This window comes from Oncorhynchus keta, chromosome 29 (assembly GCF_023373465.1).
Source record: "Oncorhynchus keta strain PuntledgeMale-10-30-2019 chromosome 29, Oket_V2, whole genome shotgun sequence".
Lineage (NCBI taxonomy): Eukaryota > Metazoa > Chordata > Actinopteri > Salmoniformes > Salmonidae > Oncorhynchus > Oncorhynchus keta.
In genome coordinates this window covers 5,809,246-5,881,334 of record NC_068449.1, presented here as the reverse complement: position 1 = coordinate 5,881,334, position 72,089 = coordinate 5,809,246, and the positions used below count along the sequence as shown (strand labels likewise).

The following is a 72,089-nucleotide window of genomic DNA, read 5'->3' as shown; positions in this document are numbered from 1 at the left end:
AATAGCAGTGGAGTGAGTGAGTGAGTGAGTGAGTGAGTGAGTGAGTGAGTGAGTGAGTGAGTGAGTGAGTGAGTGAGTGTGTGTGTGTGTGTGTGTGTGTGTGTGTGTGTGTGTGTGTGTGTGTGTGTGTGTGTGTGTATAAGCGTGTGTGTAAGCGTGTGTGTAAGCGTGTGTGTGTGTGTGTGTGTTCCTCCTGTGTATAGACCTCTACTAAATGCAGTCTCTTTCTGAAATGACAACCTGAGCCTGCCTGACTCTCACCACCACTGGCTCTTAGCTAACGTCGTCACAGGAAAGCCACGTTTGCAGTATGTCTCACCAAGCAACAGAAACTGTCCATACAAAACAAATCAGCACTCATAGAATATTTTTTGTGCGGAAAATGATCAGGAAAAATATCTTGACCTATAAACCCAGAAGATACACTATGTGGTGGACTGTTCATGTTAATCAGTAGTACAGTCACTCATGTGTTGGGTTCATCCATCCACAAATCAATATTTCGGTTGTAAAAAAAATATATTGTACAATGTCCTTATTCCTTCCTCAATATAATAGGATAGGTGTGGAACTGTCACACAACATAACCAGCCAGTATCATAATATAACCAGACAGTATCATAACATATACAGCCAGTATCATAACATATACAGCCAGTATCATAACATATACAGCCAGTATCATAATATAACCAGACAGTATCATAACATAACCAGCCAGTATCATAACATATACAGCCAGTATCATAACATATACAGCCAGTATCATAACATAACCAGCCAGTATCATAACATAACCAGACAGTATCATAACATAACCAGACAGTATCATAACATAACCAGCCAGTATCATAACATAACCAGCCAGTATCATAATATAACCAGACAGTATCATAACATATACAGCCAGTATCATAACATATACAGCCAGTATCATAACATAACCAGACAGTATCATAACATAACCAGCCAGTATCATAATATAACCAGACAGTATCATAACCAGACAGTATCATAACATAACCAGACAGTATCATAACATAACCAGCCAGTATCATAACATAACCAGCCAGTATCATAATATAACCAGCCAGTATCATAACATATACAGCCAGTATCATAACATATACAGCCAGTATCATAACATAACCAGACAGTATCATAACATAACCAGACAGTATCATAACATAACCAGCCAGTATCATAATATAACCAGACAGTATCATAACATAACCAGACAGTATCATAACATAACCAGCCAGTATCATAACATAACCAGACAGTATCATAATATAACCAGACAGTATCATAACATATACAGCCAGTATCATAACATATACAGCCAGTATCATAACATAACCAGACAGTATCATAACATAACCAGCCAGTATCATAATATAACCAGACAGTATCACAACCAGACAGTATCATAACATAACCAGACAGTATCATAACATAACCAGCCAGTATCATAACATAACCAGACAGTATCATAATATAACCAGACAGTATCATAACATATACAGCCAGTATCATAACATATACAGCCAGTATCATAACATAACCAGACAGTATCATAACATAACCAGCCAGTATCATAACATAACCAGCCAGTATCACAACATAACCAGCCAGTATCATAACATAACCAGCCAGTATCATAATATAACCAGACAGTATCATAACATAACCAGCCAGTATCATAATATAACCAGACAGTATCATAACATATACAGCCAGTATCATAACATATACAGCCAGTAACCTAACATAACCAGACAGTATCATAACATAACCAGCCAGTATCATAATATAACCAGACAGTATCACAACCAGACAGTATCATAACATAACCAGCCAGTATCATAACATAACCAGACAGTATCATAACATAACCAGACAGTATCACAACCAGACAGTATCATAACATAACCAGCCAGTATCATAACATAACCAGCCAGTATCATAACATAACCAGACAGTATCATAACATAACCAGACAGTATCACAACCAGACAGTATCATAACATAACCAGCCAGTATCATAACATAACCAGCCAGTATCATAACATAACCAGACAGTATCACAACCAGACAGTATCATAACATAACCAGCCAGTATCATAATATAACCAGACAGTATCACAACCAGACAGTATCATAACATAACCAGCCAGTATCATAACATTACCAGCCAGTATCATAACATGACCAGCCAGTATCATAACATAACCAGCCAGTATCATAACATAACCAGCCAGTATGACAACCAGACAGTATCATAACATGACCAGCCAGTATCATAACATAACCAGCCAGTATCATAACATAACCAGCCAGTATCACAACATAGCCAGCCAGTATCATAACATAACCAGCCAGTAACACAACATAACCAGCCAGTATCAGAACCAGCCAGTATCATAACATAACCAGCCAGTATCATAACCAGCCAGTATCATAACATAACCAGCCAGTATCATAACCAGCCAGTATCATAACATAACCAGCCAGTATCATAACCAGCCAGTATCATAATATAACCAGACAGTATCACAACCAGACAGTATCATAATATAACCAGCCAGTATCATAATATAACCAGACAGTATCACAACCAGACAGTATCATAACATAACCAGCCAGTATCACAACATGACCAGCCTGTATCAGAACCAGCCAGTATCATAACCAGCCAATATCATAACATAACCAGACAGTATCATAACCAGCCAGTATCATAACATAACCAGCCAGTATCATAACCAGCCAGTATCATAATATAACCAGAAAGTATCACAACCAGACAGTATCATAATATAACCAGACAGTATCATAACCAGCCAGTATCATAATATAAACAGCCAGTATCATAACCAGCCAGTATCATAACCAGCCAGTATCATAACCAGCCAGTATCATAACATAACCAGCCAGTATCATAATATAACCAGCCAGTATCACAACCAGACAGTATCATAACATAACCAGCCAGTATCATAACATGACCAGCCAGTATAATAACCAGCCAGTATCATAACCTGACCAGACAGTATCATAATATAACCAGCCAGTATCATAACATAACCAGCCAGTATCATAATATAACCAGCCAGTATCATAATATAACCAGACAGTATCATAACATAACCATTCAGTATCATAATATAACCAGCCAGTATCATAATATAATCAGCCAGTATCATAACATAACCAGCCAGTATCATAACCAGACAGTATCATAATATAAACAGCCAGTATCAGAACCAGCCAGTATCATAACATAACCATTCAGTATCATAATATAACCAGACAGTATCATAATATAACCAGACAGTATCATAACATAACCATTCAGTATCATAATATGACCAGCCAGTATCATAACATGACCAGCCAGTATCATAATATAACCAGACAGTATCACAACCAGACATTATCATAACATAACCAGCCAGTATCATAACATGACCAGCCAGTATCATAACATGACCAGCCAGTATCATAATATAACCAGCCAGTATCATAACATAACCAGCCAGTATCATAACCAGCCAGTATCATAACCAGCCAGTATCATAATATAAACAGCCAGTTTCATAACATAACCAGCCAGTATCATAACATAACCAGCCAGTAGCACAACATAACCAGCCAGTATCATAACATAACCAGCCAGTATCATAACATAACCAGCCAGTATCATAACATAACCAGCCAGTATCATAACATAGCCAGCCAGTATCATAACATAACCAGCCAGTATCATAATATAACCAGTCAGTATCATAACATAACCATTCAGTATCATAATATAACCTACCAGTATCATAACATAACCAGCCAGTATCACAACATAACCAGCCAGTATCATAACATAACCAGCCAGTATCATAACCAGCCAGTATCATAATATAACCAGACAGTATCACAACCAGACAGTATCATAATATAACCAGCCAGTATCATAATATAACCAGCCAGTATCACAACATAACCAGCCAGTATCATAAAATAACCAGCCAGTATCATAACATAACCAGCCAGTATCATAACATAACCAGCCAGTATCATAATATAATCAGCCAGTATCATAACATGACCAGCCAGTATCACAACCAGACAGTATCATAATATAACCAGCCAGTATCATAATATAACCAGCCAGTATCACAACATAACCAGCCAGTATCATAAAATAACCAGCCAGTATCATAACATAACCAGCCAGTATCATAACATAACCAGCCAGTAACACAACATAACCAGCCAGTATCAGAACCAGCCAGTATCATAACATAACCATCCAGTATCAGAACCAGCCAGTATCATAACATAACCAGCCAGTATCACAACATGACCAGCCTGTATCAGAACCAGCCAGTATCACAACATAACCAGCCAGTATCATAACATAACCAGCCAGTATCATAACCAGCCAGTATCATAATATAACCAGACAGTATCACAACCAGACAGTATCATAATATAACCAGACAGTATCATAATATAACCAGACAGTATCATAACCAGCCAGTATCATAATATAAACAGCCAGTATCACAACATGACCAGCCTGTATCATAACCAGCCAGTATCATAACCAGCCAGTATCATAACCAGCCAGTATCATAACATAACCAGCCAGTATCATAATATAACCAGACAGTATCACAACCAGACAGTATCATACTATAACCAGGCAGTATCATAACCAGACAGTATCATAACCAGCCAGTATCATAATATAACCAGGCAGTATCATAACCAGCCAGTATCATAATATAACCAGACAGTATCACAACCAGACAGTATCATAACATGACCAGCCAGTATCATAATATAAACAGCCAGTATCATAACCAGCCACTATCATAACCAGCCAGTATCATAACCAGCCAGTATCATAACATAACCAGCCAGTATCATAACCAGCCAGTATCATAATATAAACAGCCAGTATCATAACATAACCAGCCAGTATCATAACCAGCCAGTATCATAACCAGCCAGTATCATAATATAAACAGCCAGTATCACAACATAACCAGCCAGTATCATAACATGACCAGCCAGTATCATAATATAATCAGCCAGTATCATAACCTGACCAGACAGTATCATAATATAACCAGCCAGTATCATAACATAACCAGCCAGTATCATAATATAATCAGCCAGTATCATAACATGACCAGCCAGTATCATAACATAACCAGCCAGTATCATAACATAACCAGCCAGTATCACAACATAACCAGCCAGTATCATAATATAAACAGCCAGTATCATAATATAACCAGACAGTATCACAACATAACCAGCCAGTATCATAATATAAACAGACAGTATCATAACATAACCAGCCAGTATCATAATATAACCAGACAGTATCATAATATAACCAGACAGTATCATAATATAACCAGCCAGTATCACAACATAACCATTCAGTATCATAATATAACCAGCCAGTATCATAATATAATCAGCCAGTATCATAACATGACCAGCCAGTATCATAACATAACCAGCCAGTATCATAATATAATCAGCCAGTATCATAACATGACCAGCCAGTATCATAACATAACCAGCCAGTATCATAACATAACCAGCCAGTATCATAACATAACCAGCCAGTATCATAATATAACCATTCAGTATCATAATATAACCAGCCAGTATCATAATATAATCAGCCAGTATCATAACCTGACCAGACAGTATCATAATATAACCAGCCAGTATCATAACATAACCAGCCAGTATCATAATATAATCAGCCAGTATCATAACATGACCAGCCAGTATCATAACATAACCAGCCAGTATCATAACATAACCAGCCAGTATCACAACATAACCAGCCAGTATCATAATATAAACAGCCAGTATCATAATATAACCAGACAGTATCACAACATAACCAGCCAGTATCATAATATAAACAGACAGTATCATAACATAACCAGCCAGTATCATAATATAACCAGACAGTATCATAATATAACCAGACAGTATCATAATATAACCAGCCAGTATCACAACATAACCATTCAGTATCATAATATAACCAGCCAGTATCATAATATAATCAGCCAGTATCATAACATGACCAGCCAGTATCATAACATAACCAGCCAGTATCATAATATAATCAGCCAGTATCATAACATGACCAGCCAGTATCATAACATAACCAGCCAGTATCATAACATAACCAGCCAGTATCATAACATAACCAGCCAGTATCATAATATAACCATTCAGTATCATAATATAACCAGCCAGTATCATAATATAATCAGCCAGTATCATAACCTGACCAGACAGTATCATAATATAACCAGCCAGTATCATAACATAACCAGCCAGTATCATAATATAATCAGCCAGTATCATAACATGACCAGCCAGTATCATAACATAACCAGCCAGTATCATAACATAACCAGCCAGTATCACAACATAACCAGCCAGTATCATAATATAAACAGCCAGTATCATAATATAACCAGACAGTATCACAACATAACCAGCCAGTATCATAATATAAACAGACAGTATCATAACATAACCAGCCAGTATCATAATATAACCAGACAGTATCATAATATAACCAGACAGTATCATAATATAACCAGCCAGTATCACAACATAACCAGCCAGTATCATAACATAACCAGCCAGTATCATAACATAACCAGCCAGTATCATAATATAACCAGACAGTATCACAACCAGACAGTATCATAACATAACCAGCCAGTATCATAATATAACCAGACAGTATCATAATATAACCATTCAGTATCATAACATAACCAGCCAGTATCATAACATAACCATTCAGTATCATAATATAACCAGCCAGTATCATAATATAATCAGCCAGTATCATAACATAACCAGCCAGTATCATAACATAACCATTCAGTATCATAATATAACCAGCCAGTATCATAATATAATCAGCCAGTATCATAACATGACCAGCCAGTATCATAACATAACCAGCCAGTATCATAATATAACCATTCAGTATCATAATATAACCAGCCAGTATCATAATATAACCAGCCAGTATCATAATATAACCAGCCAGTATCATAATATAACCAGACAGTATCATAATATAACCAGCCAGTATCACAACATAACCAGCCAGTATCATAACATAACCAGCCAGTATCATAACATAACCAGCCAGTATCATAATATAACCAGACAGTATCACAACCAGACAGTATCATAACATAACCAGCCAGTATCATAATATAACCAGACAGTATCATAATATAACCATTCAGTATCATAACATAACCAGCCAGTATCATAACATAACCATTCAGTATCATAATATAACCAGCCAGTATCATAATATAATCAGCCAGTATCATAACATAACCAGCCAGTATCATAACATAACCATTCAGTATCATAATATAACCAGCCAGTATCATAATATAATCAGCCAGTATCATAACATGACCAGCCAGTATCATAACATAACCAGCCAGTATCATAATATAACCATTCAGTATCATAATATAACCAGCCAGTATCATAATATAACCAGACAGTATCATAATATAACCAGCCAGTATCATAACATAACCATTCAGTATCATAACATAACCATTCAGTATCATAACATAACCAACCAGTATCATAACATAACCATTCAGTATCATAATATGACCAGCCAGTATCATAATATGACCAGCCAGTATCATAACATGACCAGCCAGTATCATAACATAACCAGCCAGTATCATAACATAACCAGCCAGTATCATAACATAACCAACCAGTATCATAACATAACCAGACAGTATCACAACCAGACAGTATCATAATATGACCAGCCAATACCACAGTACACCAAAGTGCCTCATTTTTAGCCAGCAGCAGACCACCCTGCATCCCACTGCTGTTTGCCTCTGAATCTAAGCAGTGTTGGTCCTGGTCGGTTCCTGGATGAGGGCCAGTAGGAGGCACTCTTTCCTCTGGTCTAAAAACAAATATCCCAATGCCCCAGGGCAGTGATTGGGGACATTGTTGGGTGCCGTCTTACGGGTGTTCTGACTCTCTGGTCACTAAAGATCCCATGGCACTTATTATGAGAGTAGGGGTGTTAACCTGGTGTCCTGCCTCTCTGTGGTCACTAAAGATCCCATGGCACTTATTATGAGAGTAGGGGTGTTAACCTGGTGTCCTGCCTCTCTGTGGTCACTAAAGATCCCATGGCACTTATTATGAGAGTAGGGGTGTTAACCTGGTGTCCTGCCTCTCTGTGGTCACTAAAGATCCCATGGCACTTATTATGAGAGTAGGGGTGTTAACCTGGTGTCCTGCCTCTCTCTGGTCACTAAAGATCCCATGGCACTTATTATGAGAGTAGGGGTGTTAACCTGGTGTTCTGGCTACATTCCCAATCTGGCCCTCGTACCATCATGGCAACCTAATCATCCCCAGCTTCCAATTGGGTCATTCATAGCCCTGTAACTTTTCCCCAGATTGTTGCTGTAAATGGGAATAATACCAACTATAGTCACATGCTTTTTACAGTATAACAATACTAAATATAGTGTTTACATTCTAGTGAGTATCGTAACAACAACAACAATAATGTGATTCTGTGGGCTGACATCTCTGAGCAAAGTTACAAAGAGAGATGGATTATTCTCAAACTGTCTAAACAAGCCACTATTAAACCAGGTTAAAAAACCCAGACCAAGGTCAAGTACAGTGAGGGGACTTTTCCCCAGATTGTTGCTGTAAATGGGAATGTGTTCTTTGTCAACTTACCTGGTAAAATAAAAACTAATAAAAACAATGTCAAACACAGGGACTTGGAACAGAGGGAATATTATATTCCTATTGATTTCATTGTGTGAGTTCTCTTCTAATGTCACGGGTTCAGCACAGAAGCATTGTCATGGTACTGTGTTCAGAGAAGTGCTAGTGCCAAATCATAGTAGCTAAGGTTCTTGTGATTTATGAATCTGGGTCACAGTAGTTGTTCTGGCTTAGTCTTCCGTCACAGTCTAGTTGTGCATTATGTGCAGACTTGAAAAATGAATTTCCATTTCCTATCTTACTACTACCTCACTATCATGATGTCTGTCCTTGATCCACGTGGTTACTAACACCAACAAAAGGGCTACTACTAGAAACAGTTCAACTACCTAGTACATTGTTCTCTCTAATTCAAGGTTAAGTGAATCTGTTTTGGGGGAGCCATTGTTCTCATCACAGAGGCATCAAACAAAGTGCCCTGTCTCCTCCTCCTCCCTCTCTCTCCCTCTCTCCCTCTCTCTCCCCCTCTCCCCCTCTCTCTCCCTCTCTCCCCCTCCCCCCTCTCTCCCTCTCTCTCTCTCTCTCTCCCCCTCTCTCCCCCTCTCTCCCTCTCTCTCCCCCTCTCTCTCCCTCTCTCTCCCTCTCCCCCTCTCTCTTTCTCTGCTTCATCTCAATAGCATAAAGTGGCTTCTTCTCCTCGTCTCCATGCTTTAATCTCTAACGATGGGATAGAAATTGGAGGAGGATGCCAATTCCTCATAGAGATCCACCATATAGCTTTCATCTTCCTAGGTTTTCTAATAAGTGCCGTTGAAGGAGAAGAGATGAGGAGACGAGGACAGGAAATTGCTATTAAGACGACTGAGATCCCCACTCTGAGATGCAGCCTCAGGCAGATGGAGGAACCTGCCCTTGGAATGGAAATAGACGGTAATCCTGAGGAGGCTGTGGATAGGCACATTACAGTCAGCACAGTACAGTAGATAGAGCTACATGAAAATGATATTAAACCTTCAATCAAAGCACCAAAGGATCTGGGTGTGAAACACAGTTATTGAACTATTCCAAAAGGTAACTTTGAAGCTGAATCTTTAAATCAAATTAAAAAAAATAAAAAAATGTCCAATTGAAATTGACTTCGGTCTTTGACGACAACATCAACACTTGATCTGGCTCTGTCAAACATCTTGTAGATGTCAAGATGAGATTGTTTAGTGTGTCAGTCAGGCTGGCGCGGACCTCACCACAGGAACCGACAGAGCCTCGTTAGTCCAGCCTGACACAGCCCAAAATAACACAGGATGGATCCCAAATTGCACTCTCTACCCTATATAGCGAGGGCAACACGGTACCATCTGGGGCGTGGGAACACACACACACACAGCACGCCACGTCCCATCACACTGGCATGTATCTGGCTCTGACTGTGTGTGTTTACTAATGAGGTTGATGATCTCTTCAAATCACAAGTGTTAAACAGCAAGAGGTCATATACACTATTTGCTGCCTGTGATTTGGCTGTGAGCACAGTACTGACAAGTCCTATTCAATGCAATTAAACGTTATTCATCTTTGACGGGCAATTATAGCGACTCATTTTGTAGATACAATGCACAATTCATTTCCCTGTGTAACTGCCGTTCACCATATATCATCGTCCTGACCTTCAAAGCTAAGTCCTACGTCCACAGTACCCTCTGGGCTTCCATGGATTCCTTCTAGTCAGCCAATGACGTCATAAAGGTCTCTATGCACCTCAATAAGAAAATGGGCTCAACATGCTCACAAATGAACTTGTAAAGATGCACACAGATGCACACAGATGCACACACACACACACACACACACACACACACACACACACACACACACACACACACACACACACACACACACACACACACACACACACACACACACACACACACACACACACACACACACACACACACACACACACACACACACACACACACACATCACTGGCTGATCTATCTCTCCCCATTTAGGCCAACTGAGCTGATGATGTCATTGAAGTGTGGATTAAGTTCTATAAACCAGGCTTGCAGCAGGGAGGCTGTCATAGGATGCTACCTTTCCAACAAGTCAGTTTGTCAAATGTCTGCCCTGCTAAAGCTGCCCCGGGTCAACTATAAGTGCTGTGTAAACATCTAGGAACAACAATGACTCAGCCGCGGGGTGGTAGGCCACACAAGGGCTACCACCTCGCTTCAGTACTCAACGGGACCGCTGAGTACTGAAGTACTGAACCTCTGTCCATGGTTTTACTGTCAAAATGTAACGAGTACTTCTGGGTGTCTGTGAAAATGTATGGAGTTAAAATGACATTATTTTCTTTAGGAACATAGTGGAGTAAAATTTGTCAAAACTATAAATAGTAAAGTACAGATCCCCAAAAAAACTACTTAAGTAGTACTTTAAATTATTTTTTACTTAAGTACTTTACACCACTGGACACAGTTAGGTCAGAAGATGTATAGAATTGCTTTAAAACTGCTGCATGTTCTTTTCACCCCGTGACAAAATGTGTAGAGTTGCAGGTAATCAGCTTTAAACCTGCAACATTCTCTCCACCAACCAGAGGGTTGTGAACCGTTTGTGTCATGAATAGGGCTTGTGCCTATAGAAATAGACGTGGCGAGGGGCATGGAATGTTGCCCAATGCTGAAAGTGGGGCCCCCTTCGAGTGAAAAAGTTTGGGGACCCCTGGACTACAGAGTGCAGACATTCCAGTGGACACTGGATACAGTACTTCATCACTGGGTAGACTGGGTCCAATAGGTCCGTACCATTTGTATTTTCTGAGGCGTGCGATGCTTCATGTTCTGTGAAGCGACTACAATATTAATCACATCTGACTTGGCCGCTCTGAATTTGTGTTTGTCCCCTCCCCCACTTCCTGTACAGATAGGAACACACACACACACACACACACACACACACACACGCACAGACACAGACACAGACACACACACACACACACACACACACACACACACACACACACACACACACACACACACACACACACACACACACACACACACGCACACGCACGCACGCGCGCACACACACACACACACACACACACACACTTATTATGCATCTGACACAGGCTTTGAATGCATCACTTGGAACGAAACTCAAGTAATCTCAGCTAGACCTACAGTCAAAAGGCACACAGACACAGTATTTGAAATCAATACAGCCAAGAATAAACAGCAGCTTGTGAAACCATGCATCTCAGCATCCACGGTTGAGGACATTCCAATGTACTGTATACAATGTCATAAACCACATTTACATCAATGTTGTGTATAAACCCTAGATGACTGAAGCCACCGCGCAGCCATCTTGATACTTTTGGAAGCTAATATAAATGCATTTATTAAATGTCTACATTTGTTTTTGAAACATTTATTATATTACAGACACCTTAATGAATACTTTGAAATGATATTGTGTGAGCTAAACAAAACAAAAAAATAGGAACAAATATCTAATGTTGCTGTCCCCACTACAACAACAAAATACTTACATACGTTGCCCTTGAAACATTTAATTGATCTACTGTAGAATTCCATTCATTCTTATGGAGGACTGCTCCTACTGGGGAGTACCAATATGGCCGACCGCTGGCTACAAAGCCTCTCAATGGCCAATACACAGCTTCAGCATTCCAGGGTTTACACACGTCATTGGTTTCCGTCCAACCATTTCATTAAGATGAATTACTTGAAAAAAGTCACGACTGGCCTGATGAAAATGCCTGAACTGTATAACTGCCGGCAAGACAGTTTGTTTGTTTTTGACACGGTGGGATCTTTTTGTGTCTGTAAAGTGTATTATGCGAGAAAGAGCAGTGGAAACGCCTATGCTCAAATATTGATATAATAGCCATCATATCGAAGTAAACTTCACACAATGATATGTTGTGTGGTCCTCCCACTATGACTCGGAAAAACCATGCAGTTTATTAGGCTATTTATTAAATAAGTTATGATGAACTTCAAAGGGTGGTGGATGTGTACCCACCTAGCAAAATGCAGTTGAAAAGACGACTAGGCTTGACTACCAATCTACGTTCGGTTTTGGTTGAAAGTTGAAAAGACGTGTTTTTCATATCGTTGAAAATATGTATTTTTTATGTTGAAAAAACGACTATGTAAAGACGTCCATCTACGTTCGGTTTTGGTTAAAAGTTTGTTGTTTCGTTTAACGTACTTGCATACACATGGACACAGTATAAAAAAATTGGTCTGGGATTTTTTTAAATTAACAATCATACATCACTCCAGTATCTACAGACAGTATTTATTTACAACATTCAAGTGCTAATAGTCTTTATTCCACTACTAAAGAAGCATGACTCAAATCACCTACACATATTTCAAACATCCAGCCTGACAAAATATACATTTTTAATTATTCCATGGCTCACCATTAAGTGAATTATTGACAGTTAACAGTTATACCACTGGAATGATAATATCAGTAGCTAGCTATTACAGTTGTCACTCAGTAATAAAGTGAAGTTCATCACAGCTTAACAAAACTCTGGTAACAGAATGCACAGCTCTCTCAGTTTGGAACTGCAAATGTTTAAACAAAATGTGGACCTGATTCATGATTTTGCACGCTTAAATGTTTGACTGAGGAGGAATAGGTTTTGTTGTGTCCTATTCACAACTGTCTTGGTGTGTTTGGACCATTCTAGTTTGTTGGTGATGTGGACACCAAGGAACTTGAAGCTCTCAACCTGCTCCACTGCAGCCCCATCAATGAGTATGGGGATGTGCTCAGTCCTCTTTTTCCTGTAGTCCACAATAATCTCCTTTGTCTTGATTACGTTGAGTGATAGGTTGTTATTCTGGCACCATAATGATGGTGTTGGAGTCGTGCCCGGCTGTGCAGTCGTGGGTGAACAGGGAGTACAGGAGGGGACTGAGAACACACCTCTGAGGGGCTCCAGTGTTGAGGATCAGCATGGCGGATGTGCTACTATCTACCCTCACCACTTGGGGGCGGCCCATCAGGAAGTCCAGGATCCAGTTGCAGAGGGAGGTGTTTAGTCCCAGGGTCCTTAGTTTAGTGATGAGTTTTGTGGGCACTATGGTGTTGAACGATGAGCAGTAGTCAATGAACAGCATTCTAACGTAGGTGCTCCTTTTGTCCAGGTGGGAAAGGGCAGTGTGGAGTGCGATTGAGATTGTGTCCTCTGTGGATCTGTTGTTGCGGTATGCGAATTGGAGTGGGTCTAGGATTTCCACCATGATGGTGTTGATGTGAGCCATGACCACCCTTTCAAAGCATTTCATGGCTACCGACGTGAGTGCTATGAAGCGGTAGTCTTAGGCCACAATAGACGTCATATCACTAGGGGTACTTGTCGGCAAGCAACAGAGGGATGTTTGACATCGGTGGCACAGAAACTATCCCCATCCCCATGTACTGTCTGCAGCTCTCTGAGTTAAAACTGATGGCTATTTGTCACACACGCAGAACTGTCAACTCTCATCACATGTATAATACATCTCAGTTACACCAGGCAGGTACCCAATCTGCCACCTCCTCCACCACCTCCTCCACCACCCTCCTACTCATCCTTTGTTTCTTGCTCCAGGATGACTGTGGTATGAGCCAGCACTGCAAATCAATTGGAGAGTAAAGGGATTGATTGCATCAAAGAAAAACATATATTTTTTTACTGCTGCTCTTTAATTATTTGTTACTTTTATTATTATTTATTTTTTTGGGGGGGGGGTATTTTTCTTAAAACTGCATTGTTGGTTAAGGGCTTGTAAGTCAGCATTTCAGCTGTTGTATTCGGGGTATGTGACAAATATAAATGGATTTGGTTTGATTTGAAACAGAGAATCATGTGTCTTGGACATGGTCTAAAGGTAGATCAAATCCAATTTTATTAGTCCCATGCATCAAATACAACAGGTGAAACCTTACAGTGAAATGCTTACTTACTTAGATATGGTGTGCTGTGGATTCTATCACTCAATATAGCTGACATCGTGATTACAGCCTACAATATGTCATGTTTTAGTTAATATGCTTCATAAAGAGTAATGTATACTCTTACCAAAGGCAATAAGTGTCTATAAAAGGCATCAGACCTCAAAATAATCTCTGTCCATATTACAGTTCTTGAAAGCCTTACAGTTTCCACTACTTTTGATAATGTTTTTCCAGTCAGGTACTTTCCTTCGTACAATAAGACGCTGAAATGGTCTCACATTCGTTCTTATGCTTTGTTGCCACGACAAACCACAATCATTTCCACTTCCAACCAGCTTCCAGCCTTTGCTCATACTGAAGGAATGTACACATTTGTAAACATGTGTGCACACTGACACCTAGTGGTAGGGAGTTGTAGCGCATGAAACTGTCACAGTTGGTGGGCAAGTGTCACAGTCTTAACTCTGTCTAGTTCTACTATTTCTCATCTTGAAATCAGATTTTAAACTTAACCCTAACATTAACACCACCATTAACCTGATGTCTAACCCTAACCTTCAATTAAGACCAAAAGCTACATTTTGTTTTCATACATTTTTAGGATAGCCAATTTTGACTTTGCCACTTGCCCCTCTAGTGGAACCCCCCCCACCCGTCTTGGGTTCTCAGCTGAACATATCGACCACAGCAGGCTCCATGGGAACGACAATCTCAATGCTCTTTTTTAGCATTTAGAAAACGTTAAGACTCCTCACTTGCGATACGTTTTTTGAAAAATAAAGCCCTCTACATTCACATCATACCAAAATAATTTCACAAATGCAAAAATTATACACATACTGTACACTGTTTTAATCGGTTTTAACACAGTTGCAGCCAACAGACTTTTTCAGTTACGTCACTATTGTGGCGTCCTTCTTCCATTACATACAGGTGTTCGGAGATGCTTCGATTGAGATTGAGATGCTAATTTATAACAGGTTGTCACCTCTGTCTTCTGTTAACAAGCGCTGTAACATGGAAATATGGCTGTGTGGATACCCTAACATTCTTAAAGGTGTGTAGTTATTTAACCTTTTTGTCTTGTGGAACAATTGATGTTGAACATTCCTGGTGTTTGTCATCCCTTGACGCAGACGCAGCCGAGAACGTGGTGAAACAGAGGTGACACAGTTCTTTTAAACTTTGATTTAGAGTCTTTACCTGACAAAGTCATGATATACAGTTGAAATCGGAAGTTTACATACACTTAGGTTGGAGTTATTAAAACTCGTTTTTCAACCACTCCACAAGTTTCTTGTTAATAAATTATAGTTTTGGCAAGTCGGTTAGGACATCTACTTTGTGCATGACACAAGTAATTTTTCCAACAGTTGTTTACAGATTATTTCACTTCCAATTCACTGTATCACAATTCCAGTGGGTCAGAAGTTCACATACACTAAGTTGACTGTGCCTTTAAACAGCTTGGAAAATTCCAGAAAATGATGTCATGGTTTTAGAAGCTTCTGATAGGCTAATTGACATCATTTGAGTCAATTGGAGGTGTACCTGTGGATGTATTTCAAGGCCTACCTTCAAGCTCAGTGCCTTTTTGCTTAACATCATGGGAAAATCCAAATTAATCAGCCAAGACCTCAGAAAGAAATTGTAGACTTCCACAAGTCTGGTTCATCCTTGGGAGCAATTTCCAAATGCCTGAAGGTACCATGTTCATCTGCACAAACAATATTACGCAAGTATAAACACCATGGGACCACGCAGCTGTCATACCGCTCAGGAAGGAGACGCGTTCTGTCTCCTAGAGATGAACGTACTTTGGTGCGAAAAGTGCAAATCAATCCGAGAACAACAGCAAAGGACCTTGTGAAGATGCTGGAGGTACAAAAGTATCTATATCCATAGTAAAATGAGTCCTATATCGAAAATAACCTGAAAGGCCTCGCAGCAAGGAAGAAGCCACTGCTCCAAAACCGCCATAAAAAAGCCAGACGACAGTCTGCAACTGCATATGGGGACAAAGATCATACTTTTTGGAGAAATGTCCTTTGGTCTGATGAAACAAAAATAGAACTGTTTGGCCATAATGACCATCGTTATGTTTGGAGGAAAAAGGGGGAGGCTTGCAGGCCAAAGAACACCATCCCAACCGTGAAGCACGGGGATGGCAGCATCATGTTGTGGGGGTGCTTTGCTGCAGGAGGGACTGGTGCACTTCAAAAAAATTGATGGCAACATGAGAAGGGAAAAATCTGTGGATATATTGAAGCAACATCTCAAGATATCAGTCAGGAAGTTGAAGCTTGGTCGCAAATGGGTCTTCCAAATGGACAATGACCCCAAGCATACTTCCAAAGTTGTGGCAAAACGGCTTAAGGACAACATAGTCAAGGTATTGGATTGGCCATCACAAAGCCCTGACCTCAATCCCAGAAAATTTGTGGGCAGAACTGAAAAAGCGTGTGCGAGCAAGGAGGCCTACAAACCTGACTCAATTACACCAGCTCTGTCAGGAGGAATGTGCCAAAATTCACACAACTTGTTGTGGGAAGCTTGTGGAAGGCTACCCGAAATGTTTGAATCAAGTTAAACAATTTAAAGGCAATGCTACAAAATACTAATTGAGTGTATGTAAACTTCTGACCCACTGGGAATGGGTCTATTTCTATTGTTCTGAAATGTCACATTCTTAAAATAAAGTGCTGATCCTAACTGACCTAAGACAGGGAATTGTTTTACTCTGATTAAATGTCAGGAATTGTGAAAAACTGATTTTAAATATATTTCGCTAAGGTGTATGTAAACTTCCGACATCAACTGTGTGAGTTATGCTGTTAGAGCTTTTGTGCCGAATGCAGTGAGGTGTTTCAGGTGTCACATTTACGGTCACAGCAGTGTGTAGGAGAGAGAATCCAAATATGTGGGAATTGTGCAGGAGGACATGGGACAGAGGAATGTGTAGTTTCGGTGGAAAACTACTGTTGGGGTGCTCATGTTGCTGGGAATCGGAGGTGTCCGGTGCGTGAGGCAGGTTGAGGTTGCCAGGTTTAGAGTAGTGCAGAAAGTGTCCTTTGCTGAGGCATTTAAGAAAGTAGAGGAGGATGGGTCAAGGGTGAGTGATTCTGAGAGGATTCCTGTGAATAGTAGGTCAGTGCAGAACAGAGATATAGGCAAACGAGTGATATGTTTCAGCAAGGTTGGCTTGTTCGTCTTCATAGCAATGGTTATCAGCTGTACCGCAGAGATGAAAGTCACCGAAAATAGATGTTTTGGTGGCAGCTGCAGAGAAGTATTTGGGGGTACGAGATTTGACTTCAGAAGAGTTACAGGGTGTATTGAGTGAGTGGTGTCTCGTTCTTTCAGGTCGTTGGCCTGGGGTAGGATCTGATAGGGTTAAAGTAGTGGAATAAGGTGATGGATTTTAATAGTATAGGGTTAGTTGGTAGGGTAGCCTCATTAAAAATAGATTTTAATTTTTTATATATACACAGTGCATTCATAAAGTATTCAGATCCCTTGACTTTTTCCACATTTTGTTACATTACAGCCTTATTCTGAAATGGATTAAATAGCTTTTTCTCTCAACAATCTACGCACAATACGCCATAATGAAAAAGCAAAAACAAATGTAAAAAAAATAAAAAATGGAAATATCACTTTTACATAAGTATTCGGACCCAATGTACTTTGTTGAAGCTCCTTTGGCAGCGATTACAGCCTCCAGTCTTCTTGGGTATGACACTACAAGCTTGGCACACCTGTATTTGGGGAGTTTCACCCATTCTCCTCTGCAGATCCTCTCAAGCACTGTCAGGATGGATGGGGAGTGTTGCTGCACAGCTACTTTCTGGTCTGTCCAGAGATGCTTGATCGGGTTCAAGTCCGGCCTCTGGCTGGACCACTCAAGGACATTCAGAGACTTGTCCCGAAGCCACTCCTCCTGTTGTCTCGGTTGTGTGCTTAGGGTTGTTGTCCTGTCGGCAGGTGAACAGTCACCCCAATAAATGTTTTGTCATACTGTCAGCCAATCAGCATTCAGAGGTCGAACCATCCAGTTAATTGCGCGGTGTAGCCTATTTATGTAGGCCACCCGGATAATAGCTGTCCCATTCTTTCTGCCATGATTCCACCATAAATCTTCATGTGCACAAAGAACATATGCCACAACGACCTAATCGTTGGCATAGCAGTTTTCCATCTATCAATAGATCCGGTCCGGACAGAGATACTCCTCAAGGGAAGAGAATAGGAGTTTCTGCTCTTGTCAACCTATTTCTATTATTAAACCTCTGCTATGCCATTCTCTTGCTTGAAGGTGGAGCTGCTTCTCATAGGTGAATCTTTTCTTCTTCTTTATTTCCATGGCCATACATTAGCCAAGTAGCCTATGAATAAAGGTTTATTATGGTCTACCCACTCCTGTTTTTCGAGCGAGAGGCAGCTTGATGTACAAGTACACTGGACAGGACATGAGTCTATCCACAGGGTCTTACACCCAATCTGAGCAGAGACACGTCGGGTCCCATTTTTACAGTCTATGGTATGACTTAACCCGGGGACCGAACGGCCAACCTTCAAATTTAAAGGCGGACACCACAAGGACACTGAGTTGGTTAATGAAAAAACAAAACTCATTCAAATTAAATAAACATACATCAGAATATATTTCCGATTTGTTTTATTTTCATTAACTGTATGTCTCACAACATATTTAGGACTTTCAATTTAACTAATCAAGTCAGTTAAGAACAAGAATTCTTATTTAGCCTACCCCAGACGACACCCTATGGGACTCCCAATCACAGCCAGATGTGATACAGCCTGGATTCAAACCAGGGTTACTGTAGTGGTGCCTGTAGCACTGAGATGCAGTGCCTTAGACCTCTGCGCCACTCGGGGAGCCCAAGGATGAGCCATGAAGATGTCTTGAACATGCCCATGTCCCTTTTTCTCAACTTACAGTCTGCTTAGCTAGTTTAGTGCTACACAGTTTTGATTTAGTATAGCTATGGAGTGAGAGTGCTGGGAGTGAGGAAGTGAAGGGACTATCCCAGACCCCATGGGGAGGGCAGAGGTGACAGCTCATTGTATCTCCTCCCCTGTCGGTGCTGCTGTCAACCTACAGCTCTTCTCAGTCTCATGCTGTACTTGTGTGAAATGAGCCCTCACTTAATGCCCGTCAGTCACACCAGATACGTGGGCAAACATAAACACACAAGCCCATGTGGGAACAGCTCATTACCCTTTGTTTCTGATGTCAGAGAAACTAGAAATGGAAATGAACACTGATTACAGTACATTTAATGACACAGAAATCACTATCGGCCACTCGCTGTGAGGCACTGTCGAGCAGAAAACCATTGTTAAGAACCCCTCCCTCTCTCCTACAAACATGCACACAGTTATGTAAATAAGTCTCCATATGACAGAAAAGTACAGAAAATAAAGTCTCCATATATGGTCACATGAGGGGAAGCTCTCCTCTGGCTGAATATTTGCAGGGTGAGCTGTCCCAGTGGTCTCAGACCAACACAGGAAGGAGCTGATCGGCCCTCTCTGTCTGTCTGCTTGCCCTCTCAGTCTGCTTGCCCTGTCTGCCTGCCTGTCCTCTCAGTCTGCTTGCCCTCTCAGTCTGCTTGCCCTCTCTGCCTGCCTGTCCTCTCAGTCTGCTTGCCCTCTCAGTCTGCTTGCCCTCTCTGTCTGCCTGTCCTCTCAGTCTGCTTGCCCTCTCTGCCTGCCTGTCCTCTCAGTCTGCTTGCCCTCTCAGTCTGCTTGCCCTCTCAGTCTGCTTGCCCTGTCTGTCTGCCTGTCCTCTCAGTCTGCTTGCCCTCTCAGTCTGCTTGCCCTGTCTGTCTGCCTGTCCTCTCAGTCTGCTTGTCCTCTCAGTCTGCTTGCCCTCTCAGTCTGCTTGCCCTGTCTGTCTGCCTGTCCTCTCAGTCTGCTTGCCCTCTCAGTCTGCTTGCCCTCTCAGTCTGCTTGCCCTGTCTGTCTGCATGTCCTCTCAGTCTGCTTGCCCTGTCTGTCTGCTTGCCCTCTCAGTCTGCTTGCCCTCTCTGTCTGCCTGTCCTCTCAGTCTGCTTGCCCTCTCAGTCTGCTTGCCCTCTCAGTCTGCTTGCCCTGTCTGTCTGCCTGTCCTCTCAGTCTGCTTGCCCTCTCAGTCTGCTTGCCCTGTCTGTCTGCCTGTCCTCTCAGTCTGCTTGCCCTCTCAGTCTGCTTGCCCTGTCTGTCTGCTTGTCCTCTCAGTCTGCTTGCCCTCTCAGTCTGCTTGCCCTGTCTGTCTGCCTGTCCTCTCAGTCTGCTTGCCCTCTCTGTCTGCTTGCCCTCTCAGTCTGCTTGCCCTCTCAGTCTGCTTGCCCTGTCTGTCTGCTTGCCCTGTCTGCCTGCCTGTCCCCTCAGTCTGCTTGTCCTCTCAGTCTGCTTGCCCTCTCAGTCTGCTTGCCCTCTCAGTCTGCCTGTCCTCTCAGTCTGCTTGCCTGCCCTGTCTGTCTGCCTGCCCTGTCTGTCTGCCTGCCTGCCTGCCCTGTCTGTCTGCCTGCCCTGTCTGTCTGCCTGTCCCCTCAGTTTGCTTGCTTGCCCTCTCAGTCTGCCTGTCTTTATGCTTGCTTTCCCTCTCTCTCCGTTTGTCTGAATGCCTGTCTGACACTCACCCATAGGAAGTCCCTCGCAGCCGCAGTCTGACATGGTGACGAGGGACTGTTAGTAACGTCTTCTCTCCCCTCCAGCTGTGTCAGAGGGCTCCTGCTTCTCCTCCTCTCACAGAGTGTGTGTGCTGCTCCTCCACTACACGGCAGGCTGTGTGAGACCCTGGAGCGGAGTGGCCACCGTCTAACAGGCCGTGGGTCTGTCTGTCTCTCCGAGTGTGCTTTGACTGCGGGACCCTAAGCATGCCTATCATAACACTAATGTCCAGGCTGCTATTGGACAGTACATCTGTTGGCAGCCCTACCCATCGGGATGACTCAGCTCATTTCATCTTATGAATATTGAGAGGCCTCCTTTCTGAACATAAAAAAAATATGTCAAATCCATGCTTTCTTTTAGATTTTAAATGTCCATACATTTTCGGTACATTTCCTGGAAGATAAATAAATAATCTTGAAAAACAAAGAGACATTTAGCAAATACAAATATTTAGATTTACTTTACTGTTCTTTTTCGTACCGGAGAAACATGATATTGTCGAATGTTACTTTTCAAAGGGAATGTAGCATCCGCAGCAGAGAGAGAGGATTTCATCCTGAATACAGCTGTTGCTTTAAGGAATGATACCTCCTCAGTCGAAAAATACTCCTGCATAAACGTGGGAGTGCTCCTGTGAATACTTTAGTTCTGTTGGCAGAAGTAGTATTGTATTACTACCACTAGAGGGCGCCAATGTTAAATTGCACATTGTATTGGCATTCATGCTTAACACTGCAAAGGCACAATTGTTTGAAAATCTGTCATCTTGTCTCCCAGCCTTTATCTGCACTGATTAGAACAGTTTTGATAGGTGAATACAATATGGTGCTCATCATTAGTGGCTTTTCAGCTGGTCAGTGCAGTGAAGAAGAGGAGGTTAGGTGGCGACAGACTTACATATTTTATATCACCTTTATTTTGACAGGGACTGTTAGGGAGTCTTGCTGAGCCCAAGGTCACTTTTGCAGATGAGCTCTTACACATCAAAACAGTATAAAAAGCCAAACAGAGAAACCAAAACACATTCTTCATGAAAAAAAAATCCTCAATCAGCTGTTTGAAATGCCCTCGAGGCAGCAAATCATTAAAAAAACATTTTTTTGTAGTTTATTCCACAAGGTGGCAAAAAACTCTGTAGAAACCAAAACAAAAAATCCGGAGTTAGCCATTACCGAGACTGGGTATGATAATGATGTTAGATACAGCAGGAGTTTCTTGTAGACGAGCTTTATAAACAAAAAGAGAGCAATGCATCAATCTACCAGACTTTAAAGAGGGACAACCTACTTTCTGATACAGAATGCAGTGAACCTGAACCTGTCGCCTGTAATAAAGTGCTGTGATATACTACATCCAATGGTTTCAGTTCATTGGCAGCTGCATTCACATAGATGTTGTCACCATAATCTAGAACCAGCAGGAATGTTCACTGAATGATCTGCTCTTTGCTATGTATCGAGAGGCGTGACCTATTTTCGAAAGAAGAAGCCCATCTATATTCTCCGTTTCTTAACTAACTCATCAATATGCTTTTTAAAAGATAGCTTTTCGTCAATCCAGATGCCCAGATATTTACAAGTGGGGACACGGTTAGTGTGGGGCACCATCCAGTGTACTAATGCATAATTCTGTCTTTCAGATGGGACGTTAAATGGGTGTCCTGACTCTCTGTGGTCACGAAGGATCCCATGGTCCCTATCGTAAGAGTATCCTGGCTAAATTCCCAATCTGGCCCTCATGCCATCATGGTCACCTAATCATCCCCAGCTTCCAATTGGCTCACTCATCCCCCCCCTCTCCCCTGTAACATTTTGTTGCTGTAAATGAGAATGTGTTCTCAGTCAACGTACCTGGTAAAATAAGGGGGCATTTTTAAAGGAAAAAGATACATTTTTAAGTGTTTTGAAAATGAAATATACTTGGTTTTACCCGCCATTAGCGCAGTTTAAAACCCTGATGATAAATGAGTTCACCGAGGTGTGCAAATGTTTTTTTTTTAATTTGACAAATTTTAACAATTTGTTTATGATGTTTATGATGTTTATGATGTGCATGATGTTTGTGATGTTTGTGATGTTTATGATTTTTATGATGTTTATGATGTGCATGATGTTTGTGATGTTTGTGATGTTTGTGATGTTTGTGATGTTCAGGGTTCCCCTGATTAAATAAAAGTTCATAAATAAACAAGTAAGTTTATGATGTTTGCGATGTTTATGATGTTTGTGATGTTTATGATGTCTGTGATGCCTGCGATGTTTATGATGTCTGTGATGTTTATGATGTCTGTGATGTTTATGATGTCTGTGATGTTTGTGATGTTTATGATGTCTGTGATGCCTGCGATGTTTATGATGTCTGTGATGTTTGTGATGTCTGTGATGTTTGTGATGTTTATGATGTCTGTGATGCCTGCGATGTTTATGATGTTTGTGATGTCTGTGATGGTTGTGATGTTTATGATGTCTGTGATGCCTGCGATGTTTATGATGTCTGTGATGTCTGTGATGTCTGTGATGCCTGCAATGTTTATGATGTCTGTGATGTCTGTGATGTTTGTGATGTTTATGATGTCTGTGATGCCTGCAATGTTTATGATGTCTGCGATGTCTGTGATGTTTGATGTCTGTGATGTTTGTTATGTTTATGATGTCTGTGATGTCTGTGATGTTTATGATGTCTGTGATGTCTGTGATGTTTGTGATGTTTGTGGTGTTGTAATGTAACGTACTTGTTATTGTATTTTGTGTCTTGTAGTTTTATCTTTTATTTTATGTCCTCAGAGCACCATTGAAAATGAGACTCTGGTCTCAATCGGGTTCCCCTGATTAAATAAAAGTTCATAAATAAACAAGTAAGTACCAATTTCAGTTTATTGGAAAGAAAGGATCAAGCAGATCAGCCAAAGTGGATATTTTTTTACATTAATCTTTATTTATTTATTTTAACTTTATTTTACTAGGCAAGTCAGTTAAGAACAAATTCTTATTTACAATGACATCCTACTGTGGAACAGTGGGTTAACTTCCTTGTTCAGGGGCAGAACAACATATTTTTACCTTGTCAGTTGAGGGTTTAATCTAGCAACCTTTTGGTTACTGGCCCAACACTCTAACCACTAGGCTACCTGTCGCCCCAAGCAAGGCATCTAGAACATCACAATTAGAAAGTTGTTGAAATGAACACAAAGATTCACTAGAAGTTGAGGGGATTTTCCAACGAGCCAACTGGAGTCTGAGAGAGGGAAGAGCAGTCGACTGACTGACCAGGGTCAATTAAACCAACATCTCTTTCAAATCAAAGACATGTAGATATAAAATGCTGATTAAAATAATAACTTATCTCATTTTTCTCAGTAATTATGCCAGAGTCTGACACAACTTGCTTAGGCAGGGAAGGAATGGAATTTCCGCACTTTTCGACAAATGAGAAAGAGCCAAAGTGACAATTGAGAAAGTGCTTTGAGGAAGGCAATATAAATACCTCGCAACTGCTATATAATGATGGAAAGTTCACGATTTACAGGATAGGATGGAATATTTAAGTGTAGTGAAAGGGGTGCATTCCAATGAGTCTGTGAGGACCTAATAATTCTACATTTTCTCTGAACAAGTATTTATCATTGCATTATTAACAGATGTGGAAGATATGATCCTATTCAAAACACATTAATCTCCTCATCTTCTTATCACATTATCTGATCACATTATCACATTATTTTATCAGATTATTTCATCAGATTATTTTATCAGATTATTATATTATTTTATTACATTATCTGATTATTTTAGAATATGAGATTATCAGAACATTTTAGCATATTTCTTTTCACAAATCAAAGGTCTGAGCGACGACATGCTTGTTTGAAGTGAGACGCAAGACACATTTCCCTAAAGGGGATGCAATAAAAGTAAACGTTAGTGTTTGAACTGTGTCCAGGCTGGGCTGCCTAGGTTGGACTGAGGTTATTACAGCCCAGTGCTGACAGACAAGCCTTTTAGATTAACACAGCAATATCTTTTTATTTTCATTCATGTCAAATTCACAGGTGAAAACAATGACAAAACATCTCAAAACACATCACCATTGATACCTGATTTGTCTAACTTCTTTGAATTGTTTTATTCCACATTCATTTATCTACTTAAAAGCTACACAAGTATTTTTCTGTGCCACTTGTAGGTCATAGCACCCAAAGCTTGTTGGTGCATTCAACTGAGTTGTTGTTGTGTTGTGTTAAAACATGGCCGCCATGTTGGGTCCGTCAGGATGTTCAAACGTGTACTCATAGGTTCAGACAGAGTTCTCCGTCAGCACTTCTGTGGAGGCCAGGGGAGAGCTGTCTCCAAAGATAATGTTCAGAGAGACCGGAAAGGAATATAGCCTGTCAGCCACTTCAAACCATTTCTGTGACCCTAAACGACAGTAGAGAGTGAGTAGGTTGCTTTATCTAGGCTGGCTGGAGGTTGAGTTGTGTTTTGAAGCAGAAGAGGAAGGGACAGTCGGTTGTGACAGCTCTGGGCAGCTCTCTCAACCGAGCTCAGGCTCCATCCCCCGAGGCCCTGCCTAGACCCCGACCAAAACCCTCCCTCCAACCTTCTTCTTTGATCTCCAACCATTTTTTTTGCAGAAGAGCTTAAGGGTTCTCTCCCAAACAGAACTCAAACCCCCACCGCATAAAACCCTCCCTGCTGACAAAGTCTGGGCTCGGCGCTGACTGTTTTTACGTCTCTAATCGTGGAAGATTACTTTCGCTGGAGGTAATATACTCCACAACCTCAAAGTGTTTTCTCCATTTATGCCCAATAAATGTGATCGTAAAAATATCAATGTTATTAGATGATGCTGTGCAGATGAACTTCCAGGGGAAGACTACAGTTGGGAAGCCAGCAAACATTTAATTATGTGAAATATAATGGAATGATTCTTCTAATTTGCTTTTCTCACTAAATATGTTGGCCTGCATTTAAAAGGGGAATTACGGTGCCAGATTGGCTTCAGGAAAGCTGTGTGTTTACTGGCTCTAAGTTACAGCCTTCCCAGATACATACTAGCCTTCATTTCTAATAATCTGCCTGAAGAAATGGTCTGCCTGAAGTGAGTCAGCTCCATGAGTCATTACCACAGGCAGCCAGCCAAGGATTTGTATTTAATTAATATGACTGACAGCCATTCACTGGCACTATGTTAATGATGCAGCACTTTATGCCCTAATTATCTCCTAATGGTGCTAACTTTTACAGCCCCTCAATGATTCCCTAACTGTTTAATGACTGTTGAGGCAACACGCAAATTAGGGTCTCTCCACAGTGGTGGCAAGGAGGATGTATCCATCGCTGTTCAGCCCTACGCTTGGCGTGTCAGACCACAATCATCAACAGACCAAGTAAATACATAAATACAGTACCAGTCAAACTTTGAACACAACTACTCATTCCAGGGTTTTTTCTACATTGTAGAATAATATTAATATGACATAACACTTTTGGAATCATGTTGTAACCAAAAAAGTGTTTTAAACAAAATCAAAATCAATTTTTTAAAACATTTTTTTAACTAGGCAAGTCAGTTAGGAACAAATTCTTATTTTCAATGACGGCCTAGGAACAGTGGGTTAACTGCCTGTTCAGGGGCAGAACAACAGATTTGTACCTTGTCAGCTTACGGATTTGAACTTGCAACCTTCTGGTTGCTAGTCCACCACTCTAACCACTAGGCTACCCCTCAAAGTAGCCACCCTTTGCCTTGATGACACCTTTGCACACTCTTGTCATTCTCTCAAACAGCTTCACCTGGAATGCTTTTCCAACAGTCTTGAAGGAGTTCCCACATATGCTGAGCACTTGTTGTCAAGATGTGTATGAAGGTGAAGTCAGGTGCAGGAGAGCAGAGTATGATAAATAAAGCACATTTTATTATAGTTCCAAACCGGGAGCACAACAAAATAAACACGCTCAAAAAACGGAACAATAAAGTAAAAGCGCTTAACGAACATCACTTGACATGAAAACAATTACACACCAAACATGATGGGAAACAGAGGCACAAATACAAGTAGATTGATTGGATAAATTAAAACCAGGTGTGTATGAAAACAAGACAAGACAAATGGATATATGAAAAATGGAGTGGCGATGGCTAGAAAGTCGGTGACGTCGAACGCCGCCCGAACAAGGAGAGGAGCCCGAACAAGGAGAGGAGCCGACTACGGCGGAAGTCGTGACACTTATTGGCTGCTTTTCCTTCACTCTGCGGTCAAACTCATCCCAAACCATCTCAATTGGGTTGAGGTCGGGTGATTGTGGAGGCCAGGTCATCTGATGCAGCACTCCATCACTCTCCTTCTTGGCCAAATAGCCCTTACACAGACTGGAGGTGTGTTGGGTCATTGTCCCGTAGAAAAACAAATGATAGTCCCACTAAGCACAAACCAGATGGGATGGCGTATCGCAGCAGAATGCTGTGGTAGCCTCAAGATCTGTGGGTCCCCTGCGGGATGCTGAGTTAACGTAGGCTAATGTGATTAGCATTAGGTTGTAAGTAACAAGAATATTTCCTAGGACATAGACATATCTGATATTGGCAGAAAGCTTAAATTCTTGTTAATCTAACTGCACTGTCCAATTTACAGTAGCTATTACAGTGAAAGAATACCATGCTATTGTTTGAGGAGAGTGCACAGTTATGAACATGAAAATGTATTAATACACCAATTGGGCACATTTGTGCAGTCTTAAAACAAAATTTGGAATATAAATGCAATGGTTCATTGGATCAGCCTAAACCTTTGCGCATACACTGCTGTCATCTAGTGGCCAGAATTTAAATTGTAGCTGGGCTGGAATAATAGATGATGGCCTTTCTCTTGCATTTCAAAGAAGATGGTATAAAAAATATAAAAGAACGGTTGTTTTTTTCTTTGTATTATCTTTTACCAGATCTATTGTGTTATATTCTCCTACATTCCTTTCACATTTCCACAAACTTCAAAGTAGTTCCTTTTAAATGGTACCAATAATATACAAGTCCTTGCTTCAGGGCATGAGTTACAGGCAGTTAGATTTGGGTACGTCATTTTCTGTGAAAATTGAAAAAAAGGGTCCGATCCTGAAGAGGTTTTTAAGTATGCCTAGAATTCTAAATAAATCACAACACTGTCATCAGCCAAACACCCCCACACATAACACCTCGTCCTCCATGCTTTACGCTGGGAACTGCAAATGAGGAGATGATCTGTTCACCTACTCTGAGTTTCAGATAGACACGGCGGTTGGAACCAAGAATCTAACATTTCGGACCAAGGGACAGATTTCCACCGGTCTATGTCCATTGCTCGTGTTTCTTGGCCCAAGCAAGACTCTTCTTCTTATTGGCGTCCTTTAGTAGTGCTTTATTTGCAGCAATTTGACCATGAAGGTCTGATTCACAAAGTCTCCTCTGAACAGTTGTTGTTGAGATGTGTCTGTTACTTGAACTATGTGAAGCATTTATTTGGGGGCATTCTGAGGTGCAGTTAACTCTACTGAACTTATCCTCTACAGCAGAGGTAACTCTGGGTCTTCCTTTCCTGTGGCAGTCCTCATGAGAGCCAGTTTCATCATAGCACATGATGGTTTTTGCGACTGCACTTGAAGAAACTTCAAAAGTTCTTGAAATTTTCCAGATTCACTGACCTTCATGTCTTAAAGACCGGGAGAATAAACCTTTCTCCTCACATCTGCCCATGTCCCTTAATGTGGATGATGTGGTTGTTACTGACAAGAAGCACATGGCTGAGCTCTTTAATCAACACTTCATTTAGTCAGGATTCCTTTTTGACTCAGCCATGCACCCTTGCCCGTCCAACATTTCCTCATATTCCACCCCTTCTAATGCGACTATTCCCGATGCTTCTCCCTCTTTTTTCCCTGCCCCGCTACAAAGGTTCTCCCTGCAGGCAGTCACTAAGTCTCAGGTGGTAAAGGAGGTCCTGAAACCAAAAAGACCAAAAAACCATCTGGGTCCGATGGAAAAGCTTCTCAATTATCCACTGACTGGCTTTCTTGATGTCTATAGTATTCTCTCTGGTATGCAATCTGGTTTCCGCTCAGGTTATGGTTGTGTCACTGCAACCTTAAAGGTCCTCAATGATGTCACCATTGCCCTTGATTCTAAGCAATGTTGTGCTGCTATTTTTTATTGACTTGGCCAAAGCTTTTGATACGGTAGACCATTCCATTCTTGTGGGCCGGCCAAGGAGTATTGGTGTCTCTGAGGGGTCTTTGGCCTGGTTTGCTAACTACCTCTCTCAAAGAGTGCAGTGTATAAATTCAGAAAATCTGCTGTCTCTGTCACTGCCTGTCACCAATTGAGTACACCAAGGCTCAATCCTAGGCCCCACGCTCTTCTCAATTTACATCAATAACATAGTTCAGAGAGTAGAAGCTCTCTCATCCATTTATATGCAGATGATACAGTCTTATACTCAGCTGGCCCCTCCCCGGATATTGTGTTAAATGCTCTACAACAAAGCTTTCTTATTGTCCAACAAGCTTTCTCTACCCGTAACCTTGTTCTGAACACCTCCAAAACAAAGGTAATGTGGTTTGGTAAGAAGAATGCCCCTCTCCCCACAGGTGTGATTACTACCTCTGAGGGTTTAGAGCTTGAGGTAGTCACCTCATACAAGTACTTGGGAGTATGGCTAGATGGTACACTGTCCCTCTCTCACCACATATCAAAGCTGCAGGCTTGGTTTCCTCTATTGTAATCTCTCCTCTTTCACCCCAGCTGCCGAACTAACCCTGATTCAGATGATTCGTTCTGCCAGCCACATTCTGTTAAAGGTGCCCAAAGCACACACATCCCTGGGTCGCTCCTCTTTTCAGTTCGCTGTAGCTAGTGACTGACACGAGTTGCAACAAACACTCAAACTGGACAGTTTTTTCGCAATCTCTTTATTCAAAGACTCAATCATGGACACTCTTACTGAAAGTTGTGGCTGCTTTGCGTGATGTATTGTTGTCTCTACCTTCTTGCCCTCTGTGTTGTCTGTGCCCAATAATGTTTGTACCATGTTTTGTCCTGCTGCCATGTTGTGTTGCTACCATGCTGTGTTGTCATGTGTTGCTGACTTGCTATGTTCTTGTCTCAATGTAGTGTTGTCTCTCTTGTCGTGATGTGTGTTTTGTCCTAGATTTATATATTTTATCCCCCGTCTCCGAAGGAGGCCTTTTGGTAGGCCGTCATTGCAAATACGAATTTGTTCTTAATTAACTGACTTGCCTAGTTAAATAAAGGTTAATATATATATATATATATACACTACATAAAGGGTATGTTGTATTATGTATTTGTATTCATTAAGGATCCCCATTAGTTCCTGCCAAGGCAGCAGCTACTCTTCCTGGGGTCCAGCAACATTAACGCAGTGATATGCAATTTAAAATATTGCATGACGTTACATTTCATAACACTTTAACCAATACATTTAGTGTGTTCCCTCAGGCCACTACTCCACAATCACATATCTACAATGCAAGATCCATGTGTACGTGCCTGTCTTGTAATGTGAATACATGTCTGTGTGTCTCTTAACAGTCCCTGCTGCTCCATAAGGTGTATTTTTATTTGTTTTTTAAAATCTGATTCCTGTTACCTGATGAGGAATAGAGTTCCATGAAGCCATGGATCTACTGTATGTAGTACTGTGCTCCTCCCATAGTCTGTTCAAAGTCCATCCATGGTCCATGGACATGGTTACTGGACGCCATAATGAAACGCTACCGTGACTACATTCTATCTCCATGGGTATATGAAGCGGAATAAAACTTTGCCTTGGAGTTAACTTGGGGGACATTAAAAACACAATGTCCAGGGCCCCTCTCACCAACCCCACAGATTCAGGACTGTTCTTCCAGAGCAACTGTATGGTACTTCCCTGAAGACCAGCTGGCATGTTCATTCTACATCAGTGGTGTCATACCCGCAGGCCACAAATAGAATGATTGCGGGCCAGATGTGGCCCATGGGCCGGGAGTTTGAGACCATTATCATACATAATCTTCAACAACGTTTAGCAATGTTGTGCCCTGCTAAAGAAAGCCCAGTGCTACAGTATTTGTATATGTATTTATTTATTCTTTATTTAGGCCCCTATTCCACCACTACCACATATCTACAGTACTAAATCCATGTGTATGTATAGTGTTTTTGTTATCGTGTGTCTGTGGCAAAGTTTGTGATGCTTCACAGTCCCCGCTGTTCCATAAATCTAATTTTACTGCGTGTGTCAGTTACTTGATGTGAATAGAGTTCCATGTAGTCATGGCTCTATATAGTACTGTGTGCCTCCCATAGTCTGTTCTGGACTTGGGGACTGTGAAGAGACCTCTTGTGGCATATCTTTTTGGGCATGCATGGGTGTCCGAGCTGTGTGCCAGTAGTTCAAACAGACAGCTCGGGGCATTCATGTCAATACCTCTCATAACTATAAGTAGTGATGAAGTCAATCTCTCCTCCACTTTCAGCCAGGAGAGATTGACATGCATATTATTAATATTAGCTCTCTGTGTACATCCAAGGGCCAGCCATTCTGCCCTGTTCTGAGCCAGTTGCAATTTTCCTAAGTCTCTTTTTTGTGGCACCTGACCACCCGACTGAACAGTAGTCAAGGTGCTACAAAACTAGGTCCTGTAGGACCTGCCTTGTTGATAGTGTTGTTAAGAAGGCAAAGCATCGCTTTATTATAGACAGACTTCTCCCCATCTTAGTTACTACTGCATCAATATGTTTTGACCATGACAGTTTACAATCTAAGGTTACTCCAAGCAGTTGAATCATCTCAACTTGCTCAATTTCCACATTATTTATTACAATTTCTGGTTGAGGGTTTAGGGTTTAGTGAGTGTTTTGTTCCAAATACAATGCTTTTAGTTTTAGAAATATTTAGGGCTAACTTATTCCTTGCCACCTACTCTGAAACTAACTGCAGATCTTTTTTAAGTGTTGCAGTCATTTCAGTCGCTATAGTAGCAGACTTGTATAGTGTTGAGTCATCTATATACATAGACACTCTGACTTTACTCAAAGTCAGTGGCATGTTGTTCGTAAAAATTGAAAAAAGCAAGGGGCCTAAACAGCTACCCTGGGGAATTCTTGATTCTAACTGGATTATATTTGAGACATTAAAGAACACCCTCTGTGTTCTGTTAGACAAGTAACTCTTTATCCACATTATAGCAGGGGGTGTAAAGCCATAACACATATGTTTTTCCAGCAGTAGACTATGATCAATAATGTCAAAATCTGCACTGAATTCTAACAAGACAGGCCCCACAATCATTCTATCATCAATTTCTCTCAGCCAATCATCAGTCATTTGTGTAAGTGCTGTGCTTGTTGAGTGTCTTTCCCTGTAAGCATGCTGAAATTCTGTTGTAATTTTTTAAAACTGTAAAATAGCATTGTATATCTGGTCAAACACTATTTTTTCCAGATGTTTACTAAGGGTTGGTAACAGGCTGATTGGTTGGCTATTTGAGCCAGTAAAGGGGGCTTTACTATTATTGGGTAGCGGAATGACTTTAGCTTTTCTCCAACCTTGAGGCCACACGCTCTCTAGTAGGCTTAAATTGAAGATGTGGCAAATAGGAGTGGCACTATCGTCTGCTATTATAATCAGTCATTTTCCATCCAGATTGTCAGACCCTGGTGGCTTGTCATTGTTGATAGAGTAGAGACGGGTTCAATTCCTATTGTGACGCTATCAAAAAGACAGACTCCAAAACACAATATATCAAAGCATTTTAAAATATTAAACAACAATATTAAAAATTAAAATAAGCATATTAAAAGTCCAGAACAGAACGTAATCATTGAACAGAATCTCTTTCATTGAAAAAGTTACAGGTTCACACCCACAAGGTGTACAAAATGAAACACAAACAATGCAATGACAATTCTATTCTAGCGTCACATATGGTATTAACTTAACTTGGCATTCAAATCAAAGACCATTACGAGGGAACGAAATGGTTGTGATCATCTAGGCCGACTGCTGTGATGTAAGCACATATATGCTTGTTACCATGTGTAGCCCTCGACGCACAAACCTGTATTACTACGGCAAGCCACAAGGAGCATTTTCATCATCAAGTGTATTTCCCCCAGAGGCTTGGAGTCCTACCATAGCGTCGCAAACACAACACACAAGACGGAGGTGGGAACAGAGAGGGAACAATTTTTTCATAATTATAACTGAAGGGAAAATCTGGCAGCCAGATCAGACGAGCCACTGAGAAAAAGCCCTATAAAATATATCACATTCATTTATTTTCTTCAAAAACAACCTCTCTCCATTTTCCCAACTCTCGTTGTCTCACTCCTTATACCGTAGTTCCCGGTGAGGCGTTGGTCTTTTTCAAATACACCTCCGAGTTCACATCTGGAACCAGACAGCTGAAACTGCTTCGGAATGAGGCAAGGAGCCGGCCTGCAGACAAGCAAAGATAAAGAAATAAGAAAAAAAGCTAAGTTCTTCAGAGACTCAGAATGAAAGTAAATCTGAACTGGAGCTTGATATCAGGTTTCAAGTACTCAGCATTAAGGGGAGTCAACATGTCACGCCCTGGCCATAGAGAGGCTATTTCTCTATTTTGGTTTCGGCCAGGGTGTGACTAGGGTGGACATTCTATGTTCTTTTTTCCATGTTTTTTTATTTCTTTGTTTTTGGCCGGGTATGGTTCTTAATCAGGGACAGCTGTCTATCGTTGTCTCTGATTGAGAACCATACTTAGGTAGCCTTTTCCCACCTGTGTTTGTGTGCAATTATTTTTCCATGTGTGTTTGTGTGCACCTCGGCTTCGTCACGTTCTTTGCTGGTTACCTGTTTGTTTGTTTGTTTGTTTGTTTGTTTGTTTGTTTGTGTTTCACTTTCATTAAAAGATGTGGATCTACATGCACGCTGCGCCTTGGTCGATGTATGACAGGGAGTTTGAGGTTAGCGAGCAACAACTTGAATAATTTACGCATTTTAATGACAACAAGGAGTTCCCAAATTGAAATAATTTTGATCTGTACAAATGTGACTTTAAAAGGTGAAATTAGGCATTTTACATCTTTGACTTCCAAAAGCATAATTTTCCAATTCCACCCTTGATGACAACCACGGTTCAGTCAATGTCTCAAGGGTGAAAATGAGTGACACTAACCTGTCCACATCCTCTGGTTTTTCAGGCTGAAGCTAGTGCACTGAGGATGGGAATTACAGATGAAGGCCGCCTCCTTGGCGCTGTACACCGACAGCACGCAGCCTTGGTGGTTGTACGAGGGCCAGCATCTGGATTTCATATTTCCAGAGGTGCTGATGCCTCTCATGACTGCATAATCTAATGGGGGGAGACACCAGAGTCTTTCAGAGACGTTGTGGGGCCTGGGCCAAACTTATCTGCTAGACATTAGCATGGGATGTGAATTATGAGCGCCTGGCCTTGCTCCAACCCATCATCAGAACGGAAGTCAACTCATTCACAGTAAGAGGAAGGTGGCAGGGGTGTCGTGTTACGCCATTGGTATTCTTTCACCTAAACCTACAAGGCCGGTGTTGGAAATGTTGGGGGGCACACTAAATGGGGGACAAGTGCTTCTGTTGGGGAATTTGTGAGGCAGACAGAGGCTCACTTTAAAAGTGAAAACTTAAGCTGGAAACAAAAGGGTGACAGGGTTGAGCTCCAGAAACACAGTGCTATGAACAATCAGTAGAACAAATCATCTGGAAAAAAGGGGAGACATTAGGTTTATCTGTTTTACTTTAGGTCTTGGACAGCGAATCTCCTTTGTATATCCTCGGTCTATGGGGTTCCAAAATAGAACTTGAGTATTTGCACAGCGCTGTTTATGACTTCAAGCCTATCAACTCCCGAGATTAGGCTGGCAAAACTATAGTGCATTTAAGAACATCCAATAGTCAAAAGTACAGTTGAATTCGGAAGTTTACATACACCTTAGCTAAATACATTTAAACTCAGATTTTCACAATTCCTGACATTTAATCATAGTAAAAATTCCCTGTCTTAGGTCAGTTAGGATCACCACTTTATTTTAAGAATGCGAAATGTCAGAATAATAGTAGAGAGAATTATTTATTTCAGCTTTTATTTCTTTCATCACATTCCCAGTGGGTCAGAAGTTTACATACACTCAATTAGTATTTGGTAGCATTGCCTTTAAATTGTTTAACTTGGGTCAAAGTTTTGGGTAGGCTTCAACAATTTTCCCACAATAAGTTGGGTGAATTTTGTCTCATTCCTCCTGACAGAGCTGGTATAACTGAGTCAGGTTTGCAGGACTCCTTGCTCGCACATGCTTTTTCAGTTCTGCCCACACATTTTCTATAGGATTGAGTTCAGGGCTTTGTGATGGCCATTTCAATACCTAGACTTTGTTGTCCTTAAGCCATTTTGCCACAACTTTGGAAGTATGCTGTGGATCATTGTCCATTTGGAAGACCCATTTGATGCCAAGCTAACTGCTTGAGATGTTGCTTCAATATATCCACATCATTTTCCCTTCTCATGATGCCATCTATTTTGTGAAGCGCACCAGCCCCTCCTGCAGCAAAGCACCCTCAAAACATGATGCTGCCACCCACGTGCTTCACGGTTGGGATGGTGTTCTTTGGCTTGCAAGCCTCCCCCTTTTTCCTCCAAACATAACAATGGTCATTATGGCCAAACAGTTCTATTTATGTTTCATCAGACCAAAGGACATTTCTCCAAAAAGTACAATCTTTGTCCCCATGTGCAGTTGCAAACCATAGTCTGGCTTCTTTATGGCGGTTTTGGAGCAGTAGTTCATCGACTACTAATCAGCCTTCTTATTACCCTCCAAGCTTTTTATTTTTAAATCTTACCTTTATTTAACTAGGCAAGTCAGTTAAGAACCAATTTCTTATTTGCAATGACGGCCTACACCGGCCAAACCCGGACGACGCTGAGCTAATTGTTTGCCGCCCTATGGGACTCCCAATCACGGCCGATTATGATACTGCCTGTATTCGAACCAGGATGTCTGTAGTGACACCTCTAGCACTGAGATGCAGTGCCTTAGACCGCTGTGCCACTCGGGAGCCCCAAATTAAGCTCAGGGCTCTGCAACTAAGTCCTAGACTTTCTTGACAGGAGGTGTTGAAGGTAGGCAACAAAACCTTTGCCATGCTGATCCTCAACACGGGTACCCCACAGAAGTTCATGCTCAGCCCCCTCCTGTACTCTCTGTTCACCCATGACTGTGTGGTTATGCACGTTTACAACTCAATCAACAAGTTTGCTGACGACACAACAGTGGTAGGCCTACTAACAATGACGAGACAGCCTACAGACAGGAGGTGAGAGCCCTGGCAGAGCGGTACCAGGAAAATAACCTCTCCCTCAACGTCAACAAAACAAAGGAGCGGATCGTGGACTACAGGAGACAGCAGAGATTCACATCCACATTGATGGGGCCGCTGTGGAGAAGGTTAAAAACTTCACTGAGTACCTGAAATGGTACCTCCACACCGATACTGTGGTGAAGAAGGCAAAATGGCCATGATTTTTGTCCAAAGAGCTACTTTTGTTAGCACGTTTGGTAAACAAATCCAAAGTCATGAAGCGCGTTCCCTAGTTGCAGACGAAATGTCAAAAAAGTTCCGTTACTGTCCGTAGAAACATGTCAAACGATGTACGGAATCAATCTTAAGGATGTTTTTAACATAAATCTTCAATAATATTCCAACCGGAGAATTCCTTTGTCTTCATAAAAGCAAAGGAACGGGAGATACCTCTCATGTGAAATGCGTGATCAGCACGTGACTGCTGGCAGACCTCATGACTCATTCCGCTCTCATTCAGTCCAACTTCACAGTAGAATCCTCAAACAAGTTTCTAAAGACGGTTGACATCTAGTGGAAGCTTTAGGAAGTGCAACATAACCAATATCCCACTGTGTATTCAATAGGGGCTGGGTTGAAAATCGACCAAACTCAGATTTCCCACTTCCTGTTTGGATTTCTTCTCAGGTTTTTGCCTGCCATATGAGTTTTGTTATTCTCACAGACATCATTCAAACAGTTTTAGAAACTTCAGAGTGTTTTCTATCCAATACTAATAATAATATGCATATATTAGCAACTGGGACTAAGGAGCAGGCAGTTTACTCTGGGCACCTTTCATCCAAGCTACTCAATACTGCCCCTGTGGCCATAAGACGTTAAAGCACATTCGGCAGCGATTACAGCCTCGAGTCTTCTTGGGTATGACGCGACAAGCGTGGCACACCTGTATTTGGGGAGTTTCTCCCATTTTTCTTTGCAGGTCCTATCAAGCTCTGTCAAGTTGGATGCAGGTCTTCTCAAGGTTTGGCAAGTGCATCCTGTTTCTATAACCAATGGAAACAGGATGCACCTGAGCTCAAGTTCGAGTCTTATTGCAAAGGGTATGAATACTTATGTAATTAAGGTATTTGTTGTTTATATTTAATACATATGCAAAAACCTGTTTGTCAATATGGGGTATTGTGTGTAGATTGATGAGGAATACAAAATAATTTGATCAATTTTAGAATAAGGCTGTAAGGTAACAAATTGTGGCAAAAGTCAAAGGGGTCTGAATACTTTCCAAAGGCACGGTAATATTATTTATATTCAAGTCGAGGTGGTCGGTCACGTATTTATATTCTGGACTCTGATATTGCTCGTTCTGATGTTTTTTGCAATCTTATCTTATTTTTTTATTTTATTGAGATTATTTGCGTATTAGTATTGTACTGTTAGACATTTACTGAAACACAAGCATTTTGCAACACTTGCTTTGACATCTACAAATCTGTGTATGTGACAAATAAGCTTTGAGGGACCAGGCACCTCACCCTTACTGTTACTCATTTCTCACCTTCACAGATCCCCAAATTACTACCCCTGATGACTCTTGTCTTCTAATGAGCATATACTGTACTTGCAAACAGGAACACTTCTGGAGGTATACACATGCACATCCATGCATGTTCTCTCACACACACGCAGACAATCAGTGTCACACACAGAGAATCAGTGTCACACACAGACAATCAGTGTCACACACAGACAGACATATATGGGACACTACATACACTAGAAAATAGCAGAGGGCTTAAGGCGTGAGAGAGGAGGCCGACATTCAAGATCCCCCCCCCTGAGCACCGACATCTGTCCTTCACTGTATTTTATCAGGCCCAGTTGGAATGAAGAAGGGGACTGGGTTAATCCACTCCAGGCTAAGAACGTCATCCTGCAAGCAGCAGCTCCCTCTCCCCCATCATCCACCCAAGGTATGCCCCAGTAGGAGCCAGGGTACGGGCTGTTCCTGATTAGCACTTTCTCCAGGGATGTGGAGGAGGAGTGCAGTAGAGAGAGAGATTGAGTGTGTCTGTGTGTGAGAGACAGAAAGAGAGAGAGAGCAGAGATAGAAGTGAGAGAAAGAGCAGAGCAAGCGAGAGAGAGAGCAGAAAGAGTAAAGTGAGAAAGAGAGCAGAGTGAGAGAGAAAAGAGAGCGAGGCAGAGAGAGATATGATTTGGTGCTTCTGTCCCCAGCCAAGGAGGGCCTACAGCAGCACCTAGATCTTCTGCACAGATTCTGTCAGACTTGGGCCCTTACAGACCTGGGCCCTGACAGTAAATCTCAGTAAGGGAAAAATAATGGCGCTCCAAAAAAGGTCCAATTGCCAGGACCACAAATACAAATTCCATCTAGACACCGTTGCCTTAGAGCACACAAAAAAACTATACGTGCCTCGGCATAAACATCAGCGCCACAGGTAACTTCCACAAAGTTATGAACGATCTGAGAGACAAGGTAAGAAGGGCCTTCTACACCATCAAAAGGAACATCAAATCTGACATACCAATTAGGATCAAAAAATGTCAAAAAAAGACTTCAATCAGTTATAGAACCCATTGCCCTTTATGGTTGTGAACGTCTGGGGTCAGCTCACCAACAGAGAATTCACAAAATGGGACAAACACCAAATTGAGACTATGCATGCAGAATTACACAAATATATCCTCTTTGTACAACGAAAAACACAAAATAATGTATGCAGAGCAGAATAAGGCCGATACATGCTAATGATCAAAATCCAGAAAAGAGCTGATAAATTCTACAACCACCTAAAAGGAAGCAATTCCCAAACCTTCCATAACAAACCCATCACCTACAGATAGGGGATCTTCTCCAGGTTCATCTTAGAAAGCTGGTCGTGGGGCTCTGTTCACAAACAGAGCCCCAGGACAGCAACACAACTAGACCCAACCAAATCATGAGAAAACAAAAAGATAATACTTAACACATTGGAATGAATTCACGAAAAAAACAGAGCCAACTAGAATGCTATTTGACCCTAAACAGAGAGTACACAGTGGCAGAATACCTGACCACTGTGACGGACTCAAAATTAAGGAAATCTATGACTATGTACAGACTCAGTGAGCATAGCCTTGCAATTGAGAAAGGCCGCTGAAGGCAGACCTGGCTCTCAAGAGAAGACAGACTATGTTCATACTGCCCACAAAATGAGTTGGGAACTGAGCTGCACTTCCTAACCTCCTGCCAAATGTATGACAAGACACATATTTCTCTCAGATTACACAGACCCACAAAGAATAATAAAACGTATCACATTTTGATAAACTCCCACATCTATTGGGTGAAATATCACAGTGTGCCATCACAGCAGCAAGATTTGTGACCTGTTGCCTCAAGAAAATGGCAACCAGTGAAGAACAAACACCATCGTAAATACAACCCATATTTATTTTTCCTTTTGTACTTAAATTATTTGCACATCGTTACAACAATGTACAGTGCATTATGAAAGTATTACGACCCCTTGACAATCTACACACACTACCCCATAATGACAAAGCAAAAACTGGTTTTATGAAATCTTTGCAAATGTATTACAAAAAAACGTAAATATCACATTAACATAACTATTCAAACCCTTTACTCAGTACTTTGTTGAAGCACCTTTGACAGTGATTACGGCCTTAAGTCTTCTTGCGTATGACACTACAAGCTTGCCACACGTTTGGAGAGCTTCTCCCATTCCTTTCTGCAGATCCTCTCAAGCTCTGTCGGGTTTGACAGGGAGTGTTGCTGCACAGTTATTTTCAGATCTCTCCAGAGATGCTCGATCGGGTTCAAGTCCGGCCTCTGGCTGGGCTACTCATGGATATTCAGGGACTTGACACTCCTGCGTTGTCTTGGCTGTGTGCTTACTGTCGTTGTCTTGTTGGTAGGTGAACCTTCGGCCCACTCTGAGGTCCTGAGTACTCTGGAGTAGGTCTTCATCAAGGATCTCACTGTACTTTGCTCTGTTCATATTTCCCTCGATCCTGACTAGTCTTCCAGTCCCTGCTGCTGAAAAACATCCCCACAGAATGATGCTGCCACCACCACCATGCTTCACCATAGGAATGGTGCCAGGTTTCCTCCAGATGTGACGCTTGGCATTCAGGCCAAAGATTTCAAACTTGGTTTCATCAGAACAGAGGATCTAGTTTCTCATGGTCTGAGAGTCCTTTAGGTGCCTTTTGTCAAACTCTAAGCGGGCTGTCGTGTCTTTTACTGAGGAGTGGCTTCTGTCTGGCCATTCTACCATAAAGGCCTGATTGGTGGAGTGCTGCAGAGCTGGTTGTTCTTCTATAAGGTTCTCCCATCTCTCCAGAGGAACTCTTGAGTTCTGTCAGAGTGACCATTGGGTTCTTGGTCACCTCCCTGACCAAGGCCCTTCTCCCCCGACTGCTCAGTTTGGCCAAGAGGCCAGCTCTAGGGAGAGTCTTGTGGTTTCAAACGTCTTCCATTTAAGAATGATGGAGGCCTCTGTGTTCTTGGGGACCTTCAATGCTGCAAACATTATTTGGTACCCTTCCCCAGATCTGTGCCTCTACATAATCCTGTCTCGGAGCTCTACTGTCTCAGAGCTCTAATTCTTTCAACCTCATGGCTTGGTTTTCGCACTATCAACTGTGGGACCTTATATATAGACTCTGGAGCCCCCATCACTCTGGAGCCTTTTGAGGATTTCAGGACCCATGCCAAAAAAAATCATTTCCTTAGGGGGAATAGGCTTTGTCATGCCCTCTTCACGACTGTCTTGGTGTTTTTGGCATTTCTAGTTTGTTGATGATGATGACATCAAGGAACTTGAAGCTCTCAACCTGCTCCACTACAGCCCTGTCGATGACAATGGGGGCGTGCTCGGTCCTCATTTTCCTGTTGTCCACAATCATCTGCTTAGTCTCGGTTACGTTGAGGGATAGGTTTTTATTCTGGCACCACCCGGCAAGGTCTCTGACCTCCTCCCTATAGGCTGTCTCGTCGTTGTCGGTGATCAGGCCTACCACTGTTGTGTTGTCTGCAAACTAAATCATGGTGTTGGAGTCGTGCCTGGCCATGCAGTCGTGGGTGAACAGGGAGTACAGAAGAGGACTGAGCACGCACCCCTGGGGAGCTCCTGTGTTGAGGATCAGCGTGGCAGATGTGTTGCTACCTACCCTCAGTCAGGAAGTCTAGGATCCAGTTGCAGAGGGATGTGTATAGTCCCAGGATCCTTGGCTTAGTAATGAGCTTTGAGGGTACTATGGTGTTGAACGCTGAGCTGTAGTCAATGAATATCATTCTCACATAAGTGTTCCTTTTGTCCAGGTGGGAAAGGGCAGTGTGGAGTGCAAGTTGGCAAGTTGGTTAGGACATTTTCTTTGTGCATGACGCAAGTCATTTTTCCAGCAATTGTTTAGAGAGATTATTTCACTTATAAATTACTGTATCACAATTCCAGTGGGTCAGAAGTTTACATACACTAAGTTGATTGTGCCTTTAAACAGCTTGGAAAATTCCAGAAAGTGATGTCAAGGCTTTAGAAGCTTAAGCTAACTGACATCATTTGAGTCAATTGGAGGTGTACCTGTGGATACATTTCAAGGCCTACCTTCAAACTCATTGCCTCTTTGCTTGACATCATGGAAAATCAAAAGAAATCAGCCCAAGACGCCAGAAGAAAATGTGTAGACCTCCACAATTCTGGTTCATCCTTGGGAGCAATTTCCAAATGCCTGAAGGTACCACGTTCATCTGTACAAACAATAGTACGCAAGTATAAACACCATGGGAGCCGTCATACCGCTCAGGAAGGAGACGTGTTCTGTCTCCTACAGATGAACGTACTTTGGTGCAAAAAGTGCAAATCAATCCCAGAACAACAGCAAAGGACCTTGTGAAGATGCTGGAGGAAACAGGTACAAAGTATCTATATCCACAGTAAAATGAGTCCTTTATCGACATAACCTGACAGGCCGCTCAGCAAGGAAGAAGGGGCTGCTCAAAAACCGCCACAAGAAAGCCAGACTACGGTTTGCAACAAACACCGTACTTTTTGGAGAAATGTCCTCTGGTCTGATGAAACAAAAATAGAACTGTTTGGCCATAATGACCACAGTTATGTTTGGAGGAAAAAGGGGGATGCTTGCAAGCTGAAGAACACCATCCCAACCGTGAAGCACATCTCAACACATCAGTCAGGAAGTTAAAGCTTGACCACAAATGGGTCTTCCAAATGGACAATGACCCCAAGCACACTTCCAAAGTTGTGGCAAAATGGCTTAAGGACAACAAAGTCAAGGTATTGGAATGGCCATCACAAAGCCCTAACCTCAATCCCATAGAAAATTTGTGGGCAGAATTGAAAAAGCGTGTGCGAGCAAAGGAGGCCTACAAACCTGACTCAGTTACACCAGCTCTGTCACGAGGAATGGGCCACAATTCACTCAACTTATTGTGGGAAGCTTGTGGAATGCTACCCAAAACGTTTGACCCAAGTTAAACAATTTAAAGGCAATACTACCAAATTCTAATTGAGTGAATGTAAACTTCTGACCCACTGGGAATGTGATGAAAAAAATAGAAGCTGAAATAAATCATTCTCTAATATTATTCTGACATTTCACATTCTTAAAATAAAGTGGTGATCCTAACTGACCTAAGAGTGGGAATTTTTACTTGGATTAAATGTCAGGAATTGTGAAAAACTGAGTTTAAATGTATTTGGCTGTGGTGTACAGTCGTGGCCAAATGTTTTCAGAATTACACAAATATACATTTTCACAAAGTCTGCTGACTCAGTTTGTATGATGGCAATATGCATTTACTCCAGAATGTTATGAAGAGTGATCAGATGAATTGCAATTGATTGCAAAGTCCCTCTTTGCCATGCAAATGAACTGAATCCCCAAATAACATTTCCACTGCATTTCAGCCCTGACACAAAAGGACCAGCTGACAACATGTCAGTGATTCTCTCATTAACACAGGTGTGAGTGTTGACGAGGACAAGGCTGGAGATCACTCTGTCATGCTGATTGAGTTCGAATAACAGACTGGAAACTTCAAAAGGAGGGTGGTGCTTGGAATCATTGTTCTTCCTCTGTCGACCATGGTTACCTGCAATGAAACAAGTGCGGACATCATTGCTTTGCACAAAAAGGGCTTCACAGGCAAGGATATTGCTGCCAGTAAGATTGCACCTAAATCAATAATTTATCGGATCATCAAGGACTTCAAGGATAGTGGTTCAATTGTTGTGAAGAAGGCTTCTGGGTGCCCAAGAAAGTCCAGCAAGCACCAGGACCGTCTCCTAAAGTTGATTCAGCTGTGGGATCGGGGCACCACCAGCACAGTGCTTGCTCAGGAATGACTGCAGGCAGATGTCAGTGCATCTGCACGCACAGTAAGGTGAATACTTTTGGAGGATGGCCTGGTGTCAAGAAGGGCAGCAAAGAAGCCACTTCTCTCCAGGAAAAACATCAGGGACAGACTGATATTCTGAAAAATGTACAGGGATTGGACTGCTGAGGACTGGGGTAAAGTCATTTTCTCAGATGAATCCCCTTTCCGATTGTTTGGGGCATCCGGAAAAAAGCTTGTCCGGAGAAGACAAGGTGAGCGCTACCATCAGTCCTGTGTCATGCCAACAGTAAATCATCCTGAGACCATTCATGTGTGGGGTTGCTTCTCAGCCAAGGGAGTGGGCTCACTCCCAATTTTGCCTAAGAACACAGCCATGAATAAAGAATGGTACCAACACATCCTCCGAGAGCAACTTCTCCCAACCATCCAGGAACAGTTTGATGACGAACAATGCCTTTTCCAGCATGATATGGCACCTTTCCATAAGGCAAAAGTGATAACTAAGTGGCTCAGGGGAACAAAACATCGATATTTTGGGTCCATGGCCAGGAAACCAGACCTTAATCCCCAGACCTTAAACCCATTAATCCCCAGACCTTAATCCCATTGAGAACTTGTGGTCAATCCTCAAGAGGCAGGTGGACAAACAAAACCCCACAAATTCTGACAAACTCCAAGCATTGATTATGCAAGAATGGGCTGCCATCAGTCAGGATGTGGCCCAGAAGTGAATTGACAGCATGCCAGGGCAGATTGCAGAGGTCTTGAAAAAGAAGGGTCAACACGGCAAATATTGACTCTTTGCATCAACTTCATGTAATTGTCAATAAAAGCCTTTTGCACTTATGAAATGCTTGTAATTATACTTCAGTATTCCATAGTAACATCTGACAAAAATATCTAAAGACACAGAAGCAGAGAACTTTGTGGAAAGTAATATTTGTGTCATTCTCAAAACTTTTGGCCACAAACTGTATGTAAAACTTCTGACTTCAACTGTATTTCCCATGCCAATGAAGCCCTTTGAATTGAGTGAGCGCGAGAGAGGAGAGAGAGAGAGAGGAAGAGAGACTCGTGCCTAGTGTTCTTCGTACCCGAAAGCGTTCCTCCCATGGGCGCTGTAGTAGCTGGATCATCTGCAGTGGGATGCCCTGCTCCAAGATGGCTGTGATACCACCTGCCCTTTTACTGTCCTCACAGTGGCCTCAGAGCTACAGGGGGAAATAGGTTACACTGCACTATCAGGAGAGAATTATGAGAAAGCAGCATAATGACTTAAATGTAAAATGTAAATGTAAATAACTGTTTCAACACGTTCTCAGGACAAACCAGCAAAATATGCTCTATTACTTTGGTCTGTTACAGTTTATAACTGTTTTATTTTATTTATTTAACCTTTATTTAACTAGGCAAGTCAGTTAAGAACAAATTCTTATTTACAATGAAGGCCTACACCGGCCTAACCCAAATGACGCTGGGCCAATTGTGCGGCTTGTTGTGATACAACCTGGATTCAAACCAGGGTGTCTGCAGTGACACCTCAAGCACTGAGATGCAGTACTTCATACCGCTGCACCACTCGGGAGCCAAGTGTGTTCATTAATAAGGTAGTCATCACAGTAGCCTACAACTACAGTTACGACTGCTTACATTCACATTGCAAATTAGACTGTAATGGATTGATTAAATAGACTTGGTGGATTTTTAGAGCAATGGGCAGAGTAGCCAACAGAGGGACACTGTATCTCCTCCAGCTGCTGATGCAGAACTGAGAGCCAAGGTCAGGAGAGGTTCAAGAGGAAATACATTAGGAAGGTCCTGCAGATGCACATTGAGGCTTTTCATCCATTTTACACATGCAGCAGAGCATAATTGACATAGAGAAGCGGATAGCTCCTTAAATAGGCAACTAAGTCACACTGATGGGCTTGAGGTTTCTAGTTTTCTAACACTGTAGGTCATGTTTTTTTTAAAGCGGGGCTATGTTGTGTGTTTGTGTAAGCCTCTGACACCTTGATTTGTCGATATCAATAAAGTTATATTCTATTCCTTAGGCCATTTATGTATTTATTCAATTAATACTCTTTTCACATACCTTGATGATGTTTGGATGTTGCAGTTTCTGCAGCAAAACTATTTTTTTTTTTTCAGTTTGAAAGACAGGAGCTTGTGACAGCCCGAGGGGTCTTTAAAATCTGCGAGACATCTCCCCATGTCAGTTCCTTTGTCGTACACAGTCTTCAAAGCAACAGAATGTCCCTCCGATTTGAGCACTATTTTGATATAACCCGAACAAAGGAATTCACAGCTTTCATATCAGCAAGCTGATCACAGACAATATGATCCTTATTCGTTCTAATAGATTCAATGGAAACTTCACTCTCCTTCTCGAAACTAATATCCAAAGTATTACTTTCAAATGATTGATTCATCCAACAACCTCTCTGCCCTAGAATAGATGAGGAAAGGGAGGATTTCCTTGCGTCTTTTGTTGAGTTCATGAACTAATGCGTTATGCTCCTGTAACAGTATAACTTTAAACAGTCCCCTCGCCCATACCCGGGCGCGAATCAGGGACCCTCTGCACACATCAACAACAGTCACCCGCGAAGCATCGTTACCCATCGCTCCACAAAAGCCGCGGCCCTTGCAGAACAAGGGGAACCACTACTTCAAGGTCTCAGCGCAAGTGACGTCACCGATTGAAACGCTATTTAGCGCGCACCACCGCTAACTAGCTAGCTATTTCACATCCGTTACACTCCATAACAAAATCATCATCAAATATATGCCATTTAGCAGACGCTTTTATCCAAAGCGACTTACAGTCATGTGTGCATACATTCTACGTATGGGTGGTCCTGGGAATCGAACCCACTACCCTGGCGTTACAAGCGCCATGCTCTACCAACTGAGCTACAGGAGGACAGAGTTCCATTGTTAAATTTAAGTTTATGAACTCTGAAGTGCCAACTGTTCCTAAAAAAATGTTTAAAGAAAAGACCAGAATATATCAAAGTGCTGCGGTGCAAAGAGGGCTGCGCATTGTGGACAGGTCTTTCAATGGTTGTAGGAAAACACACCAAAAGCTGTCAATTCAATCGGATGATAGATCTACTTTGTGGTCTTGGTCAGAGAGAAAGCAAGGTTGAACTCATTGTTTTTACCTCTTGAGGCACGCCCACCAGAAAGAAGCGTGTCTTCCCGGAAAATCACGCCCCTGAGTTAGCTGATGCAGTGTTTTCACAAGTAAAATGGTTTAAATCAGGGATGGGCAACTGTTGGCCTGCGGGTAGCATAACACTCTCAGATCAATTTCCACCAAAAACAAATTGAACTCAATCGGGGTCTCAATTTACTGTTGCAAATGATAATAGTAGAATACACAAGGTGCAATTTCGATATTTGGTTGTGCATCAGCAGTTTTTATCATGTTGTGTAAGTCACTGATAGTCAGTCAATTAGCCATGTCAGCAATTTTTTTATTTATTGCTAAATTCATTTATCATGATCGAATTACCGGCTGGTGGTCCCTCAGATATCACATTAAAAACTGCAAACATTTCTCTCTGCCCAATGGCAAAACAATAATAATTGGTGGGGGCCCACACCCTCATCAAAGTTGTTCATCCCTGGTTAAATGTGTTTTTATACATATATATATTGTTTTACCTTTTGTTTAACTAGGCAAGTCAGTTAAGATCCAACTCTTATTTACAATGACGGCCTACATGCCAAACCCAGACGACGCTGGGGGAATTGTGCCCCCTATGGGACTCCCAATCACGGCCGGATGTGATACAGCCAAGATGCATAAACCTAATTCAAGAATTACAGGAGAGAATTTTTCTTTTACAGAATATTCAAGTTCATATTATTCCGAAACATTTACAACTTTGTCACTCTGTAGACTTTCCTCTCACACACATGTGCATATAGCAGACACTGTTATCCAGAGACACTGTTATCCAGAGACACTGTTATCCAGAGACACTGTTATCCAGAGACACTGTTACCCAGAGACACTGTTATCCAGAGACACTGTTACCCAGAGACACTGTTACCCAGAGACACTGTTACCCAGAGACACTGTTACCCAGAGACACTGTTACCCAGAGACACTGTTACACAGAGACACTGTTATCCAGAGACACTGTTACCCAGATACACTCTTATCCAGTGAGACTGTTACCCAGAGACACTGTTACCCAGAGACACTGTTACCCAGAGACACTGTTATCCAGAGACACTGTTACCCAGAGACACTGTTACCCAGAGACACTCTTACCCAGAGACACTGTTACCCAGAGACACTGTTATCCAGAGACACTCTTGTTTAGAGACACTGTTACCCAGAGACACTGTTAACCAGAGACACTGTTATCCAGAGACACTGTTATCCAGAGAAACTCTTGTTCAGAGACACTGTTATCCAGAGACACACTGTTACCCCGGGACACTGTTACCCAGAGACACTGTTGCCCAGAGACACTGTTATCCAGAGACACTCTTGTTTAGAGACACTGTTATCCAGAGACACTCTTGTTTAGAGACACTCATATTCAGAGTGGCTTACAGTACTGCATCCCTCTTTAAGATAGCTAGGTGAGACAATAACATATCACAATCGTAGCAAGTTTATTTTCCCTCAACAATGTCGTTATTAGCAAAGTCAGGGCTAGTAGGAAAAGACAGTTGCATGGTTTAATTTTACCAGTAGTGACTAGTAGTCTATCAGTAGGCCTACCCAGTATAGTGACTAGTAGTCTATCAGTAGCATACCCAGTATAGTGACTAGTAGTCTATCAGTAGCATACCCAGTATAGTGACTAGTAGTCTATCAGTAGCATACCCAGTAGTGACTAGTAGTCTAAGTGTAATATATCTCATACAGGTGGGATTCACTTGGCATGTTATTAAATTAAATAATTTGGAAAAGAGATTAGGAGAGTCTAGACCCTTCAAATTCTAATCTGGACCTTGAAGTCAGTTCCATTGCTTTTTGTACATTCTTTCCCTGCAATTCAGGGGACTGATTTACAACTGGGACACCAGGTGGGTGATTCCCCTGTAATCAGAGACTGATTTACAACTGGGACACCAGGTGGGTGATTCCCCTGTAATCAGAGACTGATTTACAACTGGGACACCAGGTGGGTGATTCCCCTGTAATCAGAGACTGGTTTACAACTGGGACACCAGGTGGGTGATTCCCCTGTAATCAGAGACTGGTTTACAACTGGGACACCAGGTGGGTGATTCCCCTGTAATCAGAGACTGGTTTACAACTGGGACACCAGGTGGGTGATTCCCCTGTAATCAGAGACTGGTTTACAACTGGGACACCAGGTGGGTGATTCCCCTGTAATCAGAGACTGGTTTACAACTGGGACACCAGGTGGGTGATTCCCCTGTAATCAGAGACTGATTTACAACTGAGACACCAGGTGGGTGATTTCCCTGTAATCAGAGACTGATTAAGAAATAGGAAACCAGGTGGGTGATTTCCCTGTAATCAGAGACTGATTAAGAAATAGGAAACCAGGTGGGAGCAATTAATGATCAGGTAGAAGAGAAAACCAGCAGTACTTCAGAGCTCCAGGGTAGGATTTGAATACCTCTGGTCTAGACTGAAAATACCTTTGTTAGTGACTAGTACATTTACATTGAACATAACAGTTTGATGATTGTCAGTCTAAACTAAAAAAAAAAGGTCAAATGAGATTTTGTAAGAACTTTTTTTTTACACATAAAAATCAACATGTTATTTCATTGTGAGATAAGATAAGTAAACATACTCATGCAGATGGATGGAGTAACCATAGCAACACACCTTCCTAGTCTGTTTTTTAAATGGCACCATGCACAAAATTCATCAGCAAAATGGCATTATCTTCTTACGGATAAAAGGGCAGAGGAACAACAGCTAGCCAACTGCCAGTGCCAGGTAAAATGAACTGGAACTATACTTGGATGAAATCCCTGCAGTTCTGCATGCAATTACTTTAACTAACTATATGTCTAATGGTATTAAAAATGGAACAGTTGAATTATTAACCATTACTCTCTATCCTAGACTGAAGGTCAGATGTGATGATTCATTGTGAAATATTGTTCACAGTTCACACTTCCCTTACTGAAATATAAAATATATCTTGTTGCTCATTTGGGAACAATCATCACAATTCTCATAGCATGCCTTTTAATAATACTCCTGGCGCTTTATCTTCCTATCTCGTGTTCATAAGCAACATCTTGCCTTTGGGAACCTCTTGTATCCCTTATTAGGGAAATCTTTCCGCTCTGTCTTGAGCTGTATCCAGGACATAAATAAACCATTTTCGCTCGCATCACTACTCACTGAGAAGAAATCTGCCACAGGAAATTACCATGGGTGTCGTTTCAGGTCCAACCTTAATACAGAGTAGACAAAGCTATAGGCGGGCTGAGGCTGTAGCGGCATTAGCCTCAACGCTTCATGATCAACCCTCACAGCGTGTTAAATCTGTCATGTAAAATCCAATGGCAATGGGCAGATTGAAGCTCATTCTGAGTACTGTGCATCTGTAAGGCCTACTTAAGTATCTTGTCATATAGACTACTCGAACTTGCATAGATTTATCTTAAGAGCAAAATGCCATGTTTCAAATGTTATTAAGTCAATAACCTCAGAATTTCTTTGGAGCTTATTGATTGTTTCTCGAAAGAAAGAAAAAGGAACTGTTTGGAACATGTACATCTAAATGTGAGATACATCAATGGGCTCTTGACATAATATGCTACTCTGTAGGCATATTTAAAATGTTATAGTCAAAACTAAAATCTAGCTAGCTAACAAAACAAAGTAATGGTTTCTCTAGAAAAGGAACTGCTTGCATCTAAATCAAATGTTTTGACACATAGGCAAGTTGTTGATAAAGGATGATTTCAGACTGTGTCCCTGTGGCAGAATACGTTGGTATTTTCAACCAATTTTTCCAATGGTTGCCTCTGAGTGTAAAAAAAAGAAAAAAAAACACACCGTTGTTCTTTCCTCCAGCCAATACTAATGGGATCAGTGACGACGACGAGGTGTCTGCATTATGATTCATATGTAGACACAAACCAGCTGGCGTGCCACTGATCATTCACCAGAGGAGCCTGCGTGATGTCTTTATGAAGAGTAACGGAAGGAGGAGCAGACTCGCTCCCTCTCGGGTCCCAGGTGCAATTTCTGTCTGCATTAAAAGAACAGCAGAGTGTTAATCAGCAGAAGAGCGTCGTCACCTGATGCCTACAGTGACGGTAAATTAGGTAACGGCTCTAAAATATGAGCTGGAGCTAAACTTTAATTCATGGAGTACTGTAATTCTATTTGGAAGCAAAACTAAGAGTATTTCTCAAATCTAACCCTCTGGGGCCACAATAATAAATACAAAAAAATAGGTGTAGCTTATTTAGTCTTCTGTATTGTATTTAAACCAAAACGGCGTGATATAACGATTGCTTCGGCCAATCTAATCTAAAATGATAGTTGCCCGTTATATAGGCTAGTTATGTGACAATACAAACATTTCGCTACACCAGCAATAAGATGTTACCAATAACATTTGATTTGATACTGTATTATTCACAATAAATTATTCAGACTTACAGATTCATGGCATTCTGCCAGCTTTCTATATAAAGGTAAATAATATATTTAAGAAGAGGAGAAAAATGTAACAGATATTGTTTTGAATAGCGGGCTACGCACGAATCAAAACAATGCAAGCAATGTCGTCGATACATTGTATCCGTGTCATACTGTATAGGCCAGCACCACCCTCAATTGAACAGCGCCCGTGCTATTCACGGTCATCTAAACTTCTCCTCAACAGCAGAAGAGCTCATCACAATACGTCGACCAATAGCAAACCAGGCTTTAGCAGATAGGTTACTCAAACATCCATCCATCCATCCCTTTTGCCGTTGTACAATAGAACCGATCTCACTATTCCAAGTAGTAAACACGAGGCTGAATCCCTTAATTTTCCAGTTGGAAATTTCCGACAGGAGAAAAGTAACTGATAGAATGGATACTTGCTCTATCACCGATGAGCGCGCAGACGCTATAGTCATGGATTCGCCAAGAACTGAAAGACCTGCAAGGGAGACATTTCAAAGGTACGTAGCCTTTCGTTCTCTGTTCACCTCAAAGAAAAAGAACGGTGTTTGTCTAGTCGGCTGTTAAATTATTCCTCTGCATCATTAAATATACATTTGTATTGGTGTTTGGTCCAGCCATTATTGCCGTTATGTCAGTGTAGGCTATATCAATCTGTCTGTCAATGAATATCAATGTTCTTTGTATTTGTAAGCACTTGATGACCACAGCAATACATTTTATGGATTTCTCAGAGTCCTATTCTTCAATATTGTATTTATTATAATGTACAAATGTGCCACTGCTTACATGAATTGTAAATCAAGAGCAGACTAAACAGGAAGAAGTCCATCTTTCATTTACTCATTTTTTTTGGTGGGTGAGAGATACATTGATTTGTATTTGTAAAGTGTGTTCTCAAATGCTGTACAATAGCAGCCAGTCTCTCCCCAGAGTATGTTTCATTGAAATGTTATAGTCCAGTAACAGGTTGAGTGTGGCAGTCAATTCACCCAATCCACAATTAACATTCACTTCAATAGGCAATCTCCCGGGATCCAGAGATATCTGGTATTCCTCAGCTACACACTCACTCTGTGCTCTCCCAAGTCAGCATAATGCAGATATGCATACGACATTGCTGACACAATAGCCTACTGTAGGGTCGGCCCAGGGGAAACCACAAATCCACTGGGCAAAACTCCACCGTGCCAGTTTTTTGATAGATAACTAATAGTCACTACATTGCCCTGCTTTAGTTTAGCCGTCAACATTGGACATACACTATATATACAAAAGTATGTGGAAACTCCCCTCAAATTAGTGGATTTGGCTATTTCAGCCACACCCGTTGCTGACAGGTGTATTAAATTGAGCACACAGCCATGTAATCGCCATAGACAAACAATGGCAGTAGAATGGCCTTACTGAAGAGCTCAGTGACTTTCAACATGGTACCATCACAAGATACCACCTTTCCAAAAAGTCAGTTCATCAAATTTCTGCCCTGCTTCCCCGTTCAACTGTAAGTGCTGTTATTGTGAAGTGGAAACGTCTAGGAGCAACAACGGCTCAGCCGCAAAGTGGTAAGCCACACAAGCTCACAGAATAGGACCGTAGAGTGCTGAAAAATCATCTGTTCTCGGTTGCAACACTCACTACTGAGTTCCAAACTGAGTTCCAAACTGCCTCAAGAGCTTCACGAAATGGGTTTCCATGGCTGAGCAGCCGCACACAAAAAAAAACTTGGTGCCATTGGACTATGGAGCAGTGGAGATGCCTTCTCTGGATCCGAATGCATAGTGCCAACTGTAAAGTTTGGTGGAGGAGGAATAATGATCTGGGGCTGTTTTTCAATGTTCGGGTTAGGCCTCTTAGTTCCAGTGAAGGAAAATCTTAATGCTACAGCGTACAATGACATTCTAGACGATTCTGTTTCCAACTTTGTGGCAACAGTTTGGGGAAGGCTCTTTCCTGTTTCAGTATGACAATGCACCCATGCACAAAGTGAGATCCATACAGAAATAGTTTGTCGTGATCAGTGTGCCTGGCCTGCACAGAGCCCTGACCTCAACCCCATCAAACACTTTTGGGATGAAATGGAATGCCGACTGCAATCTAGTCCTAATCGCCCAATATCATTGCCTGACCTCACTAATGCTCTTGTGGCTGAATGGAAGCAAGTCCCCACAGCAATGTTCCAACATCTAGTGGAAAGCCTTCCCAGAAGAGTGGAGGCTGTTATAGCAGGAAAGGGGGGACCAGCTCCATATTAAAGCCCATGCTTTTGGAATGAGATGTTTGACGAGACGGTGTCCACATACTTTTGGTCTGCAGTGTATTACAGTACTTCATGTAATAGCTATGGTTAGATACAAATAATTATCTCAACATACTGATGAATTGGTTTGACTTGTGGATTAGGGAATTATTGGATAAACACTTAAACACAATTAACAGGGTGGCCGCCAGTTGGGTAACTCTGCTTTAAGTTAATATTCAACTTAATATTCAGGAGGGGTCCGTTTTTTTTTTCTCCAGAGGTCACCGAGGACAAGAAAGCTGAGCATCATAGACCATGTGTCTGCCATATGGAAAGATGAGCATTATAGACCATGTGTCTGCCATATGGAAAGATGAGCATTATAGACCATGTGTCTGCCATATGGGAAGATGAGCATCATAGACCATGTGTCTGCCATATGGGAAGATGAGCATCATAGACCATGTGTCTGCCATATGGAAAGATGAGCATCATAGACCATGTGTCTGCCATATGGGAAGATGAGCATCATAGACCATGTGTCTGCCATATGGGAAGATGAGCATCATAGACCATGTGTCTGCCATATGGGAAGATGAGCATCATAGACCATGTGTCTGCCATATGGAAAGATGAGCATCATAGACCATGTGTCTGCCATATGGAAAGATGAGCATCATAGACCATGTGTCTGCCATATGGAAAGATGAGCATTATAGACCATGTGTCTGCCATATGGAAAGATGAGCATTATAGACCATGTGTCTGCCATATGGAAAGATGAGCATTATAGACCATGTGTCTGCCATATGGGAAGATGAGCATCATAGACCATGTGTCTGCCATATGGGAAGATGAGCATCATAGACCATGTGTCTGCCATATGGGAAGATGAGCATCATAGACCATGTGTCTGCCATATGGAAAGATGAGCATCATAGACCATGTGTCTGCCATATGGAAAGATGAGCATCATAGACCATGTGTCTGCCATATGGGAAGATGAGCATCATAGACCATGTGTCTGCCATATGGAAAGATGAGCATCATAGACCATGTGTCTGCCATATGGGAAGATGAGCATCATAGACCATGTGTCTGCCATATGGAAAATTGTGTTTCATAATGCAAAAAAAAAAAACTACAATGAACAGAAATAGAAACGCAGTATGTAAAGTGTTGGTCCCATGTTTCATAAGCTGAAAAGAAATATCCCAGAAATGTTCCATTAAAGCACAAAAAGCTTATTTCTCTCAAATCTTGTGTACAGATTTGTTTACATCCCTGTTAGTGAGCATTTCTTCTTTGCCAACATAATCTATCCACCTGACAGGTGTGGCATATCAAGAAGCTGATTAAACAGCATTATCATTACACAGGTGCACCTTATGCTGGGGACAATAAAATGCCACTCTAAAATGTGCAGTTTTGTCACACAACACAATGCCACAGATGTCTCAAGTTGAGGGAGCGTGCAATTGGCATGATGACTTCAGGCATGTCCATCAGAGCAGTTGCTGTAGTGGCCAATCGGTTCAAATATGACACAATGAAGAACTTTGTGAAAATCAATATAGACTTTTAATACAGCAGTATCACAAGCCGGAGAGCCCCGCGGGACCCACACCTTTTCCAGAGCCCTGGCTCCAGTATTTATCCACATATTGCATATGAGCCCATCCCACATGTAAAATAAGTTTACATTCCAATCCGTGCATCCTGCTTGTTCAGCTCAATAATGCTCATACCTGCTTTCCGTCAGATTATAATGATGACAAGACCCTTGCTGTTCCTGCACTTAACTAAATGCATTCTTTTGTTTGTGTATTATCTAAGATCAGCAGACTATGTGTCTCCTCAGTTTCTAGCGTGTCCAGCTATACTAAAAATAGTGTACATTCCTCTATTTTACAGCCCTATGCTTTGGCTCTGCACTTAGCTCAATATGTTACTATGTATGTGTGTCTTTATCTCAGAGCAACAGACTATGTCTTCTCTGTCATTCCTTCTGTATGGGGATGAGGTAGGTAAAATTGGGTGGGCTATTTACCGATAGACTATGTACAGCTGCAGCGATCGGTTAGCTGCTCAGATAGCAGATGTTTGAAGTTGGTGAGGGAGATAAAAGTCTCCAACTTCAGCGATTTTTGTAATTCGTTCCAGTCACAGGCAGCAGAGAACTGAAACGAAAGGCGGCCAAATGAGGTGTTGGCTTTAGGGATGATCAGTGAGATACACCTGCTGGAGCGCGTGCTACGGGTGGGTGTTGCCATCGTGACCAGTGAACTGAGATAAGGCGGAGCTTTACCTAGCATGGACTTGTAGATAACCTAGAGCCAGTGGGTCTGGTGACGAATATGTAGCGAGGGCCAGCCGACTAGAGCATACAGGTCGCAGTGGTGGGTGGTATAAGGTGCTTCAGTAACAAAACGGATGGCACTGTGATAAACTACATCCCGTTTGCTGAGTAGAGTATTGGAAGCTATTTTGTAGATGACATCGCCGAAGTCGAGGATCGGTAGGATATTCAGTTTTACTAGGGTAAGTTTGGCGGCGTGAGTGAAGGAGGCTTTGTTGCGGAATAGAAAGCCGACTCTAGATTTGATTTTTAGATTGGAGATGTTTGATATGAGTCTGGAAGGAGAGTTTACAGTCTAGCCAGACACCTAGGTACTTATAGATGTCCACATATTCTAGGTCGGAACCATCCAGGGTGGTGATGCTAGTCGGGCGTGCGGGTGCAGGCAGCGAACGGTTGAAAATCATGCATTTGGTTATACTAGCGTTTAAGAGCAGTTGGAGGCCACGGAAGGAGTGTTGTATGGCATTGAAGCTCGTTTGGAGGTTAGATAGCACAGTGTCCAAGGAAGGGCCGGAAGTATACAGAATGATGTCGTCTGCGTAGAGGTGGATCAGGGAATCGCCCGCAGCAAGAGCAACATCATTGATTTATTCAGAGAAAAGATTCGGCCCGAGAATTGAACCCTGTGGCACCCCCATAGTGACTGCCAGAGGACCGGACAACATGCCCTCCGATTTGACACACTGAACTCTGTCTGCAAAGTAGTTGGTGAACCAGGCAAGGCAGTCATTGGAAATACCGAGGCTACTGATAAGAATATGGTGATTGACATAGTCGAAAGCCTTGGCCAGGTCGATGAAGACGGCTACACAGTACAATGATGTGAAACCAAGAGAGTGGTTAAATGATGTGAAACCTAGTAAGCAGAGAATCCCACTTCGGACGCCAATGTATTTCTGCATGTTACTCCACATCATACACACCTTAAGATAACATGGCGGGAGATCATGAACGTTTTGCTATGGTGTACGCTACTACTGAACACGACCCCCCCTGGTACATCGTGTCGGTTCAAACAAAGGACAAACACTGAGATGGTTCCCTCATGAACAACGTGCTTGCTAATTCCATCTCCATAAAATCATTAAACAGGCCACCAGTAGTAGTACGGGGGGGCCAAACATGAAAGTACCTTTAGACCTAAATACGAGGTAATATCAACGTTTAGCAAAATGCACAGCTCTGTTCCAACGATGGTGGTGCTGGCCGATAGTATGACACGAATGCAATGTAGCAGAGTATCAGCATAGTAACACCCTGTTTAGACTGAAATATAATGCCATATCAACCTTTGATAGAATGTTTCCCATGTCAAATCTTATTTGAGAGATTGGCAATATCTCAGGCGATTGTTGTTTGATTACGTAGCTTGCATGCAGGGGGCTCGTAACGCCCAGCTGGAGATATTTTTTGTAACTGCTCTGTTCGATAATGAACTGGATCCACTAATTGCCTAGCTCTGCAAGCATGACCTAGCTCTATAAAAGTGGTCAATGAGAAGCAGTGAATACCAGAGTTTACCACTGCAGTAACACAGTCCTAAGGAGTGCGGTGGGCAGCACCTGCTGCTAGCACAGAAGCCCCCATCATGCTGCCGTCAGTGCTCTGCGCAGCTTGTGATGTGTCAGCTGAGGGGTACATGGCAACTTCTAATTGGACAGCAAATAAATAGTGCTTTCACATGAGTAAGTTCAGAAGTAAGCTGGTGACGCATCAGCCACCCAACAGCAACATATTTTCCCCCCCTGCCAAAAATGGTCATCTTGACGGGGTGATTTGAGTGGAACCACTACGAAGGTTTGAGAAATTGACTCCACTCTTAAGAGACCGATACATCTTTAGACACTTTTTTAAAATTATTAATACAGCTACATTTTGAAATGCCCAATGGCACACAGTCGAGTTGTGATGAATTTGCTGCCCACCTATCTCTCCCCCGGTGGTTGGAAATGCAAATAAAGCCCTCAAGTACTGCTCTCTGTTTACTTACCCCGTCGCCTTGGCGATGAGGTGATGGGGATCAAAGAAGTGGCGTCTCAGTCCACCCAGACGACCAGGTCTGGAAAAACAACCCATAACGTCATTTGACCCTTTAATTGGAGTCAGATTGAAATTAGACTGTGCACATAAATGTCTGGTCGTCCCCCACAATGAAATCGGGGAGGGAACTGTGGATATGTTTCCTTTTGTCACACGCAATATCTCAGACAGCACTGGGCCAATTTTGACTAAGTTTGGGTGAATGATGGATGAGTCTTGCCATCGAGATCTGGCATTTTTTGTTAAATTGCACTGATTGGCCCAAGGCGGGAGCTATAGTAATGAACTGAAATGTATTAGTCACATGCGATATCTCAATTGGACCAAGGGGCGGGACGCTGCATCATTCGTTGGGGGATGACATGTTTACTGTTGCCTTGTTTAATTCAGTCATACTATAGAGCCCGCAAACTCAACTCTGGACCTCAAAGTCAGTTCCACTGCATTTTTTCATTGTTCCCCTCTTAATTAGACCTGGGACACGAGGTGGGTGCAATTAATTATTAGGCAGAACAGAAAACCAGCTGTCTCCGAACCTCGTAGGTTCAGAGTTGAATACCCCTGCTATAGAGTATTGTAATAACGGGAATTCAATATTACTTACAGTTTAGTAAATAAGGATTCCGATTTATAAACATCACTTGTCATTAGGCCTAACGCAATTACTAATAGTGGTTAACGTAGTCAGCTCTCTCTCGCTGATAGTCAGCAGAGTTTCATTGTGTATAGTCTATGTCCTGCTCTTCAGTGAAAACATGAGGGAAAAAAGCACATAACTTAACCCATAACATCTGTGCAATGTACTTCTTCCATAAACAGGAGTCATTCTTCATCAGATCCACTGCAGTCTCCATCAACAGGACTCTCTTTTGGATGTTGAAACACAGACAGGGCAGATAGAGCATCTCTTGGACTAATTGGGCCATCAAGCAACGAAACAATACTTTAGGTGTCATTCCTTACCTAATTAATTTGGTTTGCCAAATTGGGTTTCAAGCAACAACGCAACAATACATTGGAAGTCACCCCTTACACGATTCATTAGGTTTACCTACTCAAGGCTTAGTAAAAAACTGTTGCACCCGGGGAAGCCGCTGAGCTGAAACATTGATTATCGAAAATTCTGGTGTACATTTGACAATGACAAACACTGCAACCGTAGGGGTTATAAATAAATACACTTTCCCCCCCTCTGTCTTTTCACAGTGAGATACCGGAGGTGTCACTGTGTCCTCCTGACAGTGTGTGCCCGGAGGCCCAGGCCACTCGGATCCAAACCGAAGGGGACCAGTCTGACAGCTGCAGCCTCCCCAGACCCTCCTCCTCCGCCTCCTCCCAGCTCTACCACCAAGTCTCCCAGGGATGCACCTACCATTCACAGCAGCACCGACAATGTCACTGTTGTGGCCATCACAAGCCAATCAAAGGCAAAGCCTGTCTGGAGTCGCATCCAATCACTGTGGGTCCTCCTCACACCGACTGCTCGACAAGCGCTGTCAAGACGGGTCGCAGCTGCAGCCCCTCCCATGTTCCTTCCTGTCACAACGCTGTCCGCTGCCACTGGCTGCACGGTTCCCATGACGGCGGTGGCACCCAGAAGTCCAAACAGCATCATGTGGTCACAGTCAGGTCTGTATTCCGTATGCTGTACACAAGCATAATTATCATGCAAAAATTATAAAAAGGTCAATGACGCAGAATTATTTGTCTATTTTAGGGATGACGGACTCTACTGGATCCCTAGAAAGTCAGTATCCACGACAACAAGATGATTGTGTAACAGCAAAATGACCTACAATTTCCATTGCATCCTTAATGTGCACAGTGCATGGCAGTAATTAGGACAAAAATATATTTTTAGTCTTTAATTTAGCTATACAACATGGTTCTAAGCTCAAAATAGTATTTCATTAAGCTATACAACATGGTTCTAAGCTCAAAATAGTATTTCATTAAGCTATACAACATGGTTCTAAGCTCAAAATAGTATTTCATTAAGCTATACAACATGGTCGTAAGCTCACAATAGCGTTGCATAACTCAAAATATGAGTACTGGTGACCAATGTTTTGAAATTTAATGTTAAATGTTGTACTTAACTGAAAAATACTTGAACCATTAGACTTTCCTAGCACACCCACCGAGTGAGACACACAGTACAGTCCTTTAACCATGCAAAGCCAGTTAGAGATAAGTGTCACTGAGATCCTCTTTTCCTGTGGCATTTTCTTGACAGTTACTCCCAGGTGGTAGTGAGGTATCCTCTGGCGGTGCTCGTCGGTTGTGCAGCGGCCCTCCTGGGATGTTCCCTAGCCGGCCTGTTGATTGGTCCCATGCCAGACTTCTCTGACCCGCTCATGGTGAGTGCTTCTCTCTGCAGCACTGTCGCGTTCTCTGCCAACTTCCTGTCAAACCGAATGCTACTGTAAACCCCTTTTGTTTTTAGCTCGTTCCTGCCTCTTGAAAAGCCGCCGTAAATAAAGTAGACCCGGCAGATCTCTCAAAACATTTCATCTTGTCAGCTCAAGAAATACAAGTGTAGCCATATCAGTGCAATTGCAGGTATAATGAACAGTCAAGAATAGTTAAATAAACTAATTGAATTACCATGTGTGTAATAAATGTGTACAGTTACACTCATGGCGATCAACATGTAATGACCATGGCGGAGACCAGGGTAAAAAAAAAATCACCTGGAAGAATATTGAAGACAACGCTATATCAATCAACACTGCATGTACAATGTCACTATCAATTTTCAAAGCATCCATTATAGTATGTCACTAAACCTTCGCATCTAAATCAGTCTTTATTCACCTACTGTAGGCCAAACAGTCAGCATTAGGCGTACATATTTCTCATGTAAATGAATTCAGTGCATTGTTTTCCTGCTTCGGCTGTAGTCAGATGTTGTTCCGTTGACTTTGATGTTTTTAATGCAGGGCTTTGAGCCTCGAGGAACATACATCGGGGTGCGACAGTCTGCCTTAGCCAAGCTTCAACAGAACACAGGGCCTGGAAACACACTGTCTCTGATACCGCAACACCTCAAAGACAAGACAGCTGGGAGGTACTGTGCTAAAACCGGAGGAGCTCTCCACCACACACAGAGAGCCCTGCACAAAATGGCTGCCACAACAGAGTAGAACCATGGGACATTGCGTTCACTCAGCCCCATATTATAATTACTCACTAAAACAGGCTACAATTTGGCATCTTTCAGTTCAGAGGCACGATAGAGATGGAACAGGGTTACACTTGCACATGATATAGTATAGCTACGATTAAAAAATGCTGGATAATTGTATAAGGAGTCCATATGTCCATTGTTGCGTGGGGTACTGATTTAGCTATTGCCTGTGTGATTGATATGAATTGTCTAGATGTCTCATGTATAATTTTGTTGTGTTCATGTTTATTTTATGAAGCTATGGAGATGGTAGCGGAGGGGATGCCGGTGGGAGCCAGGAACAGTCGTCCAGGCAACGGTCTAAAAGAATGCTAGACAGGGGTTCGGCCCAAGACACATTCCTCTGTGATGCTCCAGGTAGGCTACTAAACATGTCTCTCTGCTACCAGAGAAATGTTCCTAAAAATTTAGCAGGAAACATACCCATAATGTATCAATCAAAAATCTGGGTATTGACGAGCTAGTTCATCTTTCCAGTGTTCGCTTTCAGTTATGAGCAAAACATAAGCAATCCCTCTAGATACATTTTTGTGAAGACTGAGGACAGTCTTTGTTTAGGGGTGCCATGTTCTTGACTCCATCTGTGACATCACAGGAGAACGCTACGCCCAGCTTGTCTTCCGCTCTGGAAACTCTGCCAGTCTTTGGAGCCTGAAGGCGATCTACTCCATGTGCGAGATGGAGCAGGCCAGGGTAGGTCTTCGTGCATCTTAAACATCATATATCATATATGCCATATATCCAGCATTACCAACCAGACCACGAAATCAGGGAGCCAACTCAATCAAATACCTTTCTGGGCTACAGAACTTGGCAGGCACTGATAGCGCACATCTTAAAACATTTATATGTATTTGAAAGAGAACAAAAAAAGGTGTTATTGATCCCCATTAGCTGGTAGATGGAAATAAGTTATGTGAAAAGTTGCTATAAAATCTGTCCATTTCAATTTACTCTTGTAATAAAAAGATATATCGAACATCAATTACATTGATATCTCCAATGGGTCGAGGGAGAATATGTCAACAGAAGTGTGTAACTGCCAAACTTCTCTTCTCCATGTTTCAGATTCGTTCACAACCACACTTCCAAGATCTCTGCAAGCAACATATCCGATTGGAAGTGGACGGTGCCATAATCAGGGGCGGATGCTGTCCAAGTTGGTCACTGGGAAACTACTTGGCACTTCTCAGCAATGCCTCATCCTGTCTCAGCCTGACCTCTGTGCAAGTGTCAGAGAGTCTGAGCCTACTACGCTATTGCGCCCCATACTACCACGATGGAAGGCTGGTGGCATATTGCGCAGAGAGGGGCTCGCAAGGCAACTGTGCATCCGTGCCGACTCGGTGCAAACACTCTCGTGCCGTATTCCAGATATTGCATTACCTGGTTGATAAGGACTTCCTAGGGCCACAGACAATAGAATATCAGGTCCCCTCACTGAAATATAGTCTCCTGTTTCTACCGGTTGAAAAAGGAGATCACTTGATGGAGATATACATGAACAGCCTTGAAGGTCGTGAGCTTACATACAAGAACACTACTATTACAGGAATGGACCTAGGCATCAAGCAAAAGCTTTTCAAGTATTACCTGGCTAGGGACTCCATCTACCCTGTTCTGGCTGTAGTTTCGCTGTTCCTCACCATAGCCCTTTATTTGCAGTCTCTTTTCCTATCAGCTCTGTCTTTAGTTGCAATTGTGGGTTCTCTCTTGACTTCCTATTTCTTCTACAAAGTGGTTTTTCAGCTGACATTCTTCCCTTTCCTCAACTTAGCTTCAGCTTTCATCCTGTTTGGTAGTTGTTCTAACCACGCCTTCACTTTCATTGATTTCTGGAATCTACAACTATCCCAGAATCCACCCGTTTCTCTAGAGATAAGAGTCAATAGAGTTCTCCAAGAGGTCGGATATTTGATATTGGCATCAGGCCTGACTTCTAGTGCCACGTTCTTCTCTGGGTTCCTGAGCAGCATCACGGCAGTCAGATGCTTTGCTGTGTACCTGGGAACGGCTTCCTTAATCTGTACTTTTTCCGCCCTTGCGTGGCTGCCCAGCTCGCTCATATTACGCGAGCGCTACACTGTGCCTGCCTCAGCCTCTGTTACTACACAGGCATGGAAGCCTTGCTGCACAAAAAGTATTGGCGGGTTCTGGGACACAAGCTCGCGAAAGCGGTGCCTCTTCACCTTGGGTCAGAAGCTACGAGGGTTGAAGCGAGGACTGTCCGACACCTCCAATTTACTTTTCCTGAAAATCCTCCCATGTGGAGTGGTAAAGTTCAGATACATTTGGGTCTGCTGGTTCGCAGTGTTGGCCGCAGGAGGAACATACATCTCAGTTGTAGACCCTGGTATGAGACTACCCACTTTAGACAACAGGGCAACTCAGTTATTCCGCTCTAGCCATCCCTTTGAAAGATATGACGCTGAATATCGCCACCAATTCATGTTTGAACGGCTGGTGAACGGGGAGGACAAGCTCATTACATTGACTCTTGTTTGGGGAGTCATCCCAACCGATAACGGCAATCACTTTGATCCGAAAAGCAACGGATCTTTAGTTATGGATCCAGGGTTTAACATGAGTAGCCCAGAAGCTCAGGTGTGGTTGAGAGACTTGTGCGGAAGAGTTCAAAACCAAAGTTTTTATTTACCGTCATCATCATCATCTGAAAACGAAGGCTCAACAGACAACGTCTGTATTGTCGAGCAACTCATACACTGGGTGTCTATCCGACGATGCTCAGAGAGTGAGGACGCCTTACAGTTTTGCTGCAACGATATTCCCTTTCCTTACCCACCGGGTGTTTTTGAACAATGCCTGAGCATGATGGTGGCCGAGCGGCATGCAGAGGGCTATGTGTCCGAGGTTGGAGGCCTACATTTTGAGGCAGATGGTCAAATAGCAGCCCTGGTAATGGTATTTAGAACTACGCACCGCTATAGCTACAACTTTAGTCACACCACCCTTTTCTATAATGATATTGTGTCATGGTTTAATGGTGAAATGTCTGGCGCACCACTGGGACTAAAGGAAGGGTGGTTTGTGAGCCAGTTGACACTATTTGACTTGCAACAATGTCTAAGCTCAGAAACCCTTGTGGTCACTGGGTTCTCTGTAGCTCTAGCATTTGTCTTGCTTCTTCTGACCACATGGAATATTCCACTGAGTATTTATGGCGCTGCTGCTGTTGGAGGAAGTGTTTTTGTCACCATCGGCCTCCTGGTCCTTCTAGAATGGCAGCTTAGTGGTGTGGAGGCTCTCTTCATATCAGCTGCTGCTGGGCTGTCTGTCGACTTTTTAGCCAACTACTGCATATCATATAATTCAGCTCCACACTCTGATAGAATTGGAAGAGTTGCACATTCTCTGAAAAGAATGAGCTGTCCTGTAGCAATAGGATCCGGGGCCTTCTGCTGTGTGGGCATCGCCATGCTCCCTACTACTGCCTTGTTGTTCAGAAAGCTGGGGATTTTCTTATTTCTGGTGAAATGTGTAGCATGTGGATTTGCCACTTTCTTTTTCCAATCCCTATGCTGCTTTTTCGGTCCTCAAAAGAACTGTGGGAAAATAATGTTGCCATGTTCATCTGAACCGGGGACTGAAAGTCTACCCTCCTGCTCAGCAGCAGAACCTAGGTCGTCAACCTGCGCAGCAAACGGAGCTTTTGGAAGATCAAGAGTTCGAAGGAATTTCAATAAAGACGAGGGTAATTACCTTTACCCGAACCATCAGCGTCAAAGACAACGACAGGTAGAGGGCGGAAGGGAACCCGAGCAGTATGAGCTTCAGCCATTGGCCTGTCAGCTGAGTGACAGCTTTGAGAACAGCACGTGTACTAGTAAGCTCTCCAACAGACCCTCGGTTCTCTCCGATGACATCCAGTTCGGTGGACTGAGTCCCAGGAGGGATGTGGAGAGGAGCAACATTGAGGCAGATAGTGAAGAGCTCTGTGGGAGGCACCACAAAGGCTGTCACCCACCCCCAGCTTTGCAGACCTCTTCCCCATATAAAGAAAACACCCTAAGGCCTGTAGTAGCTCCTCAAGGTGACCTGGCTAAGGAAAGGCTCTTGTGCAAGACATGCAGAGGACAGTCTGCTGGCATCAAGCACTGGAACGTATCGCTGTCCTCTTCCTCAAGCATGGAGGACACCATCATTAGTCAAACAATAGAAACAATTTACCAGCCGTCCCTCTCAAAGGACGAGGCCCCTAATAGCACCTTTAAGCATCACCCTCACAAACGCCTCCTGTCATCTCAGAGTTCATTTGACGGGCTAGAGGATTCCAATGAGACTTGCCTGAGTGACATTGAACCTGGACCCTCAAACCAACAGACTTCTATTGAAGCAGAGGGAGAACTGGAACCACAACCAGGGCACCTTAACGGAAAGAGAGACACCCTACGTCTCTCCCTGAGAGAGACCACGTATGAGACAGCCTCTCCGGGGTGTGGGAGGGGCCGTACGAGCCAGAGTGAAGGACCAGTGATGTTGCCAAACAGTAAACCAGATTTGCCTGATGTATGGATCAAACGAGATGGGCAGAGGGAAGATACAAGCTGAATTAGATTTAAAAAGATATGTCTAATCCAAGCATGCAGAAGTGTTCGGTTCATCATCAGTCAGCTTGATTAGCTCAGTCAGAAACGGCAGAATGTTACGTTTGTAATGGATTTACACATTTTGGAAAATTCACAGCTGGACACACACTGGAAGTTGGATAATCACTGACCTTTTAGTTATTCGACTGTATTACCCTGATCTATATCCACAGTCTGGATAGATTCTTAGACAATAATGTCATTTGAACACTTTAAAATAATTTCAAAATAAAAATTATTAGATGTGAGGGAAGGGGCTCTTTTGTTTGAGCTATGTATTCCACTCACCCACCATCAAAACAAGACATATAACATGCTGATGTAAGTTACATCACTACAAGTAGATCAGAAAGTGTGTAATTTAAAAAAACATTTTTGTAAACCACTTCACTGTCAGAATGTACAACACTCATTGCTGTTGTACAAAGTCAAATGCCAAGAAATGTAACATTCATTTGGTGACTTAAGACAATTCTGTGTGTATTAATTATTTAGAGGACCTGAACAGCACTGTTATACACTTACAGTAGGGAGCTGCAGATGCACTGCAGATGTATATAGTGAGCCTTATCCTTTGATAATGAAAGAATGAAGGTCTTGTACATGAAACCAACTGATGTATTGGCAGGCCTGAATCAGACAAATGTGATTTTTACCAGCTTGGTGGCTCCTTCCATCATTAAACATGACTTGTAGATAACCAGCTTCACAGCACGGTTCAAAGAAATGTAGAATCAGCGTTCTATGTAGAGTAACACGATCTCTACTAAGGCTTGACTGGGTAATCAAATTGTAGTTCTACAGCCGCACGTAGAGCAGCCGTCACTACATTTCACCACCTGCTGGAACATCAGATTAAATATATATATATATATATATATGTGTGTTTGCCTTGACAGAACACATGCAGTCTATGGATCATGGTGTACAATGTGCAGCATGTGCCAAATCTTTGCAACAGTCGTTTTTCCATGAAGAAAATAAATGTGTTTTATGTGAAAGGGATTATCCTTTACAATAGTTGGAGTTGTATTTTTGGTTCAAAACACAACCCAGAATAAAGTATGTATTAAGGGTTTAATTGTGGTTTGATGAAATGACTGCAAAAAATTAATGTGAAGAATTGACAAGAATTGTAAAATGTGCCTACAAGCAGGGTTATTTTGAAGTTGTCTCATCCAAAAGGGTTCCTTTTGACAACTGGTTCAGTAACTTTAGGCTTTTGAGGAGCAGAGAAAACGGAAAGGTTGCAATGACTATTAAAACCTGAGATAACACGGTACTTGTACTCATTTTCACATGGTGGAAAGTTTAAAAAAAATAAAAAAAATTAAAAATGTGTATTTTTCCTGCAGAATGGGTTGTTTTATTCAATGCCATGAAAATAAAATTTAATTGTCAAACTTTATGAAATGTTTATTTGGTTTTCAATTAGAAGGGCTGTTGAAAGAAATCCTAGATAAACATCTTCCTGGCATAGAGTCCAATGGAAACTATATGGTCCAAAGTAATATATTCCTTAACGTGAGTCAGAGGGAAATGAATTATACAATTTAAAAACAGAATCATTCATGATTTACAGAACCGTGAGCCATAGAACTAACAACCGAGCTTGGTTCACCAAGTGTCCAAAGACACTTCAACAAAACAACAATAGTGATATTTTATTGGGCACATCACATAGTACACTGCCTGCACTTCTGTTGTACAACATCCCTATAGTGCCTTAGTCTTCAATCCAGTCATCCTTGGCCCAGTCAGGTAGGCGAGTTGAATATTCAAAGTCTGGTCCTTTATAGCGCAACGCGTGGAGGTACATGATGAGCTCCTTCTCGGTGGGGTCCGGACGGACAATCTTACACTCGCTACACAGAGGGTCTTTCGTGTTTGTAGCAGCTAAGTGAGAAGATTCTGTTTGATCATCATCTTCATCAGCTTGTCCGGGTACTGTACCGGGTAAGGCTGGACTGCTGTGGACCTGAATTGCACTCTGTTTTACGTCACTCAGTGTACAGTCACTTGAAACAGAATTGCAAACACGTGGCAACAGCTCTGGCTGAGGTGTCTGAGCATCAGTCTGCACATTGCTCACCTGTACCAGTCCCTCATCTGGGATGTCTAGGAGATGAAGACTCTCCTTCAAACGATGTTCCTCCAGAATCGCTTTGAGAAGCTCATCGTCGCTCATGCCCATCAAGCCTCCCTTTGCCCTTTGGGGACCCCAAGCAGAGGAGCCATAGACAGGGTCGTTGAGGATTGGGTAGCCCAGGAACTGGAGGTGGACACGAATCTGGTGAGTGCGGCCAGTGAGAGGGAGGCAACGCACTACACTGGAGTGGCCGTTCCAGCTGAGCCTTTGGAAGACTGTGCGGCAATCCTTGCCTTTAGGATGCACTCTGCACAGTCCCACCTTGAAGGAGACCACCAGGATGGGCTCCTCACAGATGATCTCACCCTCTGGGAACTCCCCTTCCACTCGACAGACATACTCCTTCTCCAGCTGTAAAAGATGACAGACTATCAGTCACTTATATCAAACTTTAATAAAGTATATTTTATGTTCCCTCTCAGAGAGAGATTATACTTGAGGCCCTATTTAATCCAAACTGATGACCAGATTTCTAGGATAAGTGACTAAAAAAATAAATATAATCAGGAAACACAATGTTCCTTTTCGATTGATTGGTGCACACTGGACTAGAGGATGTCTTACCTGTCTGTCTCGCACCAACACATCCAGTTTCTGGGACACTTCCAAAGTCCGGGCGAAGAGCAGCACCCCAGATGTTAGGCGATCCAACCGGTGCACAGTGTGAAGGCCACATATGCCCCGTTCCTTTCCCAGGATGAAAATGACCGTGTTGTGACGGAAGCGCCCACAAGGATGAACTGGCATCGAGGCTGGCTTGTCAACTACCAAAACCTCCCCATTATCTTCCAAAATCTCCAGTGGCCGTCCAACTACAGGTGGCTCATGGCGATGCACTGTATTCCTTAGGAAGTCATTGTTCTGGGGGGCGGGAGACAGGTCTGACAATATTTATTCTGCACAGATTTTTTACATTTAATTTAGGGACAAAGTTAGACTGTTGTATCTAATTCAAGCCAACATAATCAGCATCCATCTAATTCAAGATTGAACTCACCCTGAGTGTTACAGAGAGGTCATCCATTGGGGTTTCATTGAGTCGAATGCGTCCTAGTTTGGAAGCCATAACGTAGTACTCCAACGGCTCAGCTCGGAATTCACTGCTGAAAACCTCGAGAAGACTTTTCCCAATCCAGCGTCCCTTGCAGTACGTTTTGAAGTCGAAGTAGTATGGGCGCACTTTGCGTAGACCTCCTTCAAAATAGTATGTGGTTTCATCAAAATGCTCTTTGCTGAAACTTACGCCGGGGTTGCGTTTTTGAGGGGGAGGAATGTATCTCTCTCCTGTACGGAGTTGTTTCTTCCCACCTCCTCGTCGTCTCTTTCCACGACTACTTTTCTCTGGGTCTTCCTTCTCTTCGCTCTTACGTTTACAAGTTTCTTTCAACTCGTCTGTGGTAGAATTGACTGAAGTGTTTGAGGTATTTACCGCTGACACCCTCGTCATTTCTGTCGACTCCATTGTATGAGACATTACTGTAAAATGTTTTTGATGCAAACGTGGGCCAGATAACTCATTTACTGAGTTGTAAAGTGTATGTTCTTTTGTCACTTTACAAATTAAATCGCTATAATTTGTGACGTTTGTCAATTGCGCATTGCAAGGTCTAGCACGTGATTGTGTTCTGTTATTCAGCGTTATTTCGCGTTTGTTAAAGATTTGGAGAACATAGAAAATGTTCTTGATATAACGTACCATCAAATTTAAGAAAGAGTATCGTTTTCTCTAGGGAGCTCTGTAAAAATCACTGTTTTGTCGGTTAAAGGTAAATAAAATAATCTGTAAAATGTGTCCAAACTACTCACACGTATCTCACTGAAGCAGCCTAACATGCAGCCATGAAAGTATGGGTCTCCCTTCCAAATGACTACGGGCACTCGTCGATGACGCCCCTGTGTGTTAGTAGTCCGTTTCAAAGCCTTATCAAATATCCTCATCCTCCTGACACTGAATATTGCTTCACACCTAATGCTTCACACATACAACATAATAAAACCATAGACCTAAATAAATAGCATGTTTTATCTCTTATACAGGCAATGGTTAAATTGATAGAGGCAACGTGTATTTAAAACAAGCCCAAAGCCAAACAATCCCATCTCTCTCAAATAAAACAACATTATTTCCCATGCATTTACACACAAACAAGCGTTTTCATTACAATATTTGTATTAATAAATTATGACATTACTGTATAATCATTTCAGTATTTAAAAAATAAAGACTAAACTGCATCTATTCTCATCGTTATGTAAAAAGGGTTGTTCTTCTGTTGCCGATACAGACTACTTGTAATCATTTATAGGTTAGACTATGTTTACTTGCATTCACATCAGTCATTAGAAGAAAAAAAATATGTTCACTTTTATCAAGGCATCTTCCTGTTGGTTGGTACGATGACTCAATTTGTATGAGGGTTGTCATATCCCTTTAATTTTGTAAAATTAAATACATGAATAAGCTGACCTTTCAGCTAGACATCTGTGAGGAACAAACAGTGGGTCGATGTTTTGAATGCATATACAAAACGGGAGCACTTAAATGAACGATTTTAGCAATCACAGACAGGGTCGTTAATCCAAAAGCCCTTGGCAACCCTCTTCAACCCTCTGGGATAATGTTCATCTGCTGCCCAGTTTCAGTCAATAAGCAAATGGGAAGTGTTGCTAGGCAGCAGACAGACAGAAATAAAAAAAAAAACTCAATAGCTGTAGCACCAGCACCACCATCTGCAAGGGCAACCACACCACATGGAAGTCACCTCCTGCAAGGGCAACCACACCACACAGAAGTCAGAGCTCACCTCTGGAAAGAAAAACACAGAACAGCATCTCTCAAGAGATCAACTCTAGATGTGGGATGATGACATCAGTTAAGGTTTAAGATTTTCATGACCTGCCCATTTATGTGCTTTATACTGTATACTTTATATACAATTTATGTAGCTAGTGTATACGTACCCTTTATATAGTGTATACATACCCTTTATATAATGTATGCATACCCTTTATGTAGTGAATACATACTCTATATAATGTATGCAGTCATTGAAAGTAGCTGACACTAGTATTTTCGATTTGTATTTATTATGGGGTGGCAGGGTAGCCTAGTGGTTAGAGAGTTGGACTAGTAACCAAAAGGTTGCAAGTTCAAATCCCCCAGCTGACAAGGTACAAAATCTGTCGTTCTGCCCCTGAACAGGCAGTTAACCCACAGTTCCTAGGCCGTCATTGAAAATAAGAATTTGTTCTTAACTGACTTGCCTAGTAAAATAAAATAAAAAAATTATGGATCCCCATTAGCTGCTGCCAAAAATTAAGGCAATTTATACAATTTAAAAAACATTACATACATTCACAGATTTCACAAGACACACTCCACCACTACCACATATCTACAGTACTAAATCCATGTGTGTACGTGTGTGTACGTGTGTGTACGTGTGTGTACGTGTGTGTCTGTGCCTATGTTTGTGTTGCTTCTGTTCCATGAGGTGTTTTTTGTGTCTGTTTTATAAATCAAACTTTACTGCTTGCATCAGTTACTTAATGTGGAATAGAGTTTCATGTATTCATGGCTCTATGTAGTGCTGTGTGCCTCCCATAGCCTGTCCTGGACTTGGGGACTGTGAAGAGACCTC

General features: G+C 42.1%; 3 protein-coding genes across 4 annotated transcripts in view; 1 reads left to right on the top strand and 2 right to left on the bottom strand.

Annotated features, from left to right (window-relative positions):
- Positions 1-21,628, bottom strand: part of LOC118378948 (echinoderm microtubule-associated protein-like 1) — a 97,449-nt gene extending 75,821 nt beyond the window's left edge. Inside the window, exon 1 of the mRNA XM_052485822.1 lies at positions 21,444-21,628. Within this exon, the coding sequence (XP_052341782.1) occupies positions 21,444-21,477 (34 nt within the window). The 5' untranslated portion in view covers positions 21,478-21,628. The remainder of the gene's footprint in view (positions 1-21,443) is intronic.
- Positions 21,629-50,350: 28,722 nt separating this feature from the next.
- disp2 (dispatched homolog 2 (Drosophila)) lies at positions 50,351-67,544 on the top strand. Its single transcript, XM_035742417.2, has 8 exons — positions 50,351-52,358; positions 59,709-60,131; positions 60,220-60,249; positions 60,739-60,862; positions 61,445-61,572; positions 61,931-62,049; positions 62,288-62,385; positions 62,761-67,544. The coding sequence occupies exons 1-8, from the start codon at positions 52,267-52,269 to the stop codon at positions 66,259-66,261; spliced, it is 4,515 nt and encodes a 1,504-aa protein (XP_035598310.1). The 5' UTR covers positions 50,351-52,266; the 3' UTR covers positions 66,262-67,544.
- A 140-nt stretch (positions 67,545-67,684) lies between these two features.
- rpusd2 (RNA pseudouridine synthase domain containing 2) lies at positions 67,685-70,353 on the bottom strand. 2 transcript variants are annotated; one of them, XM_035742419.2, is made up of 4 exons: positions 69,446-70,353; positions 69,013-69,309; positions 68,392-68,799; positions 67,685-68,277 (listed from the first exon to the last, which is right to left on the bottom strand). In XM_035742419.2, the coding sequence occupies exons 1-4, from the start codon at positions 70,145-70,147 to the stop codon at positions 68,026-68,028; spliced, it is 1,659 nt and encodes a 552-aa protein (XP_035598312.1). In that variant the 5' UTR covers positions 70,148-70,353; the 3' UTR covers positions 67,685-68,025. The 2 variants fall into 2 exon arrangements, with proteins under 2 accessions (XP_035598312.1, XP_035598311.1); XM_035742418.2 differs by having other exon boundaries at positions 67,685-68,799.
- Between the last annotated feature and the right edge of the window lie 1,736 nt (positions 70,354-72,089).

Coding starts and splice junctions, on each gene's coding strand:
- disp2 (XM_035742417.2), top strand. CDS start 52,267: ATGGATACTTGCTCTATCACCGATGAGCGCGCAGACGCTATAGTCATG. Junction 52,359..59,708: donor GCAAGGGAGACATTTCAAAG/GTACGTAGCCTT, acceptor GTCTTTTCACAG/TGAGATACCGGAGGTGTCAC. Junction 60,863..61,444: donor ACTTCTCTGACCCGCTCATG/GTGAGTGCTTCT, acceptor TTTTTAATGCAG/GGCTTTGAGCCTCGAGGAAC.
- rpusd2 (XM_035742418.2), bottom strand. CDS start 70,147: ATGGTACGTTATATCAAGAACATTTTCTATGTTCTCCAAATCTTTAAC. Junction 69,310..69,445: donor ACCTCTCTGTAACACTCAGG/GTGAGTTCAATC, acceptor CCCGCCCCCCAG/AACAATGACTTCCTAAGGAA. Junction 68,800..69,012: donor TGTTGGTGCGAGACAGACAG/GTAAGACATCCT, acceptor CATCTTTTACAG/CTGGAGAAGGAGTATGTCTG.